Source organism: Paramormyrops kingsleyae, chromosome 1 (genome assembly GCF_048594095.1).
Source record: "Paramormyrops kingsleyae isolate MSU_618 chromosome 1, PKINGS_0.4, whole genome shotgun sequence".
Classification (NCBI taxonomy): Eukaryota; Metazoa; Chordata; class Actinopteri; order Osteoglossiformes; family Mormyridae; genus Paramormyrops; species Paramormyrops kingsleyae.
In genome coordinates, this window is record NC_132797.1 from 6769954 (window position 1) to 6842042 (window position 72089).

Below are 72089 nucleotides of genomic sequence, written 5' to 3' on the forward strand. Positions count from 1 at the left end.
ATACATGCACTGCATTTATTATTTTCCACACCCCTCATGGTGTTTGCTGCTCAAATATAACAAGTCCGTCATTGTGCAGCTGCAGCCAGAACATCATGAAACAGTATAGAACAGAATAATGATACTTTATGAATCCCTGTGGGGATAATTCTCTTAGGTCTTGTGTTCCATGAGACACACATACAGGTGACAACAAGCTGGGATCGCAGTGAAGGGGGAACCACCTTGTGGTGCCCTGGAAGCTGGGGGGGAGGGGGGGGCAAGGCCTTGCTCAGGAGCCCATGGGCACGTCACTGTGCTGTTGAAGGCGGACCTGAACCTGAGACCTTCCAATCACAGACACTTAGCCCACTGAGCCAGACATTGTCCCCAGAGTGTCACACCTATTCAACACCCTTCATGGGTTAAAAGCTAGCCATGCTTTTGGGGTGATTTTTCTGGGGACAGCTGCCCGTACAACTGCATGCATTTAAATTGTTTGATACAGTGATGTACCATGAATCTCACGCCGTAGCATAATAAAGCCACTTTCACATATGGACTCTGGACCTTGTCTGGAGAATCGGATCCGGACCTCTTCCAGTGTTTTTGCACATTTTTGCCGTTTTGCACATGTGGCACACAACCAGTGACTGTCCATGACAGACACGTTCACGCCTACTAGAAATACTCTGGTAGTTTAAATGAGGGGTGGCACTTGGGTAGAGCATGCAGGAGGCAGGACATGACGCAGAGCACGCTGTGGAATTCACAGTGTTTTGTTTGCAGCACTATTGACAGAATTTCCTGAACTTCGGTGACTCTCCAGTTAGCCATGTTCGATGGGCTTGTCTTTGAGCAAATAGCCCTTCTTTTTCACCCTGGGATGTTTGTATTCTTCTGTATTCACGCCATTCACTTGACAGAAACGCCTTCAACACGCCCACTCATTTGCGGTGGACTCGCCAGAATTCTCCCTTCCCCAATCACACATGGGGGGGGGGGGGGTCACTCAGAAATTACCTAATAGAGTAAAGTCCGTCTGATGTCCGGAATGACTGATTTAGACATTTTGCGTTCACACATGCAGCCCCTCCAGTTAATGTCTAGAAAAGTTCAGTGTCTGAAAGGGGCACAAGTTTCACCTTGTAAAAGGACCAGGCCCAAGTTTAACTGGAACCAGTGTCTCACACCCATAGAAACAGAAGCCGGAGACAGAGGGCGACCCAGCAGTGAGTCTAATTGTCTTCAGGAGGTCCAGCCATATTGGGTGGGTTCTGTGAAGGTCCACACCAGAGAAGGTCGATAGGATCTCGCCACCGGGCTGACATGAGGCTCACTGCATTCATTTAAAAACAAACATGACTACAAACAAGCCAACCGCCACATTTACTGAAGTTAATCTCAAGCAATTACCACGATAATGACTTAATCTGTTTTATCATGTTCGCTACCCAAATTGTTGTGAGGATTGAGTTTCTGATTTCAGGGTGGGGTAACTTTCAGATGTTATCTGTCTCATGAACTGGATCCTCACTTTGCCACTGCAGGTCACCGGCTGCATGCGTCTGCAGTCATTGCAGCGTAACTATTGCATGCTGGCCTTGCAGGTATCAGGGAGAAAGGCAAATGCAGATGTTCAGTAGAGTCAACAAGGATTCCTGTGAATCACTGCATTGTGAAGAAAAATCTAACTAACCACCATGTATCTTCTCTGTAACATTCACCATTAGCTACATCTACTGAAATTCTGAAGAAGAAAGCCTGAGAACTAATATGTAATATCTACCAGTCCCATTTCCTTGACCAGGATAATTTGTTAAAAGTAAGACTACATAAGCATTAGTCTCCGGAATTTTACCAGTTGTTACTAGCTAAGTACATGACGGATTGGATGTGAGTGAAAGTGGATTCAGCTTTTTATTTTTTGTATTAGTATCAACAGTCAAATTGTGACACATAGATGACTGTTAATTTGTAACACTTTCCGAATGGCTCCAGATTGATTACCGCATGAACTCCTCCACTTTGCATTTTGAGATGAACATTTACTGTAAGAGGAGACCCTTGGGAAGCTGTCTTCTGACAGGAAGTGTGGCCACATCACTGATCTTGGAGGCCTGCCACTTCCTCTGGAGGGCTCAGCACCGAGGCGGCATCGCTTGTTAACGGGAACGTCCCTCTTAGGCTGATGTTAGAAGCAGCTGCCCGTCGCAGACACACGCTGGGCCCAGGCAGAATCAATGATGCTTAAAACACAGCAGGAACAATGTATATTACTGTAGAATGTATGTTAAGAAAACAAGGAGAGCACTAATCGTTCCCAAGCACTGGAACCTGGCGGTCTGCAGGGTTCACCCTAAACGGGATCCCTACTGTCAGGAAGATAATAGCATGCGTTTTCCCGCTCGGAAAGTGATAAAGGTATCTAATCTCCGGTCCGTGTTGTAAGTGGCACGTAAAAGGAAAGGTCACACGGATGTTTGATAGGCATGCTGCTAGTTCCTGTCACTGCAGCTACAGACAGGGACCCAGAAGGACCGTAGGACAGGGCACTAAGCATCCTTAACTAAAACGGAGATGATAACTGCCTGCTTTAGTGGCCATCACCAGGCTTCTGCAGTGAACCCTGACAGCCATCAAATCAGACGTACCACTGAACATTACCAAGGTCACATTATTTTTCCAGAGAAAACGCGCTTCGCCAATGACTCTCCCACTTATGCCCTAATGCCTACTGCAGCCAGTGTTTCCCAACCTTGAGCCACGACACATTTTCCATGATGTAATTATCCCAAGGCACATCATTGATTAACATACACTACTAATTGGCTCTTACCAATAACACATATCACATTGCTCTTAACCTGTTGGTTCAGGATCAGGAATGTTTTCTGAAATCTTCCTTTTCGAAAATTATCTTGGAGCTTTTCATCATGTGACAAGGGCACTTAAAGCCTACTGGACAATGAAATATATGCAAAGCTTCTTCTTCGTCAAACCCACTTAAAGCTTATTTTATTTAGTGTGTGTGTATATATATATATATATATATATATATATATATATATATATACGCAAACAACCCTATGACAACCCTAACCCCTACCCAGCCTTAACCTTAGCCATAAGTAACCAGACGAAAAACACATATGACTCCACAATGTAATACATACATAACCCACACACACGACATGCCTGGCCAGTTTTAACGGCACACTGGTAAAAAATGCTGCTGTACCTGTTCGCTTCAGGATAGGAGAGACACATCTATTTTTTTTCTAAACTTTGGGCCACAAAGTGGATAGTGGGCTTCAGCACATAGCAGACAGCCTTAAATCCAGGCTGATCTAGAACATAGGACATTAAGGGGAATTTTATGGATAGTTATACATCCATCTTTTAACCACGGGTCCTGGGTAGGCTTAGGAAGCACAAGGCACAGGGGAAAGGCCTTGGACAGCGTGTACATCCACACAGAGCATGTGCACACTTAATCACACTCTAGGCACAATTTAGAAACACCACTTAGCCTAACACCACTTAGTCTTTGAACTGCAGTAGGAAAGAAGAGGAAATTGTCACAACAAGGAAAGAACATGCAAACACCAGAGGTACATGGAGCAGAGGGGAGAGGAAACAGCCCTAAGGAAAGAACATGCAAACTCCAGTGGCAGACAGAGCGGAGGTGAGAGGGAACAGCCCTCTCTACTGTGTGACCGTACCGCCCCAAACACACAGAACATGCGAAATAACGGCTGGGTGTGGGAACTGAACCAAATCAGGCAGCGCCTGAGCAGAGCTCCGCCAGAACAAGATAAAAGTGGAAAAGGAGGGAATATTCAGGGTCTTTATCAACTGTTATTGCAGGACTCAAGGTAAGAGGGCCATCAGTGTGAACCTAGAACCTGAGACCAAGGGGGTCCCAACTCATTCTCACTGCACTGCAACACAACAATACAATACAGAGCAATTATCTAAAGGAGCTGGAAAACCATTTAGGTAGTTCCCCAAACATGAACAGGCAGAAACAGAACGGGAAGCACAGTGAAAATGAGATCCACTTAAGCACACGCCAGGACACCCACATAGTCACAAACAATTATAGCCATCAAGAATGTCAGGGTGGGACGGCATGCAGACCACAGACCCTGTCCAGTCTGCTGGCTTTCAGCTGAGGGGAAAGCCTCATTTCCATAATAATGACTGCAGAACGGGGGTGGAGTGTGCATTAATGTTCATGAGGGTGGGGCTATTTTGTGACCAAATTTGGGCATTTAGTGAGTGTGCAGGAGCTGCTGCTGTGATTGTACAGATCCTGCCGCCTATGAGCAGAATCTGACAGCCTGATGTTGAGGATTTGGCCAATAAAGTCCTATTACAATGACAGTAGACAATGTGCTCGGTGACAAGCCACACCACATAAACGGGGACCTTGTGAGTGCAGAGTAGAATAGTGATACTTTATTAATCCCTGTGGGGAAATTCTACTTTTGCTTACTCCATCTTGATCTCCATGAGACAGGCACACAGGTGAGAGGCTGCTTGTGTCACATCACAGGATCAGCCAGCATGCTGGTTAAGGACTTTGCTCTGGGGCCCCCAGACATGTGACGGTTCAGCTGAGGCCGAGGCGCAAACAAGGGAGCTTCTGATCACGGGCGCGTAGGATCAGCCCGCAGGGCCGGGCACTGCACCAGAGCTGCTGACATCAGGCCAGTGGGCTGTGAAATTGTACAACCATCAGAGAGTAACTGACACATCACTGCGTGCTGGATGAAAGTGCTGAGTCACCAGCTGTCACCAATGGTCCTCACCCTCTCCATGGAGGGGACTACCCAGGTTCCAGACACAGTGCCCCCCCCCCCCCCCCTAAAAGCAACATACACCGAGGGGGTGGCAAGCTTACTGTGGCATGGTCATAACCAGGGGACACTAAAAACTGTTATTTTCTCCAAGGATCAGGGAAGACAATAGACCCAGTATCTTGTGTGTGTGTGTGTGTGCTGGTCCCTGTCCAAATCCTTTTTTTTTTCTGAACAGTCGTCTGATGCTGAGAGCACCCCATGCTAAACATCAAATCAGTATTAATCATAATCAAAAACAGAATGAATTTGATTTTTACACAGATTAATTCACTGTGAAAAAATAATCTGAAACTGACAGAAATAATCTGGAAGCACCATATACTGACTTGGAACTGAAAGCTACCAAGCTTCTGTTACTCTCTGTATAAACAGCAAGGCAACAGCGGCTTTGTTTCCATAATAGCGAAAATCGTGCTATTCTTGTGAACAGGATGCAAGTTTACTAAAAACAGGCCTGGAAATATGAAAGTTTAAAGTTACAGTTCCATAATAATGACGGAAAACGATACTTTATTACAGTCATCATAAAAACGCCTTTGGGTTTCACATTCATTGCACATGCTAATAAAACTGTTTCAATGTTTATTAATATCATACATTAAAATATTTTCTGAAATACCTGAGCATCGTGTGTTCATCAGGGAAAGAAAGATGCGGCTGTTTAGCCAGTCGAACATTTAATGTACTTTAAGATAATGGCAGACGACGGATTTGTCTGGCATGGAAAGATAATACTTTAAAATACACCGCAACAAAGGGGAACTAACCGTCTATTGCGGAATTAACCGCTGTAACGGTAATCTGATTAAACTGCAATAACCAATTACTTCACATACAATTTTACATTCGCCCATATAGAATCCGCGAGGTTTTTACAGCATCTCAAGGACCTGATAAAAACAAATATATCAGATAGTATGTACGTTAAGCTTGGAAGTGAAACAAAAGAAAGACATGCCTACACTTGTATATACACACGGAAAAACACCCATGCATGCATATATATGCGCCAGCATTCTGCTTGTGTTATTAGCACGGCATTCTGTCACACATACACGTAATACAGAGCATTTAAAGGCTGGTGCGGCTCCCGAACGCGCACAGCGCGTCCTTTGTGCCGCCCGTTAAGCGCGCTTCGGCAGCGTCCCCCCCCCCAGACACGCCCATAAGACCCACACACAAGGGCCATAATGAATAAAAAGCAGATAGAAAGGAGGAGCTACGCGTGAGGCTCTGGCAGGGCTCTCACAGACGGTAATTTACGTTTTTGTTCTGCTTTGGTGAAGTGCTTCCCAAGAAATAAAGCTCGATATCCGCGGGACGTCCTCGACGCGGCGATGAGCGGCGGATCGGCGCTCGGCTCCTAAGCTGCGCTTTACTGACGTGGGGAGAAGCGGCATAAGTGGAGGTACAGTGTGCCTCGGTCTTCTTTTTATACATTGTTATCTTTTGCGGCGTTATGGCGCACAGGCATGGCTACAATCTTTGTTTGGAAAGTCAGTGTGACATTTTTCACGAAAGGGAATCGTGCGTCGCTGGTGAAGCGGGGAAACTTAACTTAGGGACGGACTTGAGCAAAGACCCACGAGACAAAACCTAATGCTGACACGTGTTTTTTTTTTTTAAAAGCGAAAATGTGCTTTTAATAATCAAACACCTTACTGATCCCCCGTGGGAACAAGAGGATTGCTGGTTTTTAGCAACGTTTAAAAGTCTTAAAGGATTTCCCCCATCGTGTCGCATTTTTCTATTGTTGTTGTTGTTATTGTTGTTATTATTATTATTATTATTATTATATCATCATCATAATAATCATCATCGACAACAACAGTGATAGTAATAATTCATGTAGTATCCTACTAGTATTTCATTTTAAATGTATCGTGACGTTAGATGTTTTCGCGGTTTAAATGATTAGTACATTGAAAGTACTTGATCGTTGTCTTAAATGCATTATGTGGGTTTTGTCTTTCCGTGTTTAGGGGAAATCGATTGTGCTTCTGTATGTAACATAGAATTAAACCTTAGATTTCTGTCACTCGTTGATTCAGTGAGTTCAAGAGGAGGACACACTAGAAATATATAGTGTGCAATTCTACGGCTGTGTATTGCACAGTATTACAAAACTGTACAGTAGGTTTGACAGCGTTAAAAGTCACCGCTGTTAAATTCTCATATTGTGATGTTTGGGAACAACCTGAATAGAAAATCATCTTTTTGAGGGAGTTTCCCAATAAGAAAATCAATTAAACAAAACCGAAACATTCCCATGAGGGCGACAGATAAAGGAAAGGTCGAAGGCATGAGCGCTGTTGTTTGCAAATCACGAGGTAAACAATGCTAAAAGAGGCAGATGGTATTTCAGCATCTATTAACACGGGTTAATGCACACAGCTCTCTCACATAATCGGGATAACATGCAGGTTGGAATACATCTGTCACACACAATTTGAATAACACTCAGGTACTCTTGGCAGCTGACAAACACACAGTCTGCATAACACTGAGCTTAACACATGCTGCTGTTGTTTCCGACAGTCAGATTAGTCCACAGGTTAGTGTACACGGCTCACAAGCATGCAGTCAACACATAGACACATGAGGAAAGCATGCAGTTATGATAGGATCTTGGTAAACGTGCTGGGTATCCGGAATTGCGAGAAGGATTGGTTTTTCTTTCGGGGATGTCAGGCGGCTAGATGGGGAACACATGTTTGCCATTATGCTTGAATCCCGCTGAACATTTAACATCTGTTTCTTGATCTTTGAACCAACACTGTGGAATTGTTCCTTTTGCCTTGTGGATGCATGGCCCCCCTCTCCTTGGTTTCCAAAAGGGAAGCAAGCTCCCTGTGGACTAGGTGGACCTGATGGGGAACCACAGACCAGATCCCCGGGGGTCTTTTTGTATTTTGGGAGATCGGTTCTCCCCCCCCCCCCAGACATCTCTGCTCAGAGTCTTCTCTTGAAGCCGATCTTCTGCTCAACATGCAGAATTCTGTCCACACTCTTTTCCCGATTAGAGGAGCTTCCTGTCAGAATGGACTCACGCTGTTCGCTCCACAAACCATGACTTGCAACGGGGGGGTCTTGCTGTGGGGCTTTTGACCATGACTTGTGAATGTTTTCCTGGGTTATAAAGTGATTTTGGAAAGGCCAAAGGTATTCCTCAGTAAGCAAACCAAACACATGGCACATCAACAACAGTCATGCTGAACACCAGCAATCCAGAGCTTTGCAATCAGAACTTCACTCAAGCTAAACTTGTACTGATTTTAAATACACTCTGTGTCTAACGGATGCAGTATTTTCCTCCGACATCTACTACCATTCCTACTGTTTGTGAATCTTTCCGTTGGCATCAAACCGGTCAGATTGAACCTGCTCACCTTGGTGTGCAGGATTTCATGCGAGTCATATATCGGTGAACAATCTTTGAATAGCATAGGATGAAATTTTACCGAATACAAATTTATTGAACTGCGGCATTACAAAAATAACTCCCAGCACATTAATCACCCCAAAGAAATAAATAAATGGCTAAGAAGAAACATATGGAAGAGTGAAGGTGCTATTGGCAGAGTATAAAGCTGGAAGACGCAAGACTAAGTGCAGGTGAAATGCTCTGAGATCCTCCGGTGGGGTTGGGGACAGGGAGACCTCGAGCACTTAAACCAACGGCAGTGGGTACTGAGGAACCACTGAAGAACTCAGCTGTTCATCTTGGGGAGAGGAAGGCAGAAAGTGCTCCTTAACTGTACCAGCTCTGTTGGGAGGGGGGGGTGTGTCATTAATCAGAATGGAGATCAGCATGGGTACAGTTTGATCAATCCTTACTAAACATCTGGCCTTGTTACTTTTGTCCTTGCCTGCGGTTTACCACTCAGTTAAGTTTGGATGACAGTCTGACTCGAAGGACTCTCAGTCTAACACACTCTGTGTGTCGCTCCGTCGCCCTAGCAGTTAAGCCGTTTGCTGAGCGCAATCGAACGACAAAGCAGTCATGTCCTTACAAGTTCCAGTGTTGCTGACTAAACTGCCAGTTGCAAGGGTCAGGACACTTAACAGAAACCTCTGGCTCATGGCATGGATATGGGAATCAGAGCTCAGGACACGTCAGAGTAGTTCCCGGGCCTATGAGTCATTCCGAAAGCACAGTGAACACAGAGTGCCAGTGATTCCAATCTATTATGTTGGCAGTAATTCGCTTGCTGCATTGAATTGCATACGGATAAAAGCCCTTCGTTCTCGGGGCAGAAGCCAGCATTCCACTTTCAGCAGCTCCTGTGTGACACTTCCATGCCGAAACCCCTTAATTAAAGGCAGGAGCCGGGGCAGGGCTGCCCTCGGAGACAGGAAGTCGGGAGAGTCCTGTGCAGCATCACCCAGCCTGCCGCAGAGGTGGGGAGAGCGGACAGTGGGCGTGCAGCTCCAGCCTTCCGCCTATCGGTTTGTTTCCATGTGGAACGTCTGCTTTTTAAGCATATTCCCAGTCCTATGAGACGGTTCTGTTATCACTCTGCCATAGAGCCCAGTGCCTGGACACGAACGCACTGTTTTTTCCCCGTGGGGTTCCTCAGATGCCAAAACTACTCTCTTTTGTTTATGTCCATTTTTCTTGTTTTGTTAAAGCCATCTTCACTCACGTTCCCAGCGAGAAAGAAAAAACAGTCCCAACCTGTCACCTCCCATCCCTGCATCACGTCGATTTCTTTATTTAACACGTGCCGGAAGTTTTACAGACCTCTGCAGTCTGCCGCCTGCCTCCCAACCCCCAACGAAGTCCAGCGTCTTCCATCAGTCCACTCTTGGAAAATGACTTCTGCAGTCTCTGCTGTTTGGAGCCAGACTCCCTTTCGTGGGCTGCCGTTTCTCTCCGCCTCATCCAAAAGTCCTACTTTGGTGCTCCAGAGCAAAACTGTCATTGTTTCATGCTTCCTGCACTTTGGTCTACGGAAATCATACTTTTTAAGTTGCTTTGACCATTTCATTGCTTCATATTTGGGGGAAAAAAATAGAATTTTCAATGAAAACTAATAAACTCCCTGATGCAATATGAATTTATCTACAAGACAGTTTTGACTAGCGGATGGTCTTGCAGATGGTCTTGTGGTGTTACGTAGTCTGAAGCTGGATCACACTGTGTGAGATTCTCTCTCTCAGTTATCTATCCTGTTTAGCTGAATTATGTACTAAATTCTGTCACTACACGGGGAGACTCTTACGGTTCTTTGTTGTACAAAGAGGCTTAAACTGAACATTAACTCCTCCTGTCTCAGATTGTCCCAGATGGCTGGAGCTATGAAGCTTATTCTAGCCAATAACTCTGACCTAGAAACCTTCCCAGTCATGTAATTTATGCGGAAACATGTTAACAACACAGCTCTATAACAATAAAGTACACATAACAGATCTTATTTAACCTATTTCTTTTTTTAACGTATATTTAGTTATTTTGACAGATGGAAAAATGCATCTAGCATTGGTCTGTCTCTTTATACAAAGGCTGCTGGGTTGAAGTCCTGGATCCATTGATAACCTTGTTCCACAATCCCGCTGTTAGATTTCCCCAGTATCCAACACTGTCTTTTGCTACAGATTGATTTTTTTCCTTAAAATGATCATTAGCCTGGATGTCGAAACTATTACTTGCCATCCTCAGCTCATATACTGGATCTCTCTTTTTTTTGCCCTTCCCCCTCCCCCACTTTGTGAAGGATCAGAAGGGTGGCCATAATGTGATAACATTTTAGCTGCGGCAAAAGCCTCGATTATGATTGAGAGGGAGATATTGTATCCTTTTCATTTCCTTGGAGGAGTCGTTTCCCATCCAGGTCTCTCCCCTCGCCAAGAAGCGGCTCTGTAGTTCCATGTCTCGGTCTACAAAGATGTCTGGCACCTTAGACCAGCTGTTGTTTGTACATGTTATCTCGAACATATTGCCGAAGTTATCCTGACAGGTTTCTCGGGCGTTCCCATTCTACTTGTTTCCTCTTGCCTTGAAAATAGTAAAGTACTCATCCAGAACTTGAAGTAATCACACATGAGTTTTCACTATGAATTTACTCATATAAGTATGAGTTAATTTTGCAAAGCACTTCTAGCTGCTGGGCGATCTCCTGATCTCACTTAACATGTCAGAGACCCAGAGGGCGATCTAACCATATGAACAGGCGGTTGTCTTAACTGTCTTTGAATAGAAAGAACAGTCATTGACAGCTTTGTGAGCATAATGGATGGCGCAAGCAGAAGGGAGAAGCACATAGAAATTCACCCCTTGCATGTTTTTCTGGAATACCCGGGTAATTCCTTGAGTGAGGATCAAAAGTGGTTTCCAGTCGAGTCCAGCACAGGACCTAGTATGTCTATGGGTGGCGAAACACAAGATGAAGTGTGTATTATGTTTTTAGACACATATTCAGTTTGATATTTCACTGTTTTGCGGGTAAGTACTGCAGTAAGCCTGTGAAAGCCTGACCAGTCATGCAACCCTTGGATTACACCCAGTACGTGACCACCGTGCCTGCATTGCATGCCAAAGGATGCTTTATTGACAAAGAGACGACACTGTCGAACTGCATTACTGACGGGATGTTTTACGGCGACGCACGCTGCGAAATGCAGGCTTGTTGCGTAAATCGTTATCTGCAATCTTGCTGCACACTATGTCTGGGTTAAACCATATAACACGAGTTCACCCCCCCTCCTATGCGTCTGAAACCGGTGCAGCTGTGACACAGCTGACGTGGTCCCCCTGCGCAGCCGCTGCTGTTCAGGGACATAGATATCAGCCGACAGCTGCGACCCTCCTGATCTATACGTGAAACAGGTGCATCTTACATGGGCTTGTGGAGGTATCTGCTTGGAATTGCCTTCTGCCCCACCTGGTGGTTAGCTGACCCCTATACATATGCTCAGTGAATTATGGGCTTTCTCATTCACAAAGACATCAATTACTGTTTCTGTGTCAGCAGTCCTTGCTTATTTGAGATCTAAGTGTACGTTGATCTGGATTATAAACACAAAACTTCGCTGAGAGCTGTAATTTAGTGCTCAGGTGAATTCGAGGCTGTCCTTCCTTCTGTTTACATTAAAATTCCACTTTTGGCACAGTGGATGTTTTTGCCGGCCCAGACTCGTTTATCCTCGCGCGAGGGGCTCTGCCTCGCTCTGAAACGGGGTGTTTTTTTCGTCTTTGGGAAAGGTGGGAAGTGCGGTTTCTTCATCAGACGTTTTCTGTTGAGGATGAGCTTTTTTTTTTCTCTTCTTCTTGGCAACCAGTATTTCTGCTTCTGAAAAAGGAACTGAAAAGTGACAAAGCAAGGAGATTTGCCATCTAATCGCTAAAAGGCAGTGTGATCTGTCTGTCCGCCTCTGGCGTAACACTTGATCCGAGATCAATATTTTGTTGCTATGACACCATGTTCGTCCGTAACATCATGCAGATGTAAAAAGCACTCGGAGAAGCGATCTTCTGGGATGACATCTTGGGGCTACGTGGTCTTGTCCGGCTTGGGGAGGCTTCAGGTTCGATACTCTGTGTGAGGTTGGCTGAATAAGTGTGATTGTTTCCATCACTCTCTAAGCGCATGAATTAAACACATGCTGGTGCTCTCACATTCCTGGAAGCGAGTCCCCTCTTCCCTGGGGTCTACTTTTCCCTTTTGTCTGTCGGCTGGGTTCATCGCATTCCTGCAGTGTGACACAATCTGAGCCGTGTGCGTGTGTGTGCATGTGTTATTTATTTTTTTTTGTTTTTAAAGCCCCGCCAAGTTCATAATCAGTGGTTTCCTGGGCCTGCTCCCACAACTATTCGACAAGGACGTCTCTTCTCACAGTGTTCAGAAAAAGTAATCCCATTCCACACCCAAGTTCAGGATAGCGGTGAGGAAAAAAGGAACCAATTACTACTTATCTGATTACATAAGCTCTTAAAAATACATTTCCTATTTTGGTGAGTGTAAATGTCCTGGAATATCTACTGACAGGGAAGTGATTCTCAGCTTTGCTGTAGTAAAAATACTTTAATAAATTGTCAAAATAAATTGTGACACTAACTTTAAGAAGGAGAAGGAGAAGAAGTTTCAAACCGCAAAATGTTAATTATGGTAACAAGTCAGAAAAAAGTGATGTAAAATACCTTGTGTGGTATATTGAAGTTCTTTAACAGAAGTATGGGGGGGAAGCCTTCATGCCGTAGAGAAACAGGAAAGCGTGCTGATATCTCAGGGCCAGGGCTGAGGTAGAAAGGCAGTGCTGAAAGTGCACTGCAGACAGGAGAAGCGGCCCCCTATATCTAATCTCTCCATGCACCCTCCCAAGCTGACTCGAGGCAGAGGTACAGGGAAAAAAAAGGCATCGAGTATCTCATCGGGTGAGGACAGATTTGATACTGTCCAGATTTCCCCCCCTCGTCTGTCCCCATTAAAGAAAACATAAAGGAGTGAGATTTTGAAACGCTGATATCATTTCCCATTCGCTGTGGGTGAAGAGTTAGATTTGAGATTTGTGCCAGACACCTCTAGATTACATCTTCCTTCCCAACATTGCTCTCTTAGAGGCTGTTTTTCAACAAACAGGTTATTGAAAGTGGAGTCATTCACATGATGCAAATGCCCGGAATGAATTCCTAACCGCTCCTTGAGTGATTTCAATGAAGTCAACAAATACAAGTGGCTTCTTGGGCCAGTACAGCCGGGGCATGACAGATTGAATGTAGGTAAGATGACTCTTCTGTATTTATCTAGACAGAGCTGCTTTACAAGGTTACTACAACTTCATATTTCTGAGTTCTTTGATTGGGAAATCTGGGTGTTATCTACTGGCTGGCAGGAACAGAAACCATTTGCTTTAAGCAAAAGTTAAATATTGTGTCACGACTTGCTAAAGATTCTTCCAGCTGTAACGGTTTTTAGTATCCTTCTTCAGTTTTTCCTTAACAGTTTTGGAGAATGATCCAAGGTCTTTCATTAAATGCAAATCCAGAGATACAAACAGAGTAAAAAAAGTTTTACATACTTTGGACCATTAAAAATGTATCTTTGTGGCCAACAGCTCATGTGGTTCTCACTGATATGCACCGTTTCTAGGTTCCTAAGGGTGAGTTTTGTCTAGTTAGCGCCAGTTGATGCACTTTCCTACCGAAGTTCATGTATGTAGTTCCTAGTGCTGCATTCCAGGTTTGTGTCAACCGGGAACTTTTGCAGTTCCCGGGCACTTCCATGTGTTGCTTTCCCACCGCACAAAAGGAACCGTAACACTGTGCTGAATACGCATGGGAGATGCAAGAAGTTTGTAAGTTAAACTTCATACGTAATTTCCTAAGTGAGCAAACTACACTGCCACCTCAGAACAAGGGAAACAATGGAAGTAATTTTATTAGTTATAGCGTGGAGTGGGGGGTTCGATTTGTATGATACCAAGATTCAGGACAAATCACACCCGTATTAGACCAAAACCAGACAAATCATTTTATTTTACAATAAATATTTTACAATATTTTGGAATACAGGATCTTCTCATAAACTACGGGACAGATAGAAACACTGCTGGGAAGAGGTTTCATAGTACCATCCCACGATCCGGCTTTATACGGCCTGCAACATATTTATATTTCATTATTAAATCAGGGCAGCAGATAAATTTCTCGTTTTCCACAAAATAAAATAATGATGTGACGTTCTGCTACTGAAACCCTCCCCTCAGTATCAAGGGTAGAAATTTCCATATCGGTGCACCACTGTAAGAAACAACAGGAAAACCAGCACACTTTTACATGGAATTCCAGAGATCACATTTTCTGATGCAGGAATATGGAGACACAAGCCAAAAAAAGGTATTCATTAATGCTTTTAATGTAACTGAAATCCAAATATAATGCCATCTGTTCCATTTTTGCTCCACCACTTCCATCTCTTCTCCCCACAGTAACTTACAAGTTGGACCTGGTGCTTGTGGTCCACCAGTCAGCACAGTTTATCACTGTAAGCCCCACCCAGTACTTCCTGGTCAAATGTAAAGTTCCTTCCCCTTGAGTATGGACTAAAAAAAAAGTTCGGGAACTACTTCCCAGGCACTACCATTGGGCTGAATTCCTGCGGTTGGAACATGACAGAACTTTCTGGTACCTGAAAAAAGTTCCTGCGGTGGGAAAGGGCCTGTTTGTATCTCTGGATTTGCATTTAATGAAAGACCTTGGATCATTCTCCAGCTTATCCACAAGTTAGGTTTCCTTAATGTACTCATTGGATAAAAAGGCTGAGAAACACGGGTGAGCTGGGAGTAAGTCCCATATTCCAGGATCTGCTTATGCTTCCCACTTGGAAGGGATGTGCTTTCTGCCTTCAGGCCCTCATACTCCCTAGCTGCATGTCCCTCACCCTAACTTGGGGGTGGCTGGTCAACTCCTGACTGTCTACCAGACTCCACTCCGAAACATGGCCCTCAATACCTCTCTGCTTCACATGGAACACCAGAACCTTATGGAACAACAGTAGTCAAGGTCTGACTCTGTGCCCATTGAAGATCTCTTAACAGACAACGCTAATGGCTAGTCTGTTGATCTCTGTCCTTTGGCTGTGTTCCAGGTCTGGCTCTCTCAGCCTGGACACCATATCAGCTGTACAGATGAAAGGAGGTGGAGGGGCTTGTATGACCATCCTCTTAGATGTTTCATAAATAAGGTGGAGTTCTTGGTTGACCTTGTAGTCATTTAGCTTGTAAGTTAGCATGCTAGCTATATTGTAGTCCAGAGACTTACAGGAATTAATGTTGTTTTTCTTTAAATAATCATAGTGAATTTTCATGGGGTCTCTGATAAGGTTGGCTGCAGTCAAACATGTGACATCTGTTGACCAATGAAATATCCATAGAACCCGCTGCCAAGTAAATGTGGGGTCAACTTGACGGCAGATGGACTGGCGGCGTCCAGATGAGCCACGACTGTCCGCTAAGTCGCCTTTAAGTGGATCTGAATGAGTGGCCAGCCGACCCTCCCATTGAATTTTATGGCTCAAAAGAATGACACCAAATACAGAAGAAAGGGGTGGGGTTGCTGCAGTCTTAATGATTCCCAACACACCCTGTTTCTCTCCTTAAGATTTCCCAGAGTAATCGTCTCAGATCAAACAAACAGCCTCTAGGTGTGTGAAGTTATTAACCATGCAGCTGGAAGATCAGCCAGCTCCATAAACTGTATCCCGTGTGAAAATAACCTTTAGCTGATGTCCAAGTCGATATTAAGTTGCGATCCCTGTGATTTTCTTTTTTCCTGCTGTGTTTAGATCATCTTGTTCTGCAGCATTATAAAGCGAAGATTTTTCTTGTTATAGGTGGCGTTTTACTTCAGCTGTAACATTACTGGAGGGTTTTATGGCCTCACAGGATGAGCCCAGAGACTCTTCTCTCCCTTGTATTTGTTTGAAACAGCTGGCCTCTTTAACAATATCCCATCATGTTGATCTTTTAGGGCAGTTGCCTCACTGCATCTGGGGGACGGCATCAGTGTATTGAAGGAAGATGAGTTGCGCGCGGTCAACAGAATCACAGCAAAAGCCCTCAGAGCACCATAAAAAGGCTCCTGGCTTTGGTGTAGATGCTCGAGGTTATTCCTTTGCTGTTTGATTACTGCTCTGTTCCAGGTTAGTGGTGCTTAAAAGGCATTTAATGAACAGGGTGACAGGAAGTGACAGATTTTTTACAGGCCTCTTGGAGGGGGTAGGATGGGAGTTATTGGGGGGCTGGGGGGGGGTTAAAAGAGTAGAGAGGTTTGCACTTCATTTTAGTGCCGCCCACAATCCCCCCCAGAGCCACATATGTAAAAAGTACATAATAACAGAGCCAGGCAGTTGCACATTTCAGAAGCCTGCCAGCTGTCGAGTAGCCATCTTTAAAATAAGCGGGAAGATGTTACCACGGCGACCAGCCCCAGGAGGCGGCCCCATAAGCAGCGTCTCCTGAGCGAAACTCAGCCCGCCAGTCTAGTCATTTCAAACTGCCTCAGTTCATTCAGGCTTTTACAACAACTGACTTATGGAAAGTTTTTTTTTCTCTCTCTCTGGAAGCCGAAGTTTTTGCATATGTCTGTTTTTGTTTTTTGGACAGCGTTTTGGGAAACAAAGTACTTCTCTGTCTTATTTCCTGTTTTCATCACAGATTACAAGCCGGATAGCATTAATGTTTATGCAGGAAACCAAAAAGCAGTGATTTATGGCCAAACCCGGTCGTGCGGGTTACAGTATGCTGTACCACAATGCGCTCCGTTGCCACATTATCTGCCAAAGATGTCCACAGGAAACGCAGTGTCAGCGCTAATCTGCAGTGTTAGCACTGTCCACTGTGTGTTAACTGACACTAGTGCTGTCTAGTCCAGTCCAGTGAAGATTCAGGATATAGAGTTATGACACGCAGCTCCCAAACTGCATTCAGACCCCTCATCATCGATCCAGTTGGTACGTTACAAAGTGAGAGGATGCAACTCAAACAGGGTACAGCAAACTCCTTAGCCAGTGCTCAAGTTAGACGCTAATCTAGATGTAATATATGTAAGCCATATCCATTTAAATAGTTAATAGGCTGTTATAAATTCTGTCTAGTCACACACACACAGAGTGCTTTGTTACAACCTAAATACCCTCGCCATTTTGCATGTAATTAAATTATGTAGAAAACTGACCAGATACACATGACTGAAGCCATTTTATTGAGTTATAAGTAAGTTTGGAACATTCCAGTGTTCTAGCTCTGATGCTTAATTAATCACTAAAGGGTAAATAACAGTCTGTTCAAAGTACAGGTCAGTTGTTGCTGTATGACTGCAAACTGCAGTGGTCCAGGATGTGAGACAGCCCATTTTGATTTAATAACCACCCCCCGAGGCGGAAGCTCTGTGGTTCCACCCTTCAGAGCCGTCCCCAAACACAGCTGCACGTTCCTGAGACTCTTACTCATTCGGGGCTGGGGGGGACAGCGAGAGATACGTGGTGAATCGGGCCACTATCCCCCCCACGGGTCAGTGAGTAGCACTCGTGGGCTGTGGGCAGCTGTGATGGTCAAAGGTCACAGAAAACCAGAGAAAGGTCACAGTCCCTTAACTCACAGGCTCGCAGGAGACGCTGCCAGGAAGTGTGGCTCACGGCAGCCTGTTGACTTAAGGGTGGGGTGTCACTTTGATATGAATCGGAGAGGCCTGGGGTTACATCTGGCCTGGATACTGTAAGGTATGAGACATTTATAAAGCAGGGAGTGTCCTTACTTCATTGTTCCTAACAGACCCCCAGCTCTCATTTTTCTATGCTGGGAAATGTGCCGATTTTGATTTCTCCTCAAGGCCTGCTTGTTGTCTTAAGACTGTCCTTTACATATACAAACGTCGCTATCCCCGAATGTTAAAGAGATCAGCGGTTTGATGTCTGAGGCAAGACAATTAAGCAAGCAGTGTAAACAATGGTCAGAGATCATAAAGCGGGGGGCCAACGAGAGTTATAATCCTGGAAAGCCGTTCACGCTCCCGCAGGGCTGTCATGGTGGACTGTGATTCTGCGGGTGTGGTGACGGACGTGGCCAGGCCAGGTGGGGAGGGGGACGGAAGTGTTAAGGCTTCTGTCAGTGAGCAGCTGTGATTTAACGACTCATCAATACTGATTTTAATCAGCTCCGCCCCCCACTTTCAGAACACAGGACTGAAATCACACGTCACCTTTTGAGTGGCTCAGTCAGGGATACTGCACTTTTCATTCTTTTGATCGGTCTGTATTGCAATTTATTTTTTAATTTCACTTTGGTTTAGTTTAATTCTAGCAGGTCTGCTCATTATTATGGTTCCTTACCTGTAGTTTCTCCACATATCTTGTAAATGCAAGCGATACCACTGCATTGTAACAGGCATGTTTACTGCGTTATGGGGTCCCCACTGCATTGTGACAGGCATGTTTACTGCGTTATGGGGTCCCCACTGCATTGTGACAGGCATGTTTACTGCGTTATGGGGTCCCCACTGCATTGTCACAGGCATGTTTACTGCGTTATGGGGTCCCCACTGCATTGTCACAGGCATGTTTACTGCGTTATGGGGTCCCCACTGCATTGTCACAGGCATGTTTACTGCGTTATGGGGTCCCCACTGCATTGTCACAGGCATGTTTACTGCGTTATGGGGTCCCCACTGCATTGTAACAGGCATGTTTACTGCGTTATGGGGTCCCCACTGCATTGTAACAGGCATGTTTACTGCGTTATGGGGTCCCCTCTGCTCAGCCTTTACCCTCATTAGTGTTTCACACATTTAACAGTAACCCTCAGATCTCAGCTATTTGAAGTGCCCATTTTTTATATTAATTATGAATCAACCAGGAACAATGTAGGAAATCATATATGAAACTGGGGAAGGGTATCTGGATTAGAGGGTTTGCGATTTTTAACTTTTTTTTTTGTGGTTATGCAATGAAGAAACATTGGGTCCAGAACTGCTGATAATATTGCTTTATGACCAGATCTTGTCAGCCCAGTCCATTTACAATGTAGATGTGGAGTTTAATAAGGACAATATGATGCAGGTACGACAGATTTATGTATGAGCACAAAAAAAGAATTTAATCGGTAAGCGTTATGTGTATGATTATATTAAATCACACTAGGACCGTGAATTTTAAAACAAAGAAGAAAACGTCTGCCTGTTTGTAATTGTAATACTTTATGATCAGGACCCCGTGCGTGACTAAATCATATAATTGCAGCCAGGCACATTTCTCGGGTCTGTGATGTAAAGCCCCCAACCCCCCTCTGTCCCCACCCCCCACAGTGAACCGTCTGACCCGAGAAAACCCCGTCTGCAACCGGCGGAACACTGCCCCCTTTCGGACGATTCTGCTGCGGTTTAGCGAGTAGTGGGTCGACCAGATCTGTGTATCAGTGGGCGTCCTGTAGAATTTTCGTTGCGACTATCTACAAATCCAACTAATTCAGTAACATTTCATTAATGCGCGTTAAGACTGGAAAACGTAACGCTTTAACATATTGGGTTTCGCAGTGGCACGGCGCCCCCATCTGTGTGCACTTCCAGTGGAAACAATCTTTTTCCCCTTTCTGTCTCCACAGAAGTTTCCATTATAATTAAACGATGAATATAGGTCATATAATAACGCCGTCTGAGACGACAGCGACATATTGAGGGTAGTCATTCATATATAGATGTTTAGAGAAGTTAGTTTTAACGATTACCGATAGTAGTCACCAGAAAAGTTGATCCTTCTGATTTCGGAGTCTGGTGTATAACAGGCACAGTTTACAGGTTTAATAAAATTGGTTATAATGCCGATAATCGGCGTGACTCATTTAGGTCTAATTCAAAGAAGTGGCGTCATTCATCCCTGCAGCTGAAATCAGGGCGCCAGCTCACGCTTTAGAAACCTTACGGCAAATCTATATTAATCCGTTATAAACCTAAAATTAGCTACATCAAAAGCGTTGAGGCAGTTTGCAAACCCTACAGACTATTTGCAAGGAAATAAAACTCTTACATACATGCAAATACGTGTGCAGACTTGTCTCGAATTGGAAATCTCACTCTAGACAGTTGACCATATCGGAAAATAAACCTCGAAGTTTGACAATGGTTGATTCCATGCTGATTAAAAAGCCTACAGATACAAAGGTTAATGACGTATAATATATATAAAAAAAAGGCTAAACGAGCGCACTGATTTTCCCACTTACCTTCAGCTACGGCGTTAGAGTATCTTGCGCAGGCCCACGTGACTCACTGCTGACCTCATCTGGACAATCGACGGTAGTGCAGCACATCTCTGCGTTGAAGAGAATCCCTTCATTGACTGTAAACAAAATCCACTGGATATCTTCAATATTGCTTCGTGTTGTTTTAAATTGCTGAATGAATTGGAAATATACACGTGTTTTTACAATAAATGAGCAGTAGCTGAAATGATTTGTATACACTTTGGTCGACGCTGAAGTTCTTAAACAGACTTTAGGGCAAATAAACACCCAAATCGGCTGCGGAGTATGACAACAAACTGGCAAATGGTTCGAAAAACGTAATTGGGATTGGATTAAGATAAAAATCGTATTTTCATGTTCATCACAGTATCTCAGTAGGAAGCAAGGGTGTCTTACACCTTCAGATTTAGGAGGGGCGTTATTAGAATTAGAATTAGAATTTAGTGATCAGTGGTCATTGTCAACACACCACAGCACACAGTGTGCAACAACGAAATGTGACCTCTGCATTTGACCCATATGTGACTTTCGTGACATAGCAGGGGGCAGCTAATTAAGCGCCCGGGGAGCAGTGCTTGGGGACGGTACCTTGCTCAGGGTATCTCAGTGGTGACTTGCTGGTGGGGGATTCGAACCTGCAATCTTTCAATTACAAGTGCGCTACCCTAACCATCAAGCCACCACTGCCCACAAGAAAAAAAGCATCTGTCAGAAGTGGTCAGAAGGGTTATGTTCCCTTTCTGTGTCGTATGGGATGATCCCAGGTACCTGCTGCTACTGTAGGTAAACGGGTCCCTTTGTGTGTCATGGATGTCCTTCCTGCCCAGGGTCTCCCTTTGTGTGTCATGGATGTCCTTCCTGCCCAGGGTCTCCCTTTGTGTGTCATGGATGTCCTTCCTGCCCAGGGTGTCCCCCTGCTCTTGCTGCCTGGGATAGGCACCAGGCCCCCTTGCAAATCTGCTCTGGCTATACATTTGGAAGACAGGTGGGATCTGTGGAATAATTTAATTTCCTGCTGTGTTCAGAGCACCAAGGTGCAGTTTTTTTTGCAAATTAAATACTTAGAAACTCCCTACTGACCTGTGATGTGGATGTTAGATCCCCACATTACAGGCTGGCTTGTGCCATCAGACAGTGTGCACTATAAAAAAAAAACCCTGTTAATTTTATTCGTTTACTCTGTGTTGGCATTGTCAGTTACAATAAACCATATAATTAAATGCATATAGCCTTCTATATGGGGATAAATTATCTTGCCATATAGGGGGAAAAAAAACGGACCAGCTTTCACCAAAACTTATCCATGTAATGGGAAATTCAGAGTGAAATGGGGCGAATCTCGTGTTTATGTTCCGCATGCTTATGTTCCGGGTGCCATGTTTCCTCATATTTCTGTTCTTCCTGTTACATTTAAAAGTCAGTCTGGTGGTTTACGGCTATTCTGTGATCTGTTCAGCTGCCTTGACCTGAACGTGACTGCAGTGTTCTATAATGGGTTGAGTTCGTGACATAGCATGGCTGTCCATGTATGAGGACACCACTGACCCAGGGTCTCGCACCCTGTGTGTCCCTACAGAGCCAGGCCAGGAGCAGGAGGGGGCAGCAGACAGACCGTCCTGGGCGGGCAGCACCATGGCTGAGCCGGACTACATTGACGCGGATTGCGATGAGCTCATCAAGCCAAAAAAACTCGTGAACCCATGTAAGTCTTCCAGGAACCATCAGGACCTGCACCGGGAACTGCTGATGAACCACAACAGGTGAGACACCTGCTTTGTCCTTCTGTGAGGGCTGGGGTGATCATCACACATATGTCTACATCATGATAGAAGTCGAACAAACTGTCCTAAAATTTCTGCCAGGTGCAGAGAAAAGGTAAACCACCCCCCCCCCCCCCCCCCACCAAGATAACACACGTAGCTGGCTTACGGAAAATGAAGCAGTGCATTTTAAATGTCAGTCTGATGTCATTACTGCCAAATCCATTTATGTAATGGTGGAGAGAGGGGATGTCTTTAGGCAGACGGCTCGTGGTGACTGACTGGACGAAGGAAACTTGTATCAGTCTGTAATTTATTAAAGTCTGGGGGCTTCGGTGTAATTAGTACCATCAGTGTAAGAGCTTTAGCGGCCCTCATGGGGACGTCTTGTGTGACGTAATCCTGAGGTTTTAGACACAGAAGAGCCGGTGTCTGTGCTTCCACTCGCATGTATTATCAGTGACGAGGGGATTCCATTGTGCCTCTGTTAGACGCTGCAAAGCAGAGTGTGGGAGTGCCGAGAGCTCAGGGAACGCAAGACCTTGTAGGTCGTCAGCTTTTCTGAGGGCAAATATTTCCTCATAAGCAAAATAATAAGTTTCATGAAGAATTTCATGAGATCATGCTAGGAAACATAGTTCAATTTATAAAGATATTTGTCTACATGAACACATTTAAGTATGCACAGCCAAATAAACCCCCGGGCAAACATTTGGTTGGACAACCTATTGTACATCATTAGTCGTTATCCTGAGGGCCCACAGTTTCTGAAAGACTACAAGGGAAAGTGACGATGCGGGTGCCCTCCCCGCAGGGGCCTGTCTCCCCAGAACAAGCCGGAGCTGCAGAAGGTCATGGAAAAGCGGAAGCGGGACCAGGTGCTGAAGCAGCAGAAGGAGGAGCAGGAGGCCCACACGAAGCTCTCGGACCTGGAGATCGAGCTGATGAAGCGGCAGCAGAAGCTGGAGCAGGTGGGACCAGCCGGCAGCACGCATGCTAGTGCACCTGGGCTTCATTCACAGGGGTGAACACAGTAGATCCTTCGGTGACCAGCAGAGATAGGGATATAGGGATCTCGCCTACCACCAGCAGAGATAGGGATATAGGGATCTCGCCTACCACCAGCAGAGATAGGGATATAGGGATCTCGCCTACCACCAGCAGAGATAGGGATATAGGGATCTCGCCTACCACCAGCAGAGATAGGGATATAGGGATCTCGCCTACCACCAGCAGAGATAGGGATATAGGGATCTCGCCTACCACCAGCAGAGATATGGATATAGGGATCTCGCCTACCACCAGCAGAGATAGGGATATAGGGATCTCGCCTACCACCAGCAGAGATAGGGATATAGGGATCTCGCCTACCACCAGCAGAGATAGGGATATAGGGATCTCGCCTACCACCAGCAGAGACCGTGAGAGGTCATGGGGATCTCGCCTCTCAGGCTCTGGTGTCTTCTCATGAATGAATTAGGGTTTGTGCCAGTAATGCAACCCTCATCATGTGTTTCACATCTTCTTCCAGTTTGAGCTGGAGCAGCAGAAGATCGAGGAGGAGCAAGAGAACACGCCTGAGTTTGTCAGGATGAAGAGCAACCTGAGGAGGACGAGGCAGGAGGCAGAGGGGCCAGACCAGACCCCATAGTCTTGGTGGAGGGGGGGCTGTAGAGTCCACGGCACATGTCATGGTGACCACATCACAGGGGGGGGTGGGTGTGTGTGTTCTGTAAACAGATTTCCCCCAAACAGACTGGGGGCTCACCAGAAATCGAACCCTATCGCCCCCCCAGAAATGGGGGGCTCCCCCTCACAAGCTAGTTTTGTTTGTCACATTGTAAATGGACATTTGCACACTGGATGGACTCTGGAGCTTCTTTTGATTCACTTTTGTAAAGCCAACACGAGTGCAGTTATTTATGTGTTTTGTTCCTAGGTGTGGGATTCTGGCCATGTTTCTGCCGTTGTGGTTCTTTGCGTCACATAAGCTGGGGTCTGTTTTTCCTCGGGGTTGGGGGGATGGGGGAATCGGTGGGTGTTTAATTGTGTGACTCACTTTGCTGGTTTGGTTTCCGTATTTGTCTCTTATGCTACATTTGTTGGTCCTTCGGGGGGCAGTAAGTGTCGTTTCCTTTTCATTGTTTTATAAGAAATAAAGAATGATGATGATTTGCACGAAACGTGTGGCTTTACACTGCAGTGTGTGTGTTCACATTTGGCAGAGGGTAGAGTTTTGACCAAAAGGGGGCATTTTCTACAATGGTTGAAGGAGGGAACTGATGGCAAAAAATTACAATGTCAACCTGATGCTCTTTTTTAAAGCTTTTTCTTAAAAAAAAGAAAATAAAGGGGATTTTTAAAAACTCTTTCTAAGCCATCTGATATGCCCCACGATCGAGTTCCCACGGTGGTGAAAATGAGACATGGGCAGATGTTTCAGGTGTGTGTCATTTCTGGAGCAAATCACACAGAATGTGGGCGGCGGGCACTGAACTTGTGACCTTGCAGGGCACGACAGGTGCCGCCAAAATCAGGCCCCCCACCGTTAAGTTGTACCTTAACGTTCCAAGATGTTCTCAAAAATGTCCTTAGCTAAGTAGACCATCTGTATGAGATACTGAACCACTCCTAGCTACACTACATGGACAAAAATATTGGGACACACCTCTTAATCATTGAAATCAGGTGTCATTCAGACACTCTTCTTTAGGTATATGTTTCACATTGTTGATGTATACATACATTATCTATTTATTCATTTACTGGGGAGGGGAGGGGTCCCCTAGTTCTGACACCCCTGGAATACACACATCTCTCTAATGTGCCAAAGTCACACTATAATAAAAATTTCGATTCATGAGATTGATAAATGTCAACACTGTAGGTTCATGTACATGTATATCTAATGTATTAGACACACTGGAATAGTCCTTATGGTCATTAATGAAGCACATTGGACATTCTCTTTTATTAAGACAGTAATGCAACTTTTCTTTCAGCTGTTGTGCCATTGCTTATCCCAATATCGATGACATACACATATTCGTGCATGCTGGTGTTTTATAGCAGTGTTCAATCCTCAGTCCTCGGGGAACCCTGGACGGTCCACGTTTTTGCTTCCTCTCAGCTCCCAGCCACCTGTACCAGGTATTCTGTGTTCCTGATCATAGCTGTCAATTCTCCCGTTTTGGCCGGGAAACTACCGTATTTTACCCCACTTTCCCGCCGTCCTCCCGTATTAGTATTTTCCCGTAAATCTCCCGTATTATAATATCATTAAAAAAAAACAAAAAAAACCTCTGCCTCTCCAAACTGAACTGTCAGTAGCCTCGCGAGAACTGATACCTGCTGTAGTCTGCAGGTTATTTACATTAACCAGGTCATAAATGCGGAGGTTAAAATGGCGATGCTGTGTGCCAAAACCAACGTTACTTTCACCTTCTGTGACGACTTCAACAAGGATACAAAGTCTGCAACAAATCTGTATAATAAGTCATTAGTGAATGCCAGAGAGCCATATGAGTGAACATGAGAAATTAAAAGAAAATGTGTAATGAAAATAAAATGTAAATGACAAGTGGTTATTTTAGATTTTTCGTACACCTGTCTTAAAATGTAAGGGATACTGGAGCTTGGTTGGGGTGGTGGGATGGCTCGCGGTGGGTGCCGGGAAATTTCCCTTACTTTCAAATCCAAAACTTGACAGGTATGTTCCTGATTGGCTGGGAGCTGGGAGAGAGCAGAAACGAGGTTCCCTGAGGACTGGGTTGGGAAACACTGTTTTATAGAACAAATAATTGCCCAGTCGGCAAAAATCATATTTACGGTTAGATTATTCAGTTTGTTTATTTTGCTTTTTAGGTTCTCCTCAGTTGCAATATTTTGATATTCCTGCTGTGTTGTATTTATAAAGAACAGCCAAGGAGTCACTGCACAGGTTGTCACAGCTCTGCAGAAGATGACGTTCTACATTTACCCATTCTACCCCAACCAAAGGACTCCATTCATCGCATTCTGCGATTCGCTAGAACATCATATACTGCATAGAAAGCAACGTATGATGTTCCCACTAATGCGCTGCGTTGCATTGCATTTTGAAAAAGCATTACTGCGCGAATTTCTCTGCGCTGTGCACCCCCATTGATGACAATGAAAGATGACAATGAAAAACGGATCCAAACGCATTCAAAGTGTTTGCGTTTTTCACTCCATCTTTCCCCCTCTACAAACACGAAGGACAATCATATCCAATCATAGAAACGGCCAATACAATGCAACAATAAAAACGTATAAAGACGGACAAGAACGTGGACCAACGTGAGATGAAAACGCAGAAAATCGCATGCGAAAAATTGGTACAAACGCAGTACGTCGCGTTGCGTTTTAATTTTTTGGCTTCCCTATTGTGAACATGCCCTAAGCGCCCATTAATTCGGAGAACAGACGTGAAACAGTGCAGAACATCAGTAAGGCATACCTCCATAATCTCCATAACACGCTGGGCAACTTTATCGGAGATCTCACCTCTGAGCTCTGAATGCAGCCACTTCAAGACACAGGATGGCGCAATTTCATCGAGAAAGATCGAGAAGTTTTAGCTCGTATTTTTATTTCCATGAAGAAAAAGTAATTATCAGATTATATCCACTACGTACGAGCAAAGTTCTTTAACAGTTACGTAGATCATTATTTATTTGATTGATTTGTATTTTCAACAACGGTCATACAAGTTTTTATATGTCGGACAATATATTTTATTCATTCTTAATTAACAAAAACAAAAACAAAGAAAACACTAAAGAAAATTGACTTGCATATTCTAAAAGAGCCTTTCGGGCGGGAGTCCCACAAATATTCCCCTTGCTTTGTGTTGTAAAAGACGTTAAACATACTATGGAAACTAAACTTCAGGTGGGTGTGACAAAATGTGAATCATTCAACCAAGACATTTTCATCAAAGCAAACCACAACTTCAACAAATGTCTTTATACCATTTCTCTTAGGTTTATTTTTATCATGGGTTACTTTAAGGAAATGAAATTTTGAAATGCGCCCCCGGTTATTTATACATTTATGTCATGAAAAGTAAAATAAGTTTAATACAATTATATTAATGTAGAAATCAAGAAATAAACACAACATATCACGAAGGACAGAAATCATAAATCCTATCGATGTTTTTTTTTTTTGCCTGATTTTCAATTGAATGGTATAATATTCCAAATAGTGGGCGACATGGTGGCGCAGTGGTTAGCACTGTTGCCTCACACCTCTGGGACCTGGGTTCAAGTCTCCGTGTGGAGTTTGCATGTTCTCCCTGTGTCGTCGTGGGGTTTCTTCCGGGCACTCCGGTTTCCCCCCACAGTCCAAAGACGTTCTGAGGCTGACTGGAGTTACTAAAATGCCCATAGGTGTAAGTGACTGGGTTGGTCCCCCTGCCTCGTGCCCATTGCTTCCGGGATAGGCTCCGGACCCCCCGCGACCCAGTCGGATAAGCGGGTTGGACAATGGATGGATGGATGGATGAATATTCTACATATACAATGACAGGAGTTTATTCTTTGGCTACTTTAGAGGACTTATCTAAAATATCTCATTTAATTTCCAGTAATTCGCATTAGATTTGCATTTTTTACATCAAATTTGATGCTTAAAACATCGAAATAATCAAAGATGTTATATCATAGCTATCACAAGGTTCCTAAAATTAAAGGCTGAAATCGTGGCATTCGCTTCTTAAACATTTTAATATTTGTACACAAGATATGTGAAGTACTGTAATCCAGAGAACACAAAATTAAAATATGTTTAATCAAATATTATCATTAAAAAATACAGTTTTCATATTAAAAAGAACACGACTATTTTGCACACTAATTAGCTGAGATACAGGAAAGATTATTTAGATTTAACGCTCAGGTAAATCACTAAATCAGCAATAACTACAGCATGTTTCCATTAAAGCTTAGTTTGCGTAAATTGTGTTAGTTTGTGTAAATTCTCCATCAGTGGCTGTTAAAACACAAAACCGCTTTCAGGAAGGGCTGTTTTAGCTCTCCTTGTTTTTCCTTATTTACATACAATAATTCTTGATACTTGTCACCGTAAAGGTTTTACTGCCGGATTACATATCAGTCTTACAAACTAATAGCTGATTAAGAGGATCATATATTTATAAGGTGTTTTTTTAGAACATCAAGCTTTTAAAAAAATGTTACGAAATGTTTTCCTGTCCATTGCCTTATCAAGTTTGAAGCGGCAGGAAGTCATTTCAGTACTAACGTGCCTAAACCTCTACACTCATCGCCAGACTACGCTGTTGATGTCCCGCCGTAAACATCTGTAACTGTGGTTACATTACTCGTATACTTCTTGTCTTCAAAGTCCAGCTTAAGTACCCTTTCATTATAAGGCCTCAGAGCTACAGCCATAAATCACGTTATGCAACATTTAGTTTGGAAAGATTACGATATGAAGCTGATATGATCTGGCATCGCGTCCAGGGTATCTGTCTTGTGCTATGAACTTCCCGGGAGAAGCTTCCGGCTCTCCTCCACCCTCTCCTGGACGATGGGTGGATGTACAATCTGACTCTCTTGCCTAGGATTTCATTTTTAACAGTAGGCGCACACACACAAAATAAATATACCCTGTGACTTGTTTAAATGTTACCTTTTAACCCTTTTGCCCGGACACCCCCAGTCCTGCACATTTTTGGGTTTCCCCCCATTTAACCACCCATTTCTTCAGCTGAATAAGGTGTGGAGGAGCTGGAAAAGAAGTAAGTTGTGCAGGTCTGGGACTGGAATGCCTGGTACAACTGGTATTATTTACCCAAAACATGATGAAACTGAAATACAATTTTACAAAACTGCAAAGTTGACAGAAATATGACATAAAAACTAGGACAAATGTTCACTCTCCAACCCTATCGATTTTGAATTTTGAACTGCATTTCAGAGAAACTCTGATCTTTGATGCAAGAAAGAAATTAGATTAAGACATTTTATGAATCAAATGCTTTCAAATGTAACAGGCCCATAAGATTCCAGTTTAAACCCTAACCTTATCAAACACATGAACTTCCATTTAAAGCCGACTCCAGATACTCAAGAGGATCTATTGTGCTATAGTCGTATTCTGTCATGTTACCATAGTACATTGAGTTGTTATTCTCCATTTTTTGCATGTTTCTTCATTAAAGAAATCATTAAAATCTTGCAACCAGCAAAAGTCTTACTTGTGTAAACATGGTGCATAAATACTTGTGTGGTTTGCTCTGAAAAGTTAACATACTTGATGCTGACTTCCTTAATGACACGTGGTATCAGATGGAAGGACTGATAAATTGCACCACACAAAAAACTCCAAAAACCATAAATAATCCTATATTTTTTGATCTTCAATATGGCACCTTTAAATATTCACGGCAAGTTTCACATAATGCATAATTTTTCTCTACAGTAGCAATTTTCTACATTTTAAAAGCTCTGCTCCTGTAAGGTGTCCTTCCCTGGCACTGAAATCTGAACACTCCCAGTGTACCTGGTCCTCTCCGTTTCCTTAGACGTGATGGAGTCCTTCTCTTGGTACGTGGTGGAGGTGCTGAGCTCTGAGTTCCTCTTGGTGGAGATGCTTAGGAATCTTTTGGGAAGCAATCCTACCACCTTTTTCCGCATGTAGCTGTCCATCCAGAAGTAAACTAAAGGGTTCATACAGCTATTACTGAAGGCCAGACAAGTGGCCAGGGATACAGATTTAATCAGATAGTCAAAAGCCTCTTCGGAGAACTCCAGGTACCCAGATTTATTCAGGATCAACACTGTGCGTAGAATGTTAAAGGGCAGCCAGGTCAACACGAAGAGGACCAAAATGCAGAAGCCAATTCTAATGGAGCGCCTCTTATTCCTCTTAGCCTTGCTGGCCACCTGGAAATGTTGGTACAGCTTTAGGGCCACAGCAGAGTAGCAGAAGGTAATGATGACTAGTGGCAGCAGGAAGGCTATTACCCGAGTCATCAGGCTGAAGACGACCTTGGTTGGGGAGGCTGTGTCCTCACATCTGGATGCATCGACAGCCCTGGAATGGAAGCTGTGGGACCCAAGCAAAAGCGACGTGATCCAGACCATCAGGACAGTCAGGTGGGCATAGCGCTTGGTCCTCATCCGCCTGGTGTTCAGCGCCATGACGATAGCCATGAACCTGTCCACGCTCATGCAGGTCAGCAAGAAGATGCTGGAGAACATGTTAACTGAGATCACATAGGAGCTGAACTTGCACAGAAAGTCCCCAAATGGCCAGTTGTCCAATGAGAGTGAGATGATCCACAGCGGCAAAGTGACCAGGAAGACCAGATCAGCTACAGCGAGATGTGTGATGAACACGTCCACCAGTCTCTGTTGTTTGGTTTTCACCATCATCAGGTATATAACCAAAATGTTACCCAAGGTCCCGGAGCAGAAAACCAAGGTGTAGAACACGACTATTGTGATTTTAATTGCGCTCTTGTCTTCCTCCAGATACTCAAGAGGATCTATTGTGCTATAGTCGTATTCTGTCATGTTACCATAGTACATTGAGTTGTTATTCTCCATTTTTTGCATGTTTCTTCATTAAAGAAATCATTAAAATCTTGCGACCAGCAAAAGTCTTACTTGTGTAAACATGGTGCATAAATACTTGTGTGGTTTGCTCTGAAAAGTTAACATACTTGATGCTGACTTCCTTAATGACACGTGGTATCAGATGGAACGACTGATAAATTGCACCACACAAAAAACTCCAAAAACCATAAATAATCCTATATTTTTTGATCTTCAATATGGCACCTTTAAATGTTCACGGCAAGTTTCACATAATGCATAATTTTTCTCTACAGTACCATAAAATTTAATTTGGTCTCCTACACAGAAAATGGGTGAAAATATTGTAACAAAAATGTAAAATGGACTACATAAGAAAGCTTCTCAAAACAAATACATGTAATATAATTTATTATACATGTTTGCTGAATTTATTATAACCTTTGAAGAATTACTAAACTTATCTCTAACCAAATTCCATGAGTTATGTGGTAGTAGAAATAATAATAATAATAATAATAATAATAATAACACAAGATAATTACTTAAGTGTAGGTACTGACTGTTTTTCATTCAATATTTAATTCACGTATGTATTAATTAGTTACATGCAGTTGTTGACTATAAAAAATTGTTTGAACCATTGTTGTGGGTAAATAACATATGAAGATTGTCATTTACAATTATTTTATCATTAGTACTTATAAACTAAGAAGTATTTGCTACTTACGAGCGGTTCCCTTACGCAGCGGGAAAGATGAGGCTTTGGTTATTAACCGTGACACAGACATAACCATGAGAAAAGCAGAGACGCTTTAATCGCTGTTTATTATGAAACTTTAAGGGGAATTTACTCAAGTCCTTTGAGTGACTCCTGACCACAAAACAGGTTCTAACAAATTTCTGTTCCATTTCTTATTCAAGACACATAATGTTTAACTAAACTTTGATCACGTAAACTTTAAAAATGATCATAACACCTGTTGTTGTATAGACACAGAAATGTACATATATTTCTCTACTTTATTTGGTTTGGCATTCTAACATTCGAGATATTATTATTCTAAACGATACTAATCACTGCCATTTTCGAAAATAATATACACACTAGATGCTATTCAGAATTGCATCCATCCCGGTAAAGTGCACATAGCGATAAAAGGGGTTACGTAATGCATACTATACCTCCTAAATTTTCATTAAACAGTTCTTCTGTTGTACATTACTTGGTACTTTACAATAGTGCTTTTTTAATGGCTCATTGTTTACATCAGTTTGATAGCTAATTACGATTGATTTTTGATGACAGATGATTTCCAATCTATCTTTAAATTGAATCCTGCCCATTAAAAAAATCTTTATGTTTGCCTTATATCATTAAAATATATTTTGTCTTAATTCCTTTTTGTTTCAAAACTTTGCCAAATTATACTTCATGTTATAAAGACCTGAGCTGGCACAAAAGTCAGGATACCGTATTGGTACCCAACATCGAAGCAGGTTTCGCTTTGACCTGAATTTCCTAAATATAACTTCTACCACCGCCTGGTGGTAAGATTATTTTTTTAGCTTTGTAACTTAAACCCAGGCCACCTTTACCAATTTCTCCACTTAAAGTATTAAAATCTTTCTGAGAAAAAGGGTGATTTTTGTCTTGGGATGTGACTGATATGACAAACTTTCCCAACTGTCACATGACACCCGCATGACCAGGAAAGGGTCATCAGAAAGACCTGAGTTAGTCACTAATCACAGGGCTGCCACCTCTCACACTTTCAGTCTCTCACGCTCATGCAAGAAACCTTACGACAAATCTATATTGTCCCATTATAAATCTAAAATTAGCTTATCAAAAGTGTTGCAGCAGTGTGCAAACCCTACAGACTATTTACAAGGTAATAAAACTATTGCATACATGTAAATGCGTGTGCAGACTTTTCTCGAATTAAAAATCTCAGTTCAGCCAACTGAGCAAAGTCGGCCAGCCTGTAATCACTAAGTTTAAATTCAAGGGCCCTCTGTCAGTGAGGGTTTATGGCTGTTGTGCTACAGAGTGCAAACACAGATAAATATGTGGCCGATTTTTCATTCTTGCCGTTTCTGCAGACTGTTCATTACAGACAAGCAAAGTCTTCAAGAGATAATCAGAGCTTCAATCCACAGCTGCTCGAAACCTACTTCGCTTTTCTCTGTTTCTTTACTGTTGGGTCGGTTGTCGAACCGCAGCCAGTAAGCCAGTCTGACCGAATCTATATGCGAAAGCAAATCTTGGAACTGACATATACTTTTCATATTTGAACCCAGTCAGGTGCCTAGATGTTGACCGTGACAGAGGTGTGAATGATGCATGTTTGCAGGACTGATAAGTGTGAAAAGGCTGGAGTACAGGCCCCATTTGGTTGAGACACCATCTTGAGGTTTTTGCTTTTCTCGCTGACGTGCTGAAAAACCTTCCCAAGCTCGCACACTGGCCTCGGCCGCATGGGAACCCGGCCCCCGAAGGAGAAACGTGAACAAACCTTCCAATACACATATACTGTATAGTTGCTTGTAATTATTACGAGCAATAACAGTGGTAGAGGCGTAAGTCAGTATATCTACTATTCTTTTACAAAATGGCACACCCCAGACGTTTACTTGACTACATTTAAAAGTAAGTACTTGGTACTTTCACTTAAGTAAGATTGTTGATGTAGCACTTCTACTTTTACTTGAGTACATATTTTGCAGGATATTTGTACTTTTACTTAAGTACTAAGCTTCAGTACTTCCTCCACCACAGCCGTTGGCTGAAAACTCTCATGCATCAGGCGTGACACTCACGCTTTCAGACCCGCACGCTGACGCGAGAAACCTTACGGCAAATCTATATTTATCCATTATAAATCCAAATTTAGTTACATAAAAACCATTAAGTTAGTTTGCAAACCCCACACACTGTTTAAAAGGTAATAAAACTCTTATATACATGTAAATGCAAGTGCAGGCTTATCTTGAATTAAGAATCTTACATCAGCCAGCTGACGAAAGCAACATAAAATTGAGAAGTTGAGGTTAAGTTGAGGGCCTTGTTCAAGGACCCAACAGCAGATATGGACAGTTCGGGTCCAGAAAGTAAAAGTCCAGACCATGATTTTGCTACATCTAACCAGTTGAGTACTATGTGACTGTGACTCCTCATACATGGCTGATTGGTCGAAACAAAACCTTGCCTTGGATTTGTACTTTCTGACCAATGGTGACTGTGACCATAGGATTTGAATCTGCAACCTTCCAATCGCAGGGCGTTTTTCCACCGCAGCAGGTACCATACTTTTGGTACTTCCAGAAAATACCAAAACTATGGCACTTCAAGGTGTTGGTTTTCCATTGGCGTAAAAACTAGTACCGGCACCAAATGACATCACAACTTAAGGCAGGGGATTTTGTACTGGATTCGAAAAATGGCTGTAGTACGACTGGATGGCATGTGATATTAATACACATCCAATTCTTACATCACTAGTCAGTTATATTAAAATAAGGCTTTTTCTTACTTTCAATTCTATACAGACATTGTATAAAGTTTTGCTAAAATATTTTTACTCTTTTACTCTGTCATAGCAAAAAAAAAATGTAGCAAGCTTTGCAATTTTAATTAGTATTCCTTTTATAGATTCTTACATTTTCAGAAATCAGTTTAAAGTTTTACTTCCGCTGCTTTTGCATGAGCGCTGCACGCGTTCTCTGAGACAATCATAATCATTTTCATCCTTGGTGTTTAAAGATGGGTTTGTGAGAAATTTGTGAACTCCTTTTTTGTCTTATAAATACCCCAATATTTAACACGATAAAATCACATCGCTAGGACAGTATACGTTGTATGCCTGTTTTATTGGTGTATTCAACAAAATCCTTTTTACTTTCTTGCCATGCCATCCAGATCTTCTTGTTGTATATGTTCTTACGACCAAATCACATAATTATTTTTTTTCGTTATTTTCTGAGTTCGCAACTGTTTTCAAAGCGGCGTTTGTATTGTGTTTCAGAGGCAGGCTATTTGCATCACCAATCAACAAAGAAAATGTTTCCACACCGAAGTACCAAAGAAGTACCCCAGCTGATTTGGCCAAAAATGGTAAAGTACCAAAAATACTTTACCATTAGTATACAGTACTCGGTGCGGTGGAAAACCGCCACCGGACACAGTATTCCAACCTTCTGAGCCACATTTCATGTGAGTACCTGACATCCTAGCTTGAGTTTAGCGTAAACCTGGCGTATGATGGCTCTGGAGTATACTACAGAAATTCACCGTGACCTGCCGGTGCCCTTGAGTGATATGGGAATAGCAGTAACAGATTACTCGCGCTCTGAGTCGACGTGCTCTTGTTTGTAGCCCGAACGTATGTCATTTCTAAGTCTCAGAGGTCTGCAGCTCAGCGTCACACAGAAGGACGCCGGATTCATCCCACACCCGACACGTCGCTCGTGATTCACCCTGAGAGTCTGTGGGCACTGTGAACTGCGAGAGGCCGAAAGTTCATTTAGCAGGACGTGATTTATCTGAACAAAGACAGTTTTGAATGTACAGTCCGCAGGTTCATACGGTGGGAAAGGACTCACAAACCTGACAGTAAGGAGGATGCTGTCATCGTACCGGGAATTTGAAAACCTACGACGGCTTCGCCTGACAGATTCCCTCGTCGGGGGAAAAAATACAGCACTGCGTGAAGAATAGCTCTGGCCAGTCAGAGCTGTCCTTTTCAGCGGGGGCGAAAAAAGAGATACGTGACACGTGTGTGGCTGGCTGTTCGCAGGCCGCTGGGAGCCAGCTAAGGATAGACACTATGTGCAGAGAAACAAAACCAAAAGCAAATCACGGGACTGAAAAAAGTAACGAAAGACTGGCTGTGCTGGATTCTCATGGCTCACGACCCTTTTTCACCGAATCTGTAAAACCCCGTTAAAATAATAATAAAAAATTAAGAACAAAGGCAAACTTGAAAAGTTTTTAAGCTGTTCTTAATATTGATATGTTACTAATACATTCAGTCATGTTTTGGCTGTATCACAGGACCAGCAGAATCTGAAATATTTACAGTATAATTATTTAGCCACATGTAGTTGGGGCTGCACGGTGACACAGTGGTTAACATCTGTGTATTATGTTCTCAATGCTGTTTGAACCAGAAGCCTGGGGATCGATTAAGCCCATCTTAATCCTAATCTTGAATTGCTTCTCAGAAAATGCTTCTGCTGAGCTTATCATTTTCACTGTAAAATACTTACATACCTATCCACCACTGAAATGATTTTATTCAGAATGGTCTAGTTTTTCATTAAAATACTCTCACATTTTTTAACAAATTATATTTAAAAATTTTATCGTGTATTTAAAAATTTGTCCTTGTGTTCCAGTATAAAATGGGGGAGTCAGCACTAAGGGGACAGGGGACACTGCCTGACTGACAGGCGCAAACGCAGAGCTCGCAGGTCATTGGCTATTCTGCGAGGGTGGATGTGGTCAAAGGCGGGGCTACGCCAAACCGTATTTTACTGTTATTTAATGAGCATAGTGCATATGTCTTCAGCAGCAGCCGTTTAATTAAGTCAGGTGAATATTACTTACAAGCTCAGTGGGGAGGATCGTGCCCGTGAGCCATTTGTTTGCTCGTGATCGATGCGGCTTGCCTACGGACGCCCGGATGAGTTTACCGCGCGCCACATCAACGCAATAAATGTGTCTAAGAGTCTGCTCTCTCCACGGGGCCTGATTCATGAACCCGGCCTCCCCGCATGGCACTCGAACCAGCAAAGTCAGCCGCCCAAGAATCCCGAGTACCGATTAATCTTCATGTCTCCAATGGGGGGAGGGCGAGGGGTACAGGAGCTGGGGGATTGGGAGAGGAAACCCCACGGAGATCATTGGGACTTGGGGGGGGGCAGCTTTGGGGAGGTTCAGCTGGGGCCTCACTAAAGCATGTGGGCCAGCGTGTAATTATGTGTTTGGTGTGCTAGCTCAAGAAGGGTACCCCCCCCCTTCACAGACAAGGTGAGAGGGGGTCACAACCTGATTATCATGCAGATTTGGTGACATCCGGCCCCCCGCCTGGTACAGTAGCCAGCTGCTCTATGTCAGCATTTTTTTTTGAGGGATTCTTTTTCCACATCCTCCCCCCGCCCCCCGTCCTCGCTGATAGTGTAGGCAAATTCATGTGCAGTTGTGAACGCCCTCCCTCTCTCTCTCTCTCTCTCTCTCTCGCTCCCTCTCTCCCTTTTGAAGGAATGGGCATACGTGGAACAAAGCCACCCGGAACCATCCCGCTCCGCCGTCGCTCTGGATCATTTACCCAGCTATCTTCCACGCCACGGATCCTGGACTGTCGGGGGCACAGCTGTCGGGGGGGTTAAAATCCAGAGTCGGGGGGGCTGTCCGAGGGGCCGGGTCCCATACACCGAGCGCTGAGATTTAGCCCCCCCTCCCCGTGAACCTTCACCTGCCACCCCCTTGCCAGGTGAGGAGGGGTCCCGGGACAGGATCAGCACCAGCGGATCCTTTTTGGACAGACAGAAGGGGGGCGGCTGCTGGAGGAGGGGGTCAACCAAAAGGGTCCTAGCAACGGCTGCTGAAGACGTGGAGCAGACGTCATGGCCGTCCAGACCACGCCCGACTCGGCGGTCTACCTTCTCATGGTGAGTATTCAGTGCGTCCCCCGCGCGTCGTACCCGCTATCACGCTGGGGAGGTCCCCAGGGGTCAGTGTGATGCATGCTGCTGCCACACTGGTGGGACCCCCTGCCCCCCCCCTTCGCGAGGCTCCAGCGCGTGGAGTCACCGGGTGCCTTGGTGCTCGGAGCTGCACCCCCGTGTGATGGCTGCCCTGCCCTGTGCTCACTATACCCGTCCTCCCGAATTCCAGAGATCCGCTATGTTCCAGGCTTGTGGCGTTCCCGGTCCCGGTCCCGGTCCTGGTTCAGTCCCTTCAGGCGGGCGCTCCGATAACAGGGTCCCCTGTCTGCAGTTCTCCTGTGTGTGCTGGCTGGTGCAGTGCCACATGTGCCCACGTGGCATAAGTGTTTTCCCCAGCACTTAGGGAACAGGGAGAGTGTGTAAGTTTTGTGTGCATTTGGGGGGGGGGGCTGTAATGTCTTTTTTAGTTGTAGTGAAAAACTTGTGTTCCGGCACACCCCCATACCGCCCCATACAGTTCAGGGAGGTCACCATGTTTAGCCATAATGCTCACCCCCACAGTGCCCCCCCGCGACAGAGTGATGTGGGGAGTGTCTGTACCTGTGCACCACACCTGTCGGGGGCAATGTTGCTATGGTGATGGAGGGTTTCTCTCCCCAAAATCTGACACCATGAGGGCATCATCATCATCATCATCATCATCATCATCACCCAGCAGGGCAGGTGCAAACAGCAGCACTGCACTGGGGGAGGCACGATATTAATGGCATTAAAGTCAATTAACATGACATTTAACGTGATTACAGCACATATAAGATCTCAGAACTGGGTCTATTGATGTGCTATTTTTACCCTGACCGTAAATTTACTCACTGCCTGGGAGAAGCGCCCTCAGTCACACACTCTCCCGTCCCTCACCTCCCTCTACCCAGCTCCCTCCGTGGCACTGCGCAGTCACGTGGCCCCGGAATAAATTATCGCGACTTGCTGCCACCTCGACGTCCCGGTCGTCACGCTCTGGCAGTGTCACTCACACAAATTCAAGCTGAAATATTAATTACGGTCCCGGCTTCATAAACACGTGATTCTACTGCGATTGTAAATACGCGTCAAGTTAACAGTATTAAATGATTTAATTACTAGTGACATCTCCTGATATTTCATCCATCCATTTCCAAACACTTGTCCTGATTTTGTTCCACACAATATCTTAAATACTCCCAAGCCCGGGAGGGGACATGGGAGGAAAAAAAAAGATTAACATTTGCGAAATCTCGCAAAACATTAATAACTGTGCTGTATCCGTTTGAAATACAAAAGATGGAATTTTGGCCTATATCGACTAATAAGTATAAACGTAAACGATACACACATGTCCAGTTAAGTGTGCTTTAAGCATTAAATTTTGGGGGACAGTGCACACCATGTAACTTTCATGTTATGTGTTCTTACGCGCATTTATGTATTAATAATTGCACTATGTCCATTCACTTCCTGTGACTGTAAGAAAGTGCACACACCACCATTGAAATATCCATTACAAATTCGACCGTACATAAATCTGAAAAATGGGTGTTGTTCGCTTTTGTTGAAACACATGGCAGCCGGAAAACTGAATAAAGTTCATTTTACCGCAGTGCCGGAGTTAATTGATCAAACCCGAACCCACTTTCGTGTATGTCTCCCTGATATTCTTAATTGATGATGTATGCATGTATGGAAATGGTATTTCAACACCGCGGTAAAGTTTTTATATGCAGTTTTCCGGCTGTAATATCTATCAATGTGTTTACATATATATATACATATATGTAATTTATTTTTTTTCAATGTTTGTGTGTGCACTTAATGTTTAACAGCCCATCTGTCTTGCTTGTCACTGGCGGTTAATTAGTATAAATAAATGAGTATAAAAACACATAATATGAACACATGGTAGTATGCATTGTCCCCCAAAGGTTAAAGTTTAATTTTTATTTCAGACGGACACAACATAGTCATTAATGTTTTGCGAGATCTCGCAAATGTTTATCTTTTTTTTCTCCCATGTCCCCTCGCGGGCTCTGTAAAATATAAACATATAAACATATAGGTTGAATATAACAAAAAAGGATATAACGCAAACTGCATGTATTCTAACCACGCCAAGTGCTGTAAAGAATATTATTATTTTTTCCTTGTGAACGAGGGCATGTGGTGGATAATTTCGTGGAAGCCAGGGACCGACCCTTTTCCCGTTAGCTGTCCGTATCAAGCCTCTGTTCTTCCAGCTCCTCTTGTGCTATTTCTAAATGCAAATTTTTGCAGCATACGAATTTAAAACAAGTTTGGATTGGAACCTCTTAAATACTAACTTATATCGACACCTGGATATGTCTACCTTCCGCTTCATCACCCAGATGACTAGTAGTGACATTGTTTTACCATCATGGGTTAAATAACAGCTTTGTACTATATAGTATGTAGCAGTATGTAAATAGGATGGATGTAAATAGGAAGTGCTTTTCCCCATTTTTACTTTTAGTTCAGTTACTTCAGCCATTTACATAAGTATCTAGTTACCTAAAGATGCAGTTCAGGTCGTCTTATGCATGGCTCTTGTAACAACGACCTTCTTAGTCAGTTGCAGCCCCTTAGCAACTCTGCCACCTTCTGGCAGGCAATGTAGACAGTCCATGTGAACAGGCAGCCCTGTTTGTGATCCAGTGACTCTAGTCAACAACAAAACACACACACACACACACACACACATACAGAACCACAATGTGAGCTGACTGGCGATCCATCATCCTCGGAGATTATTCACTATGGTTACCAGGGTGCCCCGCCCAGCCTTCCCATCCGGACCTGCTGTCATTAGAACAATTCAATTAAGGAAGCGGTGGATATTTACCACGAAGGGATGAGATAAAACAAATTGTCTTTTACGCTCTCTTGGGAATGAGATTTATTTAAGTGACCTACAGTGAAAAACAGTGAATGTTAATGAACATATTTCTAAAACCGAGGACGAACATAAAACTCCTCATCCAATCAATATAATCAAATATTTATAGATTTTGCGTCTTTGTTATGGATTACTGAAACACAAGCCATTTTCTAATTGTGTTGTTGTCATCCTGGAAATGTGCATTTCGCTCGTACACATACTGGGAGATTCTACACATTGAACGCTGCATTTCATAAACTGAGGCGGATGTGCAATTTCGGTGTACAAATTTAATAAGAAATTAGGTGTCTCTGCCTGCGGGATTGTGGGACATTCATCAATGGGCTAATTTCTCCATTTCCCCACCAGTAATCTGCTCCATCTGATCCCTGATTGGCTAGCAGTCACAGGCGGATATGTGAATGGCGGCAGAAAGCTACACATGCGAGTTTTAACTAGGCGTGATCTTGGGTTAATCTCAGATTATCCCAGTGTCAGTGTAACCATGGCTACTGTCACGTTCAGGGACACACATCAGTGTAAAAATGTGCCATATTAAATAAAGTTGCATTAACATTTTAAGTGACATTACGGTCCGGTCCTGACTCGATCTATGACTCCCGAAAATAGCTTGAATCGTCATTCAGGACCCGACCGTAATGTCAGTTTAAATGTTAATGCAACTTTATTTAATATGGCACATTTTTACATAGACGTGCCTCACAAAACTCCTTTATAGTGCTTTACGGTCATTTTGCAGTAGGACCCAAAATGTGAATTCCTGTTATTCTCTGACCCTTTCTCTTGAAAACAGCATCTGCAAAATATAAAACTAACAAACTGTGTGTGTATATATATATATATGTGTGTGTGTTTGTGTGTGTGTGTGTGTGTAGCGGCATATTACAAATTTGAATTGTAACCGCAAATGCAACTGAACACTTGGTACCTTGTACCTTGTCTGTAGGTTAAGATTGTGGTCATGTGACCCAGCTGTTACCCACGGTAACTAGGTGAAAGCAGCAGTGTAATCATAGCCTGGCCTTGACCTGCACATGTCTGCCAAGCCAGTATGATGTCATTCCTCATCCATCATTGCGTGCTATTTTTAAGGCTTTGGCCCAGACCATAATGCTCCCCATGTTAAGTGGACCTGAGTTCTGAGACTGCAGACCCTGATCCCATTACCCTGGAACGTGGCCATGGATGACGTCTGATTTAAAAGGCATCTGCTTACCATCGATACGGCTTCTTGCAGACACCGTCTATGTCAAGTGTAACCTTGTTTTTCCTGAATTTAGGAGGAACTTAATTGCATTTCATCTCCATTAAGAAGGTTTCAGATGAATTGAATGAGTGGACCTTTCGCTTTAGGCTTTATAATCACCACCCATGCTATTGTCCTTTCTGTTTTCACATCACCTCTCATAACTAGGATCACTAATAAATATGTTGTTTAAGTAACTGATGCTAATTTAGTTCTCTTGTGTTTTGCCCATCCCCCTCCCCAACACCTTATTGGCTGTACTGACAGCCAATCACCAATCGTAAATCACTTCTGAACGAGGGCGTCATACGTCATAGGCTGTCTGCTGGCTTTTAACTGGGCTCCATGAGAAATGAGCAGAGGGGAACAAAGTCCTGTGAGGTGATGAGGCGGGGGGGGGGGGTGGTGCCTGGATCCTATGTGACAGAATTGCATCGATGAGATGCAGAGATAGGATGCTTATCAGATAACAGTGGCTGTACTTGATGATGAATTGTGGTACGTCTGCACCACAGATTTGTGAATGTTTACCAAACCATCTCAGACTACCGTATACCAGCGTTATGTGTCCTCCCACAGTCCACAAACATGCTAAGGTGAACTGGAGTCGCCAGATTGCCTGTAGATGTGACAGCATGCATGAGTGATGTGTGTCCCCTGCGATGAGTTGGCTCCCCATCCTGGGTTACTCCTTGCCTAGGACAAGCGGGTATAGAAAATGGATGTGGATGTAGGGGGAGTTTCTAGCTATTGAAAAGATTAGGCGCTGAGTGTATTTGGGGCCTGACTTTTTTCTTTAAAGGAAGATCGGCATTGGGGCTAAAATTCTCAGGGGTAACCTTAAAATACTTGAGGCTGTAGCCCCGAGTGATCAGACCTAAGGTCTGGGTGGATGTAAATATGAAATAAGGAATGTGTAGTATCTTTACTTTGACTGTAGGGGGCAGTGTTGGCTGTGTCATTTCCCCTCAGTAGGAAAGGCGTGACATGCCAGGTGTGGGGTGCACAGTCGCAAATGTCTCTCTAAACACAGGAGAGAAGCTGGAAACCCGCTAATGAAAGCTCCTGACAGTCACCACCCTATTTAAGCCTTAAATTACGCTAACGCTAATTAGCATGCCTTCCTCATTTGCATTTCTGGAGCAGCCGGGATGCCGTCGCAGGCGAACGCAGACGTGCTGCTGTCCCGTGGGCCGGCGTTCTCAGCCTTACCGCACGGAGACCCGCAGCGTATGCTGGTTCCCGCTCCAGCTAATTAACTCGCCTTAATTGGTCCGACTGGCTAGATACATAAATATTTACCCCACAACTTCCAAACATCTGCAAAAATGTTCATACAAAATTTTCATTTTCCTCATTATTTATCAACACAAATCTGACCACCCGGAAGTTACTGTGCTAATAAACTAATTATACGCAACATTTGATGCAAAGATGCTGATAGTCTTTGAACTGAGTCTGAGATCTATACACTTTTGTAACTAATTAGATTATGGTTATTAAGGAGACCCTACATTAATCTGAAGAAAGGTGATCTTCTTCCTAGTCTCACTGGTCTGAGATCAGACCTTAACGTCTATGCTACATCCACAACAACTACGGGTCATAAACGAGGACATTACTGGAATAAGATGGAGATTAATTGGCTAAACTCTCCTTCCTTAAAGTGCATTTACTGATTCCTAGCCAGCTGCACACCTGCCTTCTCCCGGTTCACGCTGCACTGCCTAACTCAGCCCCCAGCAACATTCATCTTCCACACGCATTTCTGAGATCTGTAATTATGGGATTCGACGGGGGTGAGTAGTCACCCTCGTGTAGGGATGTTGGGGGCGGCATCACATACATCTCGTTCAACAGAAAAAGAAAAGAGGTCTGCGGTTGTACAGCTTGCTGCCTTTCAGTATTTTAATGGGCCACATTTCGGGCCTTGGCAGTACTCTGCCCGTCTGGGTAGAAGCTCTGAAGCGTTTAGTGCCCGCTGGGACTTCCTGAGAACTGGGTTACTGGCACCCGCTCTGGGGGACGTGCACCTCCCTCCTGCCTGGCCACATCCTGTGTCTGTGGTTCTGGTAGTCGCGACGTGCTGGGGGGGGGGGGGGGGATTTCACAGAGGCCAGGCCGCTTGATTTCGGCTGCCGTTTGTAAAGCGAGAGCCGTCACCGTGTCAGCGATGGGCAGCGGCTATGGCATGTGCGCCACCGCAGGTTTGACGCAGAGGTGAGGCTCGCTGACTGTGTCGCATGTATCAGCTTAGGGGAAATGGCAGCTTGTTTCTTGGAGGGTGAGGGGGGGGGGGGTTAAATTATTGTAACGTAAACTGAGCTGTGTAACAATAATTCCCAACCATAAGACAAGACAAACTATACAGATCCTGGGGCTCTGGACCCCTAGTGTGGCGTTGGGAGTGCACCTCTTGGAATGGAGTCATGTGACAGGTTTCCTTTGCACTGATTTGTCGCCTTGCGTCATGTGCTTCCTGAGGCAGGACATAGGCCACTATTGCTGGATATTTGGTTATAGGAGACGGTTGGATGGTTTGCCTCCAGCGACCTGGACTAAAGTTCTGAGGCAGAGCACCTGTTAACCTTCTCCATCCTTCCTGTGTTTGGTTTGCTATCCCTATCCCATTGAAATGCCACTTTTATTATAATTGGTGCTTATTCCCAACCCTGGTCGGTCAATGTCACTCCTGAAAATGACCCTGTTCTCACGAGATCAGGTTAGGCCATTTTTCTAGCACCTCTGAAGTTTCTTAATTAAAGTTCATACTGAAGGGCCCCAAAGTCATATGTTTAGCTTATGTGCATAATGTGGATGGAATAGGGGGGGAATTAAACCCATCCTCCCGAGAGGAGCTATTTTAGATAGTATAGATACCTTTATAAGGTAATAATAAAGCATCTTTATGTTTATACCAACCATTATAATGCATTATAAAGGTATCTATACAGCATTATAGATGAGAGCTTCATAGAGCATTTATAATGCATAATACACACTCCTATAATGTGTAAAAGGTAGGTAAATGGTAAATGTTTTTATACATGTTTATAGGTATGTTTATAATGCTTTATGAATGCATTATAATGCATTATGAATGCGTTTATAAATTACTAAAAACATGGCCATAAGTGTTACCAAAAACATTTTAACCTAACCTGTATATTGTAGCCCTACACCGGGACAAGATATGCCTGTGATCCTCACAAAGAGTATGGAGAAATATATTAAAAACTGAGTGTATATCTTTGTAGTGCGTCATACTTTTTCCTTTTTTATTAAATAGAATGTCTTTTGAAAAAGATTTTTCATTCTGGATATGTCCCGGTGGAATAAAATGACATATGTCAGCATCTGAAAAAACTGGGGCAGATGTCTTCCCACGTCCCACAGCTTCCACTTGGCCGCCAGTTCGTGCGGTTTGGGGTGAGCCCCAGTGCCGGGCGTCTTGGAGGAGCGGCGTCACTTTGCCAGGGCACCTGATCGGGCGCCATCTGCCCAGGCGACGCGGCAGATGCGCGGATCGGCCGCCTCCTACCCGCTGCGGGGCCGGTGTGGGACTCTTCCTGCCCCGCATATGGCGCTCGTTAGTGAGTGCTCGTCTTTTGTTATTGCGATGAACAGCTGAATTAGACAAACACTAGGTGCATAAGTTGGTGGGATATTGTAAGGACGCCGTATAATTATAAATCGCAAAAAAAAAAAAAAAAAAAAATCATCACTGAAATCATGGATAAAACTTGTATACTAAGGTAAACTTATTTTAAGTGCCATTAAAAAGAACACAACCATAATCCGTTTAATCTCAAAAACTTACTGCAAACACGACAAAAATGTGCCACATGGTACATATGTTAACTAGTATCTAAAGTAATCTGTTTCGCTACGATGTAACCTCCGAAATATCATTCACGTTTCCTGTGACAAATTATGTGATTTCTACATTTGCACTGTCGGCATAAAATTACATTTTATGTGTGTAGTTTGATTTTACCGACCACCGAAACATAACTGAGACCATCAAGATAACTTTTGCAACCTGTTTTAAATTCACTAGTCGCTGTCCTATAACCTGAAAAACTGAAATGCATTCAGCTTTCCTTTTGTCACGTTTACGCCCCGTAATTGCGGCTAAGAAATTCACTGCTTTCAAGACCTACCGAGTAATCTCAAGGTGGCTATAATTTATTACGAAGGCTTGGGGTGTAGTTTGGGTTATTAGCTTTTTTTCTGCGGCTATGTAGAGGCGCTATAAAATGCATGCGATATATCATTTCGTTTCTTAAACAGAAATCGAAGCACGTCGTTATTACACATCACCTTCCTTCTCCCACATGCGTCATTACCAGCGCGGTGCGGTTTTAGCGGCTTTGCTAGTCCGCTGCCGGAGCGATGCGCGGAGGTACCGGTAGCGTGTATGTGAGCGCCTTCGGGCCGCTTAATGCACATCCAGCGTGGGTTCGTGTCTTAAAACTGCATTACCGTATACAAGTTTGTTGTTTAAATTTTAAAACAACAGACAGTTCAGCACTGACACCCTCACGGGTTTCAGTCCCCAGCACTGTTGCCTGCTGATCACACTGAAAAGGCCTTTTTGTTGGTTTGTTTATTCATTCACTCATACATGTATTTATTAATTTGATAGGATCCCTTAAGTATCTATTTATTTTAAGCTGTAGAGAGGAGGGAAGGTTTACAGAGCGCTCTGCCTGGTGTTTGTAACGCAGCCATTTTATTATAAGAGAAGAATAAATGTGCGGCGCTCACAGGAGCTCCGGCGTGGGGCAGTGACCTTCGCCAAAGGAGATTCGGGCTCTTTTGTAACGTGAGACCTAGCAGGTCTGAATGGCGGGTCTCTGACAGAGCGCAGAGCCCTCCGGTGTGCTGTGGGGAGGAGTATGGGGGTCAGCTTCGTGGGCCGGGTTGCAGGCGGCTCTCCCTGTCACGGCCGGCGCATGTCGGGACCCGTTCCATCTGCGGTTCTGTCTGCGACACTTCCTGCGTGCTGCTGACATGAAGAGGAGGCGGCCCCGCGACTCCGAGGCCCTGGACCCGTTTGCGGCCCCTTTCCAGGTTGGACTCGTGGCTGATGGGTGACAGGATGGGGCCAAGACGGCCATCTGTACACATGGCGCCCCCTGTCTGGTCAAATGAATCAAATTGATTAAACGTTTCGCCTTTTTTCGCTGAATGACGTGATCAGTCCGGGTCGTAATGTGCCGGATCATCGTTTGGTCCTGACGTTGTGTTCAGAACAGCTTTCAAATTAAAAAGGATTTAAATTTTGTCTGTAGTTTTTTTGAAAATGTCTAATTTTCCAGTTACCTTGAACAAAATGGTGTAATCCTGCATTGGGATTTGATAATATAGCCAAATAATTGTAGAAATCAGTTCAGTTCATTTTTCTATTGCCAAAGGCAATTTTCCCAGTGTAAATGTTCCAGACTGTTAGGCAAATATTTATCAAAAAGAACAGCATCAGGAATAGGCATAAGAGCAGCTAACGTTAAATAGTCAAAAATTTGATAATTTACATTGTTCTTTTATAAAGGCAGAATAATAGAGTGACAGTGTACTGCTTTTCAAAGGCCGCCACGACTGAGCAGAATATCAGCGTGGAAGGTTATCAGGTAAAATCTTAGGTAAATGGTGTGTTCTGCACTTTTAACATCTGCCTCTAGAGGGAGACATGACGACGTTGCCTGAAAGCGGACCGTCTAATTTGGCCGAGATTCAAGAGATGTAGTTGCCATTTGCACAGGCACACGCAGTACGGGTACATAGGAATTTTTGTGCAAAGCTCGTAGAGTCAGCAGTAAAGACTGGCTGTGTTACTCTTTTTACCTTCCCGTTGTACCAAAGCAAAATTCTGCATATTTTTCTTCTGCCCACCGTCACAGAGAGGCTAATTTTAGAATTATGCTCATATGTACTTCCTTAAGGCACAGAAGAAAAGCTCTCCATTGTGCTTGGGGAGGGGAGGATGCGATGTCATTCTGCGCTGAGGAATGGGCCGTCCTCGAAGCCGCTCCCGCCGCTGATCTCCGTGAAACCCGGTGGTGCCGGCTGTGCCTGCCCCAAATAACACTCGGTGGCTGTTGATGATTTGTCACCAGGACTTTGGGACACACTGCGGGACACGCGTCCTTGTGGGGACTTGCTGCAGTGTGCCTCTTTGCTTGTTTGACCTCTCTGTGCCTCGTGACATTGACAGATAGCACGACAGCAGCACTTGCTGGCTTAACAGACCCGACACCCTGAAGAGAATGGTTTACCCACAATGCACCTCAGTATTTACAGGGCCGGCTCAGTACCTGCACACAGTTACTAAAACCCGTATTTGGATTACTGATTCTGGGACAGTGGTCTGCTGATTCAGTAATTGCTTCCCATGATGGCAGGTTAGATGGTCACCTCACAGCTAAACAGAGCAGTAAATCTGTCTTGTAATAGTTCCCATGTTGTTTCTTTCTTTTGAGATTATGTGCCTCTAAATTCATTCAAATGAGACGCCTGCCCACCCCATTGAATGTGAGAAGGTCAGGGGTCATCGAGGTAAATGGAATTGTTTTTCTTCTTATGTATTATTTTTTGGTTTGATTTTTCCTGAACACCTCCCCTAGGGGAAATTGGAAATAAGCTGAAATGTTCGATTAAATTAAAGATTACCTTTAGAAAAAGCATTATTCTTTACCGGCCCTTATTGCCATATCATGGTAGCCGGTTGCCAGTGACAACAACACAAACATTAGCGAGGCTCTTATAAACTCGACATGCTCTGTACATAGTGAGGCCTCGCCTGTGACAAAGTGTGTTTGAATGGTTGATGCACTGGCAGTGCAAACAAAAGCTATTTTGGTCTGGTTTTCGTCTGTGGTTGTTTTTTCCAGCTACGAGGCCTTACTGAGCCACACTGCACAAACGGGGCTCATAATAATTGTGTTTGAATTATGATGTTATTATAGGTAGAGTAGCGAAACTCTGACTCAAATTATGAGCAACAAATCTAATCAAAGACAAGAAAATCACCCTGTAAAAGTGATATATGTGCCAAATGAGTGTGAGTGTTTTTCTCTGGCTGGTTATTTTATGGGGGATCTCAAAGTGGATTTTTGCTGAAATTAGTCCTTTTGTGTTTTATGATGTTGGATGGATTCTTTCATTCATGCTGTAACTTTCTGGTCAGTTTTACGGACTGAAGCTTGTCAGTGGTGTCATTGCACATCCGAGGCAGTAGGGGGCATCACACAGAAATGGACTGACCCACATGTTTAACATCTTATAGTACAGAATTTCCCTGACGCATGAAACAAATCCCAGTAATTTATATTAACCAGGAAAAGGGAACTGGACACCTGACTTCGACTGACGAGGACGCCCCCCCATTTAATAATGTACTCATGACAGAAGCTTTAGGTGGGCAGTAATGATTATTACAGTGTTTTTAAGATGTTTGTTAATTTTCCAAGATTACTGTGAGCTAAATGCAGAAATCTCCCTGATTATTGCCTTTTGTTTCACCAATATCGGGCAGAATGGTTCAGGAATCGACTCTCTTCTGGAACGACGACTTTCATTTATGACAGGTGTCACTGGCCCCCTTTGGGATCAGGGATGTGAATTAGCATGCTCGCTAACGAAACAGCTGTCTCGTTTAAATTCCTCTCCACCGTTTAAATTCCTCTCCATCGCCACTCCCACCCCTAAATAAATTCCCAATCCCTCCCTCCCACCATGTGAATGCGGGGCGAATCTTAAAGACCTTTAAATCTTATAAAACGATACATTAGGCACGATCCGTCCACTGTTTAGCCACCTGCTGTATGGCACCTCTGTGGTACTTCTTCCCGTGTTTCTGCATCGCTGTGCGCCATCGTTCCGGATGTTAGCCAGGCAGTTAAATGAATGAAAGCTTATCAGCCGTGAGGCAAGAGTTAAAAATATGTCTTATATACAATGTTGGCTGTGACTCACATCCCTCAAATAGTAAGAGAGGAACAGAGGAAGGCGAATAGCGGCAGGGGTGGTGTGTCCCACGTTAAGCTGCTTATGTAAAGCCTTCAGTAGGCCTTTCTGGTCCAGAAATAACTGAGACCGGAGTGGGGGCATCCGGGCTGTGGTGCAATACAAAGCAAGCCTCCATAAATCTGCTCCTGAATCCGCTAATGAAAAGTGTTTCAAAGTATTCCTCAACCATTAGGGAAGAGCAGGAGAGAGAGAGTCTGTCTATAGTGTTCACCCACTACTGTCTCTCTGTGTCTATCAGCTACTGTCTGTCTGTGTTTGCCAGCTGCTCTTAGTTACTCTCTGTGTCCTTTTTTGTCAGGGGTGTCGGGGGGGGGGCATGGCCCAGCACTTGACAGGGGCCCTTGAATATGTCAAATTACATACAAAATTGGGTGGGGGTGGGGGGGACAGGGTGACTTCTTTCAGGGTATTAGTGGTGTGATCAGTATTAGTGATGTGATCAGTGTTAGTGGTGATCTGACCCAACTAGCATGGTGTACATGCTCAGCATTAGCTCGCCTCTTCTGCTCCGGTGTCTGAAGGCAGCATATCTGCTTCACAAAGTCTGCCACAAGACATCCCCTTGAAGTAAATTCGGTGTTCAGTTGGTGTAGTATTGGTGTAATTGGTGTAGTTGGTGTAGTATTGGTGTAGTACTGTTGTAGTATTGGTATAGTTGGTGTAGTATTGGTGTAGTTGGTGTAGTATTGGTGTAGTACTGGTGTAGTATTGGTATAATTGGTGTAGTATTGGTGTAATATTGGTGTAGTTGGTGTAGTATTGCCGCGATAATTACCAAAACTATGATCAAATGCCATCACTGCCCTTGATCCATGTTAAACTACATAGTAATTTGCAATAGTCCAGAAGACAGGACCTTCTTCCTGTATTTCGTTTCTAGCTCAGGCCACAGACATGTCCGACCAATCAGCAGAATGAACGTTCTTGCATGGTTTGTAGTGGTGCATCTCAGTTCATTTGGATGTTCCTCTGTGTGAAAGCAAACCAAACCATGAGGAAAACGCTCCAAGTGTACAGACTCGAAAAAAGATTTGGACCAGAGCAATTGAAGTATACATATGAAAACACCATGAATCTCAATATACTGTACATGTAAGGCACATTGCATTTAAGGGCTGGGAGGACCAAAGCAAGCCATGTCAATTCATCAGCCCCCTCTCCCTTGTTTAAAACCCCTGCCCCCCCCCTCCCAGTACCACCAGCTGGGCCTCAGGCTGCAGACATTTCTTTTACTGCTGCTGAGCGCCGTCTAGAGAGTTGGGGGTTGCCCCTGACAACGGCTGCTAGGAAACCATTTTTGGAGTGGCTTCATTAGGCTGTGAGCTATGACTTCATTGATTAGGATGTGTGGAGAGGCACCTCATCCGGATGAAGACACACAAACGGGTGACTCACGGTCATCGTCATCCTGTGTGTAAGAGGACATGGACACGTGCAGGTGACATTGTGTCGCGTGACGGGGATTTTCTGAGAGTTGTCCAGTGTAAACAAAGGGTGATTCTTTGATGAATGAAATCTTGTCAATAAGAAACAAGCTCATCCAACTCAGCCTACTATACAGAAAGAAATATTTAAAGCCTCCCGTCCATTAAGGATTACCTTTAGGTTTGCACAAACTGCATTGTGAAGATATTAAAAGTCCAGCAGAAATGGTTTCAGTGGTAGAATTAGTGCAACATACACAGATTGCATCCACCCGGTTTCTGAAGCTAAAGTTAGTGTCTCTGGTTATAGTTGCACTGCTCTGTGTTTGGTAATCTGAACTTTGATCTATAACCCAGAGGTTCCAAGTAGATAGTAGATATAACATGTACCTCATTCTAAAAAAAAATGCTTGTCAATTCTAGATACAAATGTAAATTGTAAATGCCAATGATATGCTCAGTTTCCCCTTTGGTGTATTGTAATGTGTGTATGGTACTATTTAAGGGAAGTACAGTATCTGATTTTACGGGTTTTAGGGGTTTGTTGAGTCATTGATGACTGGAGTCAAATTCCCTGTTTGCAAGCATACTTGGCCAGTAAACCTGATTCTGATTGTGTCCCACTGTTAAAGGTGACACAATGCCTGGGGGGGGGGGGGGGGTTCTCTCAAAGCATGGCCTGTATGCAGTGTAGACCAGAATGATGGCAGTCACAGATTAGCCTGATTTTGGTAATATCACGCCAAGCAGAGACGTGCCCTGGATCCTGTCGCCCTCCCTCCCTACCTGTGTGTTACTGTCGGGACTTTTATGATTGTGTACACAAAAGATCCCAGGAAATCGAGGTCCCAGGGTCTGGCAAATGTTGCTCTATTGCTTTTTGAAAAGGTCAGAGAACTGAAATGGATCCTTTAGAAAATACCAAGGTTCATAAAATGTCAGGGAGTTCTTTACATCTTTAAAGTGTTCATAAATCAATATCACATCGGCATGTGATGTCGCAACCTTCCGCAGCTTGTGTTCCCCTTGGTATGTCTTCACTATGTCGTAAGGTGTTATAAAATCCATGTGACCTCCATGGTGGCTCCACACAGGTTCCAGAACATCCATCCTACGCCACCCGCTAATTCCAATTGAGGCTCAGGAGCGACTCTTTTGAAATGACTAGTAGTTCATTAAAGTCCACTGGCCCTGAGATCCGATACTGATTTCCTTGCATATGCTAAGGGATACTTTCAACTTGCCCAGGCTGGTTTTCCACCAAGGTTCCGTGGCTCCAAAGGCCCACTGTAATGTTCAGCAGTACGGGCCTCGTGGTTGCACCTTTCGCATGGACAGTTTCCATTGGCAACTGTTGAGTTTGCTGTTACTCTTGTCGTAGTGCTCTGCAAGCCAAAGGTAAAGTGTGGTGTTGCATGGGGCTGGAGTTTAACAAGGCAGGAGTTTTTTTGTGAAGCTAACTTAAGAGGATATCGCAGAATCAAAAAGATGGAAAGCATTGCTGAAATATATCTGGATCAAAAAGATTTTGACAAAGTATGTTTTCAGTTTTAATGTCTTCAAGATGTCATGTTACATTGTTCCCCACACATTCGTGAAACACGTTCCTGTCATTTTGCTGTGCTAATTGCCCGTCTCATTAACATTTCTTAATTCAAAGTCATTACTGTTTTTTTTTTAGTGTACAGTCTTTCTTGAAAATATGTTATCAGCTGCCAGAAATTCTGTGCGGGGAAAAGAAGAAAAGCATATTTATTTATAACGTTAGCGAAATTAATTGGGACGGTGCTAAAGGCTAAAGGTACATAAGTATATAAGGTATTTGGTGGTTTCTTCTTGAAAACTTTTCCCATAAATAATGTCCTTTTTGCTGATATACTTAACTTGAATAGGTAGCATGACATTTTATGGATAAGTACTGTTTGTGGTGCCCCTGTTCTTTGTAAACTCCCCCCCCCCCCCAACGAGCTCGCATTTCAATCTTCTTGGACAGGAATACATTTCGTGTTGTTCAGCTGACGTATAGAAAGGCAGTTTTCGCGGGTAACTGATACCGTGTTTAGTCCAGCTAGCCTAAATGAAATGAAATCACTCATTTATACAGCAATGTTGTCCGTGCCCCTTCCCCGGTGTCTTGCACATGGCTTTGATCTCATTTTAGGGACAGATTAGGCAGACTGGAGCTCAAATCTGGTGGATTTATGCCTGTAATTTCTGGGTATTTTGACACTCGGAAGTCTATTTTATTGACAGATTCTTCGCAAGCAGGATGATGGAAACTATCCATTGTTCAAACTGGAGATCCTGTAGCCATGTTCAATCAAGGAGCTCCATCACGGCGGGTATCGCTGTGGGGTTTTCTGGAACGTTCTATATGCTCCTTCCTTCTACTTAATTAAGGTCCCTTTGGCACCGTCATGGCTGCCCGTAGCACAGAGTGTAAGCAGAAGTAAGAACACAAAGTATCACTGCGGCCCTTTTAAAACCTAAGGCTTTCCCAGTACTGCAGCCATTTTCGGTGAACAGCAAACGCTAAGCATCTAACCACTGCTATTCTCTTTTTTCCATTTAGCCTGTTTTGTCAGTGCAGCTAAGGCAATGATTCCCGTATGTCAGGGTAAATTAACGATCTAGTGATAGTAGTGAAAGCCAGGATCCAGTGCATCTCCAAGTGTGCCCAGCATGTCCGGTCACTAATACCCACACTAATGCTGCTAATTCGACTGCTAATACCGCTAATACTTCAGCTAATACCACTTCAACAAGACGGCTGAGCAGAGGAGCAGCGGTTAGCAGAGGAGCAGCAGTCAGCCACCAGATTAAGCTGTTTGTCTCTCGAATTTTTTTCTTCCTGTCCCCATGGTGATTTTACACTCTCCAGAAGCATGTCACTCTGCAACAATGTGTGAAGTGAGGTGTTGATTGGTCAGGTATAGAGGTATTTATCCTATTTTAAGAACTTGCAAAAGATTGTACATTTTTATCATAAAGCATCTAAATACGTTGGACACCGCTTGAAAGTGATCGCTATAAGCGAATGATCGTTATAACAGATTTTTTCTTCTTTATGTCTCAGGCTGATTATCATCTAATTGACATTTGTATATTTATTACATGAATATCAGGTAATAAACAGCCAGCGTCGCTATTTACTTAATTTTATTGCCGATTTCGAAATACAGTGCAGCTGTTTCAAACGCTTTTCAAATTACAGTACTGCACAAATTAAATTACTGAACTGTGTATAATTCAAATATGCTATAATACAGTACAATATTGTACATAACTATTCAGTTCAATTAAATTTTAGTGTGTGATCAAGGAGCAGAGAACGGCTAGGTGCGGAGCCAGCGTTACCCCGAATATTCCTTGCCAATGTGCGGTCTCTGACGCAACAAGCTGGACGCCCTAACACTAAGAAGCCTCATGGAGTTCATCAGAGAAACATGGTTCAGCAGTGGTTTTCCGGTCAGTGTCATGGAATTGGGGGAGTGCACTGTATTGCAGTGGTTTTCCGGTCAGTGTCATGGAATTGGGGGAGTGCACTGTATTCAGAGCTGACAGAGTTGCAGAAGCCTCAGGTTAAAAAAAAAGCTTCATAATTTTATTTTTGGGGTCTACTGTAAGAGATTTACATGCTTCAGTGTTCCAAAAACACGTTGTTTTTCTCAAACAGTATTTCTCTATTCACTGTCTTTAACGCTCTGTTAGAGCATTAAGTCCCACCCCCAATGTGCCCAGTGTGTTCTGATTGGTCAGCCTGCCCTACACGTTCTACCCCTGTTTTGCAGTCTGCAGACACATTCTTGCAGGTAGGAATCCGATAAGGATTGTGTTACAAGGTGACCTCACCATGTAACTGAAGTAAGGGCTGGAATTTCAACAGGGTGTTTCAGGCAGATTAGGGAAAAGTGGTTTCTCTCGTGAGAGTTTGGCGTGTACTTTGGGCCTTAAGACTTTGCAGACCATTTACATGCACATAAGGCTATAGAAAACACTAAAGGAAAGGGAAAAACCGGAGGAGCATAAAACGGTCCTTTAACAATACAAGGCACGCCGATGCCATTGGATACCCAGTGCTCCGCTGATGTTGAGCTCTTGAAGTGCTGGCTATTCTATCTCCCATGCGAGGTTTCATGCATTGTTGCTACAGCCGTCTATATTCCCCCTGATGCTAACGCTAAGCAGCCATGATGGAACTGAGTGCTGCCAGTGGGGGGGGGGCTTTTATTGAAGCTGAGGGTTTTAATCATTCAAATCTGAGTTCTGTACTCAGGAAATTCCATCAAAATGTCTCCTGTGCCACAAGGGGACAGAAAACCCCGGACCATGTATATCCACATGTGTCAGATGCATACAAAGCCACCCCCCTCCCCCACCTTGGACAATCGCCTCTCTTTATTCCCCAAGCACTCCCTGGTTGTTAAAGGTGTAAAACCCGCAGTGAGAACACTGAAAGTCTGGCTGGAGGGGGCAGAGACCCTGCTTTCCAGCAATTGTTCCAGGACACAGACTGGAATGTATTTGTAGTCCAAGCAACCTGGCACTGCCATTCTGACATCAACGCAAGCTGGGACTGCCATTCTGACATCAACGCAAGCTGGGACTGCCATTCTGACATCAACGCAAGCTGGCACTGCCATTCTGACATCAACGCAAGCTGGGACTGCCATTCTGACATCAACTCCTGCAGTTACTCTGTCCTGGGCCACATTAGCAAGTGTATGGACAGAGTCACCACCCACAAGAAAATAAAAACATTCCCGAAGCAGCCATCCTGGATGAAGAGTGAGGTCAGCCTCCAGCCTACGGCAAGAGATGCAGCCTTCAGGTCCGCTCAGTCAGGGCAAACCTGAGGAGGGGGATCTCAGGCCAACTATAAATAACGGATTGAAAATTACTTCAACTCCTCTGATCTTGCCGTAGAATCCAGGCCATTACCAACTTCAAGCCACCCAATGCTGCCCCCCCAACCAGCTCCACCTCCCTCCCTCATGAAGGCTCACTTTGAGCAGGACCGCTAGGATCTGTCAGTCATAGCACAGCTCCCACTCAAAGCTTTGCAGGCTATCATACAGCGTGTGGCCCACCCTGAGCAAGGAGAATGTATGGAAAGCAGCTGGGCCTGATGGAATCCCGAGCGGCGCCCTCCGAGCCTGCAGAGAGCAGCTAGCCGGGGTCTTCACTGACATCTTCAACTTGTCCTCAGCCCAGGCAGTTGTACCCACTGTTTCCAAGCCTGCCACCATTGTGCCGGTTCCGAAGGACTGAGCTGCATCGGCATTCAATGACTTCCGCCCTGGTACTCTGACCCCCATTATTGCCAAATGCATTGATAAACTAGGGTGTCCTGGTGCCAAGTGCACATATGGACACCCTTGTGTTTGAACATGGCGTCCATTATGGACACTCGGGTTCAGATCGGGGCAGCCGTTCCTCCCAATCACGCCCCTCCAGGTCTCACTGTCATTGCCCACATTGAAGTCTTAAGCCACCTCAAGTCCTGACTCCAACCCACTCATGACCCCCAATCAGTTTGCGCATCGCTTCAATAGGTCAACAGAGGATGGCATCGCCGTGGCGCTCCGCAGTGCTCTGGCCCACCCCGGCGCTAAAAACTCTAAACACTAAAAATGTCAGAATGCTCCTTATTGATTTCAGCTCAGTATTTAACACATTCCTGTCAAGCTGATCTCCAAGTTCAACCAACTTGGTATCAGCACCTGACTCTGCAAGTGGATTCTGGACTTTGCTGATTAGCAGACCCCAGTCTCTCAGGTTAGACAACCCCACGTGAAACATCGGTGTGCCACGAGGCTGTGTGCTGTCATCCTCTCCCTTTTCACCCATGACTGCATTGCTACATATGGTCACAACACCATATCCCCCCCCCCCCCACTGACACAGCATTATTTAATCTGCTCACAAATATTATTTATTTTGTATTTTGGATGTTTTTAATTCTATCTACCTCATCTGTTTATTTACTGTTGTTTTCTATTCATGACAAATAACATTTCATAAATTTTATATATAGCTTCTGTCAGTTTTGTATATACCTGTATATTTGTATATCTGCACATACCTGTATATCTCCATATACGGCAGACCCTGTATACAGTTTCTGTACAAGCTCTTCACTCCTGCACTTTACTGTAAATTTTCATGGTTCTCTTTGTAATTCTTTTGTATTCTTCTGCATTTCATTGGCATTGCACCCAGCATGATGATGATAAAATTGAATCAGAATCTGAAGAAGAGGGCACTGTACAGTAGGTCAGGACAATGGCTCAAGCCACCCAATACTGCCCCCCCAACCAGCTCCACCTGGTGTAGCGAGAAAAGGGCATAAGAACGGACCCAGGGGCACGATATAGCAGTCAACTGGTTCCGGAAGGCTCTCTTTACTGCTGTGGGATTATATCTGCTGGGATTATCGGATCAACCAAAAGCTCCTGTCAAGATAAACAATGTCTACATCCATAAGATATATAGCAATAGAGGAAAATCTGACTCTCTGTGGCTTAAGACCTTATCGACCGTTAGGACGAGACAGCAAAAAGGCAGACAGGTCTGTGTACATATTCCTTATGTGTGCTGAATGTCTGGCTGCGGGTACAGGAGGAGATGTCCTCTCCCGCTCTGGGTTTGAAGACTCTTTTGGCCTTTGGGACAGTCGCCCTACCTGCTGTGGATCTACCCCACCAAGCGTACGCAGTCGCCGCTCGGTTCGCTTGCGGGAACATGCTGTGGCCTTTTGCGAGACCCCATGGATGTGGCCGCTATGGCTGGCCTGGGATGGTCTTCCGGGCAGCTGATGCTGCGTCTGACATCAGAGCCAGACACAGCGGGTTCCTGCACAGCTCAGAGGAATTCTCAGGCTCTCATTAATTCAAATTTATTTATTTTCCCCAAGAATCAGATTTGCACGGGCGACTGGAGCTCTGCCATTGGTCACACAGCGAATGCTTCAACGCCAGACTAATTATGCAAGGCGCCCGGCCCTGAGCATTTCAAAATGAAGTTTCGGGGGGTAAATGGACCATAAACAAGCTGACCTAAATTTATTTTGTCTTGCCGTTGTGGTTATATGGCCCCCGAAATAGCTACTGCGGTGACAGACTGCATTTGCGGTTCAGGGCATGTGAACCCGGTCGTAAACACACGAGCACCGCATAGCCTGGAGCGCCGGAAAAATTAGCCAGTTGAGGGCAATTTTCCAGGGCCATGTGCTCCAAATTGGTGGCCACGTGCCGCCCCCTCCCAAAACGCAGCCCTCTGTCTTCTGCCACACACTCAATTATCCCCCGTCTCCACCCAGTGGCTAGGTGGTGGTTTTCTGTTAGCCAATAGCAGCTATCAAAATGGAGCAAAGGTCCTTTGTTTATCTGATACCTTTGCCACCCTCAAGCAGGTCCCCAAGGAGGGTGAGCCGGTCATGTCACCGCAGTCTACAATTCAGAACGCAGCCCGGCTGCACCAGGGAATCTCTGGGAAATGGAATTGGACCTCTCAGCTCTGGAAATCATGTTCTGGCTCCTGTGGGAATTCTGCCCAATTATAGTGGCGAGACCGTGGGTTCCGGGGTCCTTTCCGCTGACGGCTGCTGGGTTGTCCGGTTGCCCGCCCGAATTTGTATCCATTGCTGGCAGTGCCCATGACAGCCGTTATATTCAGTGCTTTCTGGGGCGACAGCGTACAAGCGGGCGGGTGAAGCCACATTTTCCAAACCAACATGGCGTCTACGCGTCACCAAGGAGGGGGTCACATACTACATCATATAGACCGTCTGAACAGGAGCGTGAGCACGCACTCTGCCCTTTTAGCATACAGCCAAAACGAGCAATAGGCTGAGTTAGAGCGATTTAATGCCTGGTTGCTATTTGATTAACCTTGAAGCAGATTGCATTCCCTTTTCACACTGCTGAGGGCGGATGTGTTAAAGTAATGGTGCATGGAATCTCGCAAAGTTTGCCTGGTTATTCCTGCCTCTGGGAGGGAACTGTTGGAGAAGTAGCACCCAACCTGCTTGAGGTTTGACTAGTTAAATATTTCATTATCTATCCATCGATAACCATCCTTCCATTTTTTATAACCTCTTCTCCCCAAATCTCATGATGCAAGTCACCGATCATTAAGTCGAATAATTAATATTTTAGGTAAAGATATTATTTGCTTTATGCATGATGACTTCAGAGACATAATGACCTCACAACCAAGGGACTGTAACTACTTGAAATAATTAAACCGATTTGGATAAAACAAGGTCACACGAGTTTCCCTGACAATACCTGGCTATTAGATGTACTCGACCAGATGCCACTGATCTTGCAGAACAAGTGATTTAATTCCACTCTATGATCTTAAAGTGTCGAGGTAATAAAGAACACTTTGCTGAAGTGGGGATGCTTGTGGTGAGGAAAGAGGTGTTAAGATTCGTTTGTAGTTAACATTTTTCCAAAATTATAGCTGACCTTAACATTAGCAACAGACTGCTAATATGCAGTATCTGCAGTCACAATCTGCACAATCTACAATAGTCGCATTGCCAGACTATCCAAGGGATGTACTGTCATGTGACCTTGTTGCAGGTGATGTTAATCACAAGGCAGCTCTCTGCTGAGCAAATAAATTGTATAGCATTTCGAAGTACCAGTTGACACTCTTGGCTTTGAGACAGTTCAATTCCGTCACGTTCCAGCGACTTGTGAGGGGCGGGACTGTGGATATTGATTCGCTTGTCGTGTCCCACAGCTCGGACACCCGCGAGACTTTAGCGTGAAATCGATTTGGTGGCTGCCCTGTGCCGACATGTCTGGCTGTCGGCCCGAATCAATTACCGAATTAATAGCTACCACGGGTAATTCCAGGATGCCGGGCGCAAACGCCTGCCCCTCCGTCTCCGCGTTTCAGTCGTTGATGATGAGTGTGGCTAAGTTCAGCCACACGACACGCACACGCCGAAAGCGAGGGTGCAGCCCGACTCTGGTCAGAGAGCCGCGGATCGCTGGCCAGTCCGCAGATGGGCTACTTCTGTGGAGAAATCTGTGCAGAAATGAGTAATATAGCGACAGTACCTAAATAAACAGGCTCGTCTTAATCCTCTATTGTGGTCGAGTTTTAATGGGGATGGAAAAGCCAAATTATTAAAATAAGATATGTTAATAAGATTACACATAGGTGGCACAATTAGAAGCATTATGCATGTCATTTTCTACTCTTTGTGCTTTCTGGGGTTGTATGCTTCTCTGTAGAGTCTCGGATTGCAGGGCTGCCTGATCTAACACTGGCTAATCTAAGTCACATGGGTATAATGTTAGAGCCATAAGGAGAGACACCACCTGCTCATGTTATGAGTGAAGCCATCTTGCGCCGTCAAAGGTGGCCATGTTTGAAAACGCCGCTCCGATCCCACGTCTCCTCGCGCTGGCTGTCCACCCCCTCGCGTTTCGTCAGCTGTTCACAGACAGGAGTGGAGCTTGAGAAACCTATGGGGCGCCATAGAGCCCAAACAAATTAAAAATAAATTAAAACATGAAAATAGCTAATTTGGATAGCGGATGCAGCTGAAAAGTAGGTCAGTTGCAAGAAATTTCCTGGTTTATTTTAAGAATCGTTCTTCACTATTACGAGAAGATATAGGTGTGGTACATTAAATTAAAAGATGAATTATAGATTATATTTTAATAGCTACATACAAAAACGCAAATATGTCAATGTGGAATTGCTGCTTCATATTAACTAAAATTAATCACAATTGTTGTTAAAAAAACTGAAAATAGTTTAACAACTGAAAATGATAAAAAAAAATTTGAAAACCTAAATTCAGATAAATATGTTACCCAAAAAAATAAAGCTGTGGGCTAAAATAAAATATTTTTGCTATGTTTCAGTAGTGTTACTACGGAGACAGGGCAGTTCAAAGGTTTTCATAATGGAATTAGATTCTCGTTGCCATGGCAATGGCAGGATGCTACACTGCCCGGATGGTAGGAGCAGATTTGTATAGACTCACGGCTACAATTTGCCTCTGGCTTGTTCTGGATAAAGGCTATTCACGGGATTCTGTATATCTTGTAACCTCCGGCAGTGTTGATGTCAGTCATCATTATAATTGGAGAATGCGCGATGCCAAAAACCAATATGGCCTCCTCTGCCACGTCCTTCATGTAGAACGGGCCACAGGGTCTCTCAGGCACACAGTTCTTATGATCCTTAGTTCTCCATGTATCACCATTAGCAGAAGGTGCCAGCGGCACCAGAGGACTGTGGGCTAAGGTTTTGTTCCCAGGTCCGTCACCCTTCATGTGTATGGTAGCTCAGAGGAGATAGATCTGGTTCTCCACCTTGACCGGGCACCCAGACGCCTGGAACGAAGGCAGAGGGGACTTTTCATAGCCCAGTGGAAGTTGACAGGCAGCTCGAGTCCGGTCATCACCTCTCATCTGACCTCCATTGAGACCTCCAGACTACAATGGCTTTCCCTCCAAATCGAGGCTAAGTGGCCAATGTGTCTCTAATGTCCCTTTTTACTGGGTGTAACCATTGCTGGCCTCAGTGGTCCTGCCTACATGTATGACATTGGTAATATAAGCACAGGAATCATAGCATTTGATATAATTATTATTTTTAATATATTGCAGTTAAATTAATATGGAGACCCCATCACAAATAATGAGTGAATATAACTGAGTTAATAGTTTTCAGTGTAAAGCTCAGCAAAGGCGTGTAAGCTCAGTAGCTTGGTTGTGAGCTCCAAAAGTCACGTTATTAAAAATTCACAGACGTGGATAAGAGAGTCCTGTCTCTTCAGAGCATTCCCTTATAGAGCTCCTCAGCTGTGAAATAGTCTTCCAGGGGATGTGCAAGGTTCCTCCCAAGGTTTCTTCCTACTGGGGAGTTTTTCCTTGCCACTGTCGCCTCTGCCTTGCTCACTGGGGGGCTTTGGGCAGGGATAATGTGAAGTGCTTTGAGACAATGCAATGTTGTGAAAATGCGCTATACGAATAAAATTGAACTGAATTGAAAATTGAATTCTGTTGTCTTCCCATGAGCCGACAAACCCTGTCCTCTGTAACACAAGCTTTAGCTCCCAAGGAACACTATGCCATAACAACTTTACAAATTTGCAGTAATATCACTCTCCTCACTGCCATTGTTCATAACCCCGATGCTCAACCCAGCACGTTGAGTCTCGTTGAGTAACACAGAGTAACGCCAGGCCGTGTCAACTCAACAGAAAGCCTGTAATAATGTTGATTTCCCCTCTTATCCATTGGGCATATTCCATGTTTCCTTCCTCCTTCTTCCATTTTCACACTCGTTCTGACTGCAGAACACTCAAGAACCCTAGGAATAGGGGCAAGGTTGAGTTTCTAAGCTAGCCAGCATTGAACCAACTAGCCTCTATTATGTTTGACACCCCACACTGAGGTCTTCAGCGCACTGCATCCCACACTGCATCCCTCACTGCATCCCTATTAACATGTGCCCTGTGCCGAGACTCATCCAGAGCCATGTGACTCTTTGCTCCTTGTGTGCCGATTTTTACTGCCTGACGGAAAGCAATCCCTCTGAAGGGACGACCCCCTCCTTCATGTTTCTTTAACCAGCGCGAGCAGAGCCCTGATTTATAGAGCCCTGTGAAGCCCATTTAATGAGACGGCATTTTTCAGGGCCCCCTCGATTTTGTGTTTCTTAATGTGCACCCGGGGGACGCGGGGTCGAGGTGCTGCTAGGGGTGTGTGCTCCAGTCAGATCATCAGGTCGTTTGACCCACAGGAGAAGGACATGAATCAAAAGCAGCCGCATCGATTCCCAGGGCCTCCCAATTTACCGCACACCTGGATCTCGGCCAGCAGACGCAGGCTCTGACCCCCTCGGCACCCCCGTGCCCCGCTGCATGAACCCAGGGGAAGAGAGCAGGATACAGAGCTTGTTACAAATCAGCCAACACCCCCACCAGAGACCAACCCCCCTCGTGCTTCAGACAATATGGAAATGTCTCCGTTACCCTGGTCTAAGCGGCCATGCCTGTTCAATGGCGCCCCCTAGAGACAAGATTAATGTTACTTATACTTTTCTGCTGACCTCAATTTCCCTGTAAGCGTGCATCATGGATGATCTGGACAAAAAACACCAGCTCCCAGTCGCTCCTGAATCCCATTCCCAATTTTACAGGGTCATTTCATCATGGAAATATACTGACATTTGAGAGAATTTTCCCTCCAATGGTGTCTTTCAGATAGCAGAGCCCTTACAAGCAGCGACCCCGTGCATTTATTAAGTGACCTTTACATTGTTTGCCTTCCTTTGCTGAAAAGAAGCGAAGGAATAAATTTAATCTTCAGGAGGATGGAACTAGCTGCTTATTAGCTATAAGAACATGAGGAACATCAACCATGCCACTGTGGATGGTCATGCAAAGGAGACCATTTTAGCTGTGTGTTTTAAAGGAGGGGTTGAGTGGGGGTATGGACAGTGAGTCATGCTCGGTTTGAGGAGAACAGGGAGAGATCAGGTTGCTAGGCATTAAAGTTGCCCCCCTTTTGTTGAAGGAAACAATTGAGTCCCTGGAAACACCTACCAGGCTGACTTTCATGACCCGGCTTCCAGGCTTTTGGGTGAGAAAGGGAGGGAAGAGGGGGAATGGCTTAAAGGTACAGAGACAGAGAGTGAGGAAGGAAGGAAGCAGGCAGTGAGAGAGAGAGAGAGAGAGAGAGAAGGACTAGAGTGGTGTAAGGGGGAGCTGGATCTCCTGGCTGCTCTGCGGGAGGAAGGGAAAAAACACCCGGCGTCGTTTGTGGAGGAAGAGGGAACAGACATCGCTGGGGGCAGGAGATGTGGCGAGGCACCACGGGGCCGGCTCCAGAGGGAGCAGGGCACTGAGGCTGCAGAGGAGGGGTGGGGGTGAGAGGCAGGGGGGGGTGGGCACCAGCCCGGCACATCCTCGCTCTCCCTCTCCGCGTCCAGAGGAGATCACACGCCAGAGCAGAGGGCCTCTCCCGTCATCGCTGCCGCCGCCGTAGCGGCTCGAGTTTTTGTGGAGATGCCTGCACGCCGGTGGACAGGGAAGCTGGAGACGGGGATTTAACGTCGGGAATGAGCCAGCGGCCAAGATGGAAGGTCTTCTGTCGCCAATGCGGACGAGGGTAAGGTTGGCGCGAACAGGGGTGAGCGGCGGCGGCAGTGAAAGTTGGCTGTGTGGGGTTGCCAGGGGTGACGGCGGAAGCATTCCGGCAAGAGCGAGGCAAATGTGCCGCCGGTTAAAGCGGCAGCTTTAGTCAGCTTTGTGTCTGACCAGATATAGCCTTGGAGAAGAACGTGGACAGGGGATTGTATTAAGCACTTATTGGATGGAAACTGAATTTCTGATGTTCATGAGCTGGTGCCTTGGGCTACAGCGGCCAGCTGAGGCGTGTAGACAGAGACTTTCTGTAGAGTTCAGTGACGGAGAAATTGGAGAAAAACCTCCTCTATTCTAACGGTAAAGGAGGACAGGCATTTGTTGTGAGCTGAGATCTAGTTGAGATTCTTTCCTTCTTGCCCCCACTGCCTTTGATATGATCTTGCATTTTTATGTTAGTATTCCTGAGCGAGACGGCATCGCGCAAAGATAACAGTGCCCCCCGGGCCAGCGGAACGTTCCGGGTTGTTTTAACACACGTGTCAGCACATCCGCGAGATGACTCCAATTTTTCTAAATGATTTTTGGAACAAAATACAGCACTGCAGAGTAATGCCGCTGCCTCCGATTCACACCTACAGCTTTAATGATAAGATTAAGCTTTTGTCTTTTAGGAGTATTACACGGCTGAAAGTAAATAAGAGTTGGTTTTTTTCTCTGTTTTTGCATGTGATCGCCTGCTCCTGCATACACGCTGTATCTCTGTCCAGGTTTGGACTGGCCATCTGGCATACTGGGCATTTTCCCTGTGAGCTGCTGGGTATGTGAACCAGAAAAATGTATCGTGGTGAATCCCACCCCTGATCAGCACAACTTATCATGGGGAACCCCGAAATCCCGCCTGCCCCTGTTACACATGCATCTCTCCAATTTGTGCACAGATATTTATATTTACAGACATTTACAGCTGATGCATTGGACACTGTCCAGTGCTGGAAGTTAATTACGTGGGAAACTGAGCAACTTGAACGAGCTTTGCTCCCCAGCCGAGGTTGTGTCCGTGGCAGAGAAACTTGTGCAGGCAGCCGGATAAAATGGGTTTTTAATGCTGTCATTAGGAGTGGCGGGGGGGACGGAGCCGTGGAGGCTCGGAGAGTTTGCCCGTGATTAATGAGCTGCGGGGCCAGTGGTTCTTGCGCTGGAGTCCATCGCCAGGTCCTGCCTTGGGATCCTCCGGGGAATCCCTGGTAATTTATCACCAGCAGCACCCGTGCCTGTGATAGTGTCTGACTATGCGGATGCAAAGCCTCGGATAGGGCCTGCCTGTAGTGCTGTAGTGCCTCGGATAGGGCCTGCCTAAAGTACTGTAGTGCCACGGATAGGGCCTGCATATTGTGCTGTAGTGCCTCAGATAGGGCCTGCCTATAGTGCTGTAGTGCCTTGGATAGGGCCTGCCTAAAGTACTGTAGTGCCTCGGATAGGGCCTGCCTATAGTGCTGTAGTGCCTCGGATAGGGCCTGTCTATAGTGCTGTAGTGCCTTGGATAGGGCCTGTCTATAGTGCTGTAGTGCCTCGGATAGGGCCTGCCTAAAGTGCTATAGTGCCTCGGATAGGGCCTGCCTATAGTGCTGTAGTGCCTCGGATAGGGCCTGCCTATAGTGCTATAGTGCCTGTGATAGTGTCTGACTATGCGGATGCAATGCCTCGGATAGGGCCTGTCTATAGTGCTGTAGTGCCTCGGATAGGGCCTGCCTAAAGTACTGTAGTGCCTCGGATAGGGCCTGTCTATAGTGCTGTAGTGCCTCGGATAGGGCCTGCCTATAGTGCTGTAGTGCCTCGGATAGGGCCTGCCTATAGTGCTGTAGTGCCTCGGATAGGGCCTGCCTATAGTGCTGTAGTGCCTCGGATAGGGCCTGCCTATAGTGCTGTAGTGCCTTGGATAGGGCCTGCCTATAGTGGTGTAGTGCCTCGGATAGGGCCTGCCTATAGTGCTGTAGTGCCTTGGATAGCATCAGGCTATATGGCCTTAGCATGCCTATGTGAATATAATACCTGTCTCAGCATCTGTACTGCCTGACTTTGTGAACTTAGCATCTGACTAAGCGTCAGTAGCCTAAATGTGTATCGATAGTGCTTGGACAAGTTTTGATGCAGGTTTTCCAACTTTGGTCAGCTGGCTGGCGTGAGATCTTCAATTTGAGACGAGTCTGCACATGCATTTGCATGTATGTAACAGTTTTATTACCTTGTAAATAGTCTGTAGGGTTTGCAAACTGCCTCAACACTTTTGATGTCGCTAATTTTAGGTTTATAATGGAATAATATATATTTGTCGTAAGATTTCTTGCCTGAGCGTAAGAGTCTGAAGGCGTGAGTGTCACGCCAGATGCATGAGAGTTGGCGACCCTGTTGCCGACATGTGGCTACATGGCTTTAGTGCCTGGCTAAGAGTCTGCATAGAGCCTGGCTCTGCAGCTTTAGCTTCTGGCTAAGCGTCCATAGAGCCTGGCTCTGCAGCTTTAGCTTCTGGCTAAGCGTCCATAGAGCCTGGCTCTGCAGCTTTAGCTTCTGGCTAAGCGTCCATAGAGCCTGGCTCTGCAGCTTTAGCTTCTGGCTAAGCGTCCATAGAGCCTGGCTCTGCAGTTTTAGCGTCTGGCTAAATGTCCATAAGGCCTGGCTCTGCAGATTTAGCTTCTGGCTAAGTGTCCGTAAGGCCTGGCTGTGCGGTTTTAGCGCCTGGCTAATCATCAGCTTGAGCACTTAACTACACTAATGCCTTGCTGTATTAACATTGCTCTGTGCAACTAGCACCCAATCCCAAAGGCTTCACTGTGACTTTCTCTTCACGTCACTCAGAACTTTGGCAAAGCCCATAGTAGCTAAGTTCAGATGTGACTTGTTCTGCTACGTGCTGCCATAACGGGATTACAGATATGCTGATGCTCTTCCTGAAGTGACAGTATTAGCAAGGCTCACCCTGCACTCTTCTGAAAGACCAGGTTGGCCTTATTAACCCCCAAAACCTCAACACAATCACACAGTTGCTAGTCAGGTGTACGGCTAGATTGCCCAGCACCTGATACATGTTCCCATTTCACCATGGTTACATGATTCCTTGGGATGGCCTTCAAAAGACAGCCCTCATTGGGTGACCCAATGACATGGTAGCACATGGTTTCATCAACAGCAGTGCATTCCAGAAGTTTCCAGCCCCCCCTTTCTCAAATTATTCTCGGCTCAGTAATTGTTTTTTTCGGGGTTATCCAGGGATCTGTCAGTTAAGGACTGATGTTTTCCAAACACCTGGAAGGTGTGTGTTGCTTTTGCCAAATACTCAGGGTACGGCATGTGGTATTTTAATGAACCTTATGACGCTCCCTTGAAGTGGGTTCACATTTTTATCAATCTATTTATTTATTATAATTATGTCGGCAGCCACTGTAGCTAATTGAGGCCAGATGTCATTCCCAGTGATTGCTTTTAATACCACCGTGGGACAGTTTTGGTTGGACTGGTGAGCAGCCACACGTAATGGAGAGAAGGGGCAATGAACTGGGACTTGGCTGGTCTGGCTATTTGGAGCCAAAAACACCAACAGGAGGGATATTTAAATCAGAGAACTGTGGAATGAAGGGCAGGTGTGACTAACCATAACGTTAACAGCTGCCACTTGAATCTCTGGCCTCAAACCACATCAGTACTTCTTGCAGTTGTGCTTTTTGCCAAATACATATGCACATTTATTCCAACATTTCTCACCCACGTTCTCAAAGCCATTGGGTCATGTTTTTTATTAAGAGATATAATTATGCACATAACATTTTGAATAATTACCCAAATGTGCTCCTGGTAGCCCAAGTTAACCTCTTAAAAACAATAATTTAGGGCTTTAATTAAGAGGATTTATTAAAATTGTTGGAGTTCGGCACCATTATGTTCTGTGCACAGTGATTAATTATGAATGAATCAAGTTGCTTTTCTTTGCTGGCTGGTGTAATACTCCTAACTTGACCACAATATGGATCGTAATTAGTTTACACCTCCGGTATTTGCATAATTGACTTATGAATATTCACATACATGGAGGGATGCTAATTAGCAGAAAAGATGTTTTTTGCAAGCTTCTATGCTAATTACAAACAGGTACTCTGACTTTACCTGCTAGAGTCACTGCCGGCAGTAGAACCTACAACGACTACGTTCCATATGAAGGCAATATTAAAAACATATTAATTTGTTCAGCTCAGGGCTGCAGTAAGCCTGGGGACAATCCCAGAATGCATTGCATCTTTGGAGACACATACATTTATGGGGCAATATTATATGGCTTTGGACTGCAGCATTCTTGTGGGAATCCCCCAAAAACCAAAATCTCCACAGAGAAAGAATGGGATTCGAACCCATGACCCTGGTGGTGAGAGGGCTGCCCTCCGAGCCGCTCCGTCATGTTGGTTTGGAGCCCTAATCCTCTTGTCTTAAGGTTGCCCTATTGTGGAGTTTATCATGGACCTCCACATCAGCAACTCCTCCTGCACCAATTAGCTGAAAACATGCTGAAAGTGGGGGGGCAACGTTCCTGCGCTCAGCATCATCAGGACGTTCAAAATGCAGCGGGGGAAGCAGGAGAGCGGCGTGGATGGCTTAGGTGGGGACGGCGTTCTCGGTGTGCCGACGAATTATGCACAAGCCGTCTGGGGGTTGTTGGCTGGGCTTTCTCATTCACCGTAATGTATGTATGTAGGGCATCTCTGTAATCATCTGCAGCGTTCCTCAGGCATGCTGTAAAAACCTCGGTTAAGCGCCGGACTAACATCCGATTAACAAACGCCTGCCTCTCCTCCTATAATACACAATGAAGGTGACGGTGGTGAATGGCAAAGCCCGGGGACAGTCTGCACTGGTTCTCCTTTCGTCAGCTGTGCTGTCATCTTCATTTCCGTCGTTGTTGTATCTCAGTTATTTATAGCCATGTGACATTAGAGCTGGTGTGTAAAAATAAACATTAATATTTTATTTGTGCCTCGAATCAAAGCCACATCTACAGATCAGATCTGTTTTTCTGTCTTTGATTGATCACCCGGTGCAGGAGCTCAGGTCCACAGCAGATGGAACCCACGCACACACACACACACACACACAAGAACATGTGGAAATGGCATTGCTAACAGCAGATAGTGCTGAAAGCATGTAGCTTGATTTCCAATCACAGACAACCTCAAGCAGAAACATGAAGCCCCCTCCCCCCCCATCACCAGCGTCATCAGAGAGCCCCTCTTCAGTGCCCAGCACACAGGTGTTGCCGTCCGGCCGTTTCCATGGTGAAGCGTTGCGGTCTGAATTTGGTTGAATCTGGAGAGTGGCCTCCCCTCTGCACAGGTCCTATCCTGAGGGTGCAATCTCAGAGTACTTCCTTGGTGACAAGCACATGAAGAGGAGGGAACAACCTCTAACTGAAATAATTTTCCTTGGCAGCTTGACAGTTTTTTGTATCTGCACGTACATGTAGTCCATAGAGTATGCATGGAATTTAAATTCCAAAGAAAATAACCTTTGGATTACACAAAATTAGTTAGGTTTTTTAAACAGCTGTATTGGAAACAATTCATAGCACAAGCGTATATAAAGCAAGTATTGCATGGAAACAGCCATTACCGTGGTAACCCTTTGAAACAGCAGTAACACTGAAGAGTGAAACGGTGGCAATCATGCGGCAGTTGATCCTTCTTGATGAGCTGGAGCGGGGCTTTGTTATGGCGTATTTCTCTGGGGAGTTAGCTGTGATAACGCTAACTGGCTAAATGGCAGGGGGTGTGCCGGGGAGGTGTAATATCATCAGTGTCAAAGTGCCGGTTTATCACTGCCCCCCCGCGGGCTCGGGTTCACACATGCCGGAGGTAATGTAACCAGATGGATCCATTATCGGTGGGCTGTGCTTGGAGGGCGTTGGAAGAGGGGTGTTTGGAAGGCCACCGCGTGCTCCGGACGCGTTAATTAACAGAGAGGCATCTGGAGACGAACCTTAGGGTCAAAGATGATGGACTCCACCTGATATGTCACGATGAAGGAACGCCCGAGGAGACGGCCGGGCGAGAACTTGGCTGCTGCTTATCGCCACACTGGCAGGCAATCGGCGTCGGCTTTTAATCTGACCCCGCCCCCTCTGGGTATAAAAGGGGGAGGGGCTAATATTGGGCTACGAACTGCTGCAATGAAATCTGTCCAATAACATGCTGATGCGGCTCAAACAGAACAAAAGAATCAACCATAATCCTGGCTCTCGCTTCAACTGCCAGCCTCCTACTGCAACAGAATATCCGAGACAATGCACCAAGACCACCTCAAGGCTAAAGACCACCTCATCCTCTGACAGACACCTACATAGCATTTCTAATGCACCAATACATCGTACATATCGATCCTTGAGCATCCGGCCTTTGGCGTCATGAAAGGCATCAGTAGATTTTTCAGGAGTGCAAGAGAACAAAATAGACATTGGTGTCGGATCATGCTGCATTTAAGCCGGAATGATCTGGGATACAAACGACATGCATCATTCGTACACTCAGGTTCTCCTGTTTATTTTGTTAGATCCGAGTAATTTTTCACAGGATTACCAGCCTCACATATCTGACATGAAAATCTGTTAAATTTGATTCTCGTGTTATCCCTCTGCGCCTTGTGCACTTGAGCTGAATATGAGTTCACAGTTCTGTTTGTTTCTTTGTTAATCGATCCTTGTGTTATTTACGAGCTGCCGTCATCCTCAGCCTCGGACAGGGGAGCCTGGCACTGGCTTTACGTCATGGTACACAGAAGAGTCTTATCTATGTGCCCATTGACAAAGGCTCCCCATAACTTACAGGTCATTCAGGGGTCTCTCAAACACTCAGATTCCAGAATTTTCTTGCAGTTACTTAGCAGTTGCTGACAGAAATACCACAAGGTTATTCGTGGTATACTACCCTCTAAACCGCTTATCTCTCAGTAGTAAACAAGGTGATACGTTATACGTTCAATTAACGTAGTCTTGTTTACTAAAGGGCTAATTTCTTCCAGTATGAGTAATCTCTTCCTGAGGGAGTGGGGCAGTGTACAGTGAAACACTGAGGAAACGTTACCATGTCAGGTAGCCCTTAGACTCCCTTATTCTGGTTTGTGAGTCTCGATGTCAATGCTTGGTCTTTGCACCATCGACTCTGGTCACGCCTCACTTTGGAAGGTGCGGCTGACAGAGGTGCTTTGAACACAGCATATCGTCGGTGTAACGGTTGGCATGTATTGACGGACACGTTTATCACCTCTTTGATAAACAGAACATGGATTTGGGGCATATAATGAAGATCTCCCCCCACCCCCCATTTCGGTATTTTTGGGGGAAATCCAATTTGGACGACTGTAATGTCCTCTCTATAGGTCTTTATTTTCTTCTGAATGAGATTTCTAACCATGCCCGTTCTCCGTTGACCCTGAGGAGAATCTGAATTATGATGAGCTCCCAGTGGTAAGATTCCAGGCTGATGGGACTCAACTGCTAGGCAGGAAAACGAATGACCTCACATGGAATGTGATTTTAAAGGAGGTTCTAGCTGGCAGTCTGGGAGAGGAAGAAACAAGCTGGAGTCTGTCTTATCTGTACTGCATTATTACGCTCATGATATCTGTCATGTAGCATGATGCTAATAATTTTATTAGCCTGTTACGATCCAGTCTAGGGTT

At 44.8% G+C, this 72089-nt stretch overlaps 3 protein-coding genes across 5 annotated transcripts in view; 2 read left to right on the forward strand and 1 right to left on the reverse strand.

Moving 5' to 3' along the window:
- Nucleotides 1–5980: 5980 nt before the first annotated feature.
- On the forward strand, nt 5981–24522 carry LOC111842457 (protein FAM107B-like). 2 transcript variants are annotated; one of them, XM_023809092.2, is made up of 4 exons: nt 5981–6101; nt 22156–22339; nt 23154–23310; nt 23871–24522. In XM_023809092.2, the coding sequence occupies exons 2-4, from the start codon at nt 22212–22214 to the stop codon at nt 23988–23990; spliced, it is 405 nt and encodes a 134-aa protein (XP_023664860.1). In that variant the 5' UTR covers nt 5981–6101; nt 22156–22211; the 3' UTR covers nt 23991–24522. The 2 variants fall into 2 exon arrangements, with proteins under 2 accessions (XP_023664860.1, XP_023664859.1); XM_023809091.2 differs by having other exon boundaries at nt 6016–6255.
- Nucleotides 24523–27322: 2800 nt separating this feature from the next.
- On the reverse strand, nt 27323–31697 carry LOC111842376 (G-protein coupled receptor 15-like). The gene is made up of 2 exons (XM_023808909.2): nt 30352–31697; nt 27323–30270 (listed from the first exon to the last, which is right to left on the reverse strand). The coding sequence occupies exons 1-2, from the start codon at nt 30943–30945 to the stop codon at nt 29824–29826; spliced, it is 1041 nt and encodes a 346-aa protein (XP_023664677.1). The 5' UTR covers nt 30946–31697; the 3' UTR covers nt 27323–29823.
- A 5883-nt stretch (nt 31698–37580) lies between these two features.
- The window catches only part of frmd4a (FERM domain containing 4A), a 136806-nt gene continuing 102297 nt past the window's right edge, over nt 37581–72089 (forward strand). Inside the window, exon 1 of one of the 2 annotated variants that reach the window (XM_072702721.1) lies at nt 37581–37599. In XM_072702721.1, coding sequence (XP_072558822.1) covers nt 37597–37599 — 3 coding nt within the window. In that variant the 5' untranslated portion in view covers nt 37581–37596. Of the gene's footprint in view, nt 37600–64192; nt 64399–72089 lie in introns of those variants that run through there. The other variant, XM_072702751.1, reaches the window with a different exon arrangement.

What these genes read in the sequence shown, in the direction of transcription:
- LOC111842457 (XM_023809092.2), top strand. Translation starts at nt 22,212, where the DNA reads ATGGCTGAGCCGGACTACATTGACGCGGATTGCGATGAGCTCATCAAG. An exon ending in CTGCTGATGAACCACAACAG is followed by an intron (nt 22,340 to 23,153) that starts GTGAGACACCTG and finishes CCCTCCCCGCAG; the next exon opens with GGGCCTGTCTCCCCAGAACA. An exon ending in GGCAGCAGAAGCTGGAGCAG is followed by an intron (nt 23,311 to 23,870) that starts GTGGGACCAGCC and finishes ATCTTCTTCCAG; the next exon opens with TTTGAGCTGGAGCAGCAGAA.
- LOC111842376 (XM_023808909.2), bottom strand. Translation starts at nt 30,945, where the DNA reads ATGCAAAAAATGGAGAATAACAACTCAATGTACTATGGTAACATGACA. An exon ending in TCTTCAGCCTGATGACTCGG is followed by an intron (nt 30,271 to 30,351) that starts GTAATAGCCTTC and finishes CAACATTTCCAG; the next exon opens with GTGGCCAGCAAGGCTAAGAG.